The sequence below is a fragment of the Cherax quadricarinatus genome, chromosome 14 (genome assembly GCF_038502225.1).
Source record: "Cherax quadricarinatus isolate ZL_2023a chromosome 14, ASM3850222v1, whole genome shotgun sequence".
NCBI lineage: Eukaryota > Metazoa > Arthropoda > Malacostraca > Decapoda > Parastacidae > Cherax > Cherax quadricarinatus.
This window is the reverse complement of record NC_091305.1, coordinates 47,208,821-47,280,909: the sequence shown is the minus strand read 5'-3', so window position 1 is coordinate 47,280,909 and position 72,089 is coordinate 47,208,821.

Genomic DNA, 72,089 nt, shown 5'->3' with positions numbered 1-72,089 from the left:
GTTGTGTAACTGATGGGTTTCTAGATGGGTGGTGATCTTGCTTCTTAGGACCCTTTCAAAGATTTTTATGATATGGGATGTTAGTGCTATTGGTCTGTAGTTCTTTGCTGTTGCTTTACTGCCCCCTTTGTGGAGTGGGGCTATGTCTGTTGTTTTTAGTAACTGTGGGACGACCCCCGTGTCCATGCTCCCTCTCCATAGGATGGAAAAGGCTCGTGATAGGGGCTTCTTGCAGTTCTTGATGAACACAGAGTTCCATGAGTCTGGCCCTGGGGTAGAGTGCATGGGCATGTCATTTATCGCCTGTTCGAAGTCATTTGGCGTCAGGATAACATCGGATAGGCTTGTGTTAATCAAATTTTGTGGCTCTCTCATAAAAAAAACATTTTGATCTTCGACTCTCAGTCTGGTTAGCGGCTTGCTAAAAACTGAGTCATATTGGGACTTGAGTAGCTCACTCATTTCCTTGCTGTCATCTGTGTAGGACCCATCTTGTTTAAGTAGGGGCCCAATACTGGACGTTGTTCTCGATTTTGATTTGGCATAGGAGAAGAAATACTTTGGGTTTCTTTCGATTTCATTTATGGCTTTTAGTTCTTCCCGCGATTCCTGACTCCTAAAGGATTCTTTTAGCTTAAGTTCGATGCTTGCTATTTCTCTGACCAGTGTCTCCCTACGCATTTCAGATATATTGACCTCTTTTAGCCGCTCTGTTATTCTTTTCCGTCGCCTGTAAAGGGAGCGCCTGTCTCTTTCTATTTTACATCTACTCCTCCTTTTTCTTAGAGGAATAAGCCTTGTGCATACATCGAGTGCCACCGAGTTAATCTGTTCTAGGCATAAGTTGGGGTCTGTGTTGCTTAGTATATCTTCTCAGCTTATATCGGTTAGGACTTGGTTTACTTGGTCCCACTTTATGTTTTGGTTATTGAAGTTGAATTTGGTGAATGCTCCCTCGTGACTAGTCTCATTATGTCGGTCTGGGGCTCCACGCATACATGTCTGAACCTCAATTATGTTGTGATCTGAGTATATTGTTTTTGATATGGTGACATTTCTTATCAGATCATCATTGTTAGTGAAGATGAGGTCTAGTGTATTCTCCAGTCTAGTAAGCTCTATTATTTGCTGGTTTAAATTGAATTTTGTGCAGAGATTTAAAAGCTCGTGTGAGTGTGAGTTTTCATCAGAGCTGCCTCCTGGTGTTATTACTGCAACAATATTATTTGCTATATTCCTCCATTTTAGGTGCCTTAAGTTGAAATCCCCCAGGAGCAAGATGTTGGGTGCAGGAGCTGGAAGATTTTCCAGACAGTGGTCAATTTTTAACAGCTGTTCCTGGAATTGCTGGGATGTTGCATCCGGAGGTTTGTAGACTACCACAATGACTAGGTTTTGGTTTTCGACCTTTACTGCTAAAACTTCCACTACATCATTTGAGGCATTAAGCAGTTCTGTGCAAACAAGTGACTCTGCAATGTACAGGTCAACCCCCCCCTTTTGCCTGTTCACTCTGTCACATCTGTATAGGTTGTAACCTGGGATCCATATTTCGTTGTCCAAGTGATCCTTTATGTGGGTCTCAGTGAAAGCCGCGAACTTTGCCTTTGCCTCTGCAAGCAGTCCACGGATGAAAGGTATTTTGTTGTTTGTTGCTGGCTTTAGACCCTGTATATTTGCAAAGAAGAATGTTATCGGACTGGTGGTATTGTTGGTACTGAGGGGGTATTTTTTTCCGGCATTAGTATCTGTATCTGTTGGTTTGGAGTGGAGGCCATCGACTGTGGTTCCACTCCAGGAATGACTGGATTTGGTGTACGATTTCTGCCATTTCCTGCCAGTTTTTTTTCCTTCCTGGCACTAAAAAACCTCTCCCTCTTGAGTGGCTGTGGCTACCCCAGGTTTTCCCATGGCCTGGATGTTTTGTATCTTTTTGTCCCCTTTAGATGGTATGCCTGGCAATTTAAGTTATAGTACAGTCTTTCCTGTACTGAAGAGGTACACAGTTCAGGGTGAAAAAGCTTACAGGAAGGGAGTTTGCATTTTCCTGTTGTCATATGGGCATGGCATTTTCTAGGGTGGTCATAGTTGCACGTCCCACCTGTTTTTCCAGATTTCCCATGCCAGCAGATACCAAGTGCATAGTATGTGCACAGGCTTGGTTTCCGTTTGCCTTGGGTTTCTGTGACTGTATTCCCTGTTGGTGCATGTTTCCCTGTCTTACTTTTATCCTCCCTTGCACCAACAATGGAGCTCCCACCAGTTTTTTTTGGTAATATATCCTCACTATTGCTAGTGGAGTCCTCTTGTTTGCTATTTCCTGCGGTATTTCTAGTTTGCAATATTGGTTTTATCTTATCTTTGACTACACTTGTTTCCCTACTATGGCTCCTGTCCCCTATGAGGTCATTTATATGTATTCCTTCCTGCGTATAATTCCCGACTATGCCTTGATTCAGAATAAATTGAACCACAAGACAGTAGAGTGGTTATCTAACAGATATCACAAGGGTTACTTCGGGTTGGAAGAAATAAGAGTGGGACTGCAGGAGCTAATTGTCCAACTGCAGACCAGCCAACCCATTACCTCTAGGAATACCACGTCTACAGACCCCAGTGCACCTGTCAAGTTTCACAAAGGGAAACTTTATCCTAATATCAATAATCCTAAGTCACCTACTAAACGGGGTTACGTAGGCACGTATCAAGTGACAGGGGCCAGTAATAGTGGTTCTCCACATCAAAGCAAGAGGAGGAAGTACCACAATAAGGGTAGCCCAGTTGATAAGAGGTCAGGCAAAGAAAGGAGAGATTGTATCTTCTGCAACGGTACTCATTTCTCTAAGAACTGTAATGCCTATAATTCATGGGATGTTAAAGTGGAAAGATTGGAAGAGCTTGCTAGATGTATCAGGTGTCTAGGAAATCATAATGTAAGGGATTGCCGTGCTAACTTGCACTATTGTTATCAGTGTAACAAGGGAAGACACCACATAGCTATGTGTAAGGGCGGATCTAATCGTAATGATGGTAACAATAGTACTGATAGTGATAATAACCCGGACACAACAGTAGCCAACGTAAAGATTGCAGCTAACGTCGGTAATGATGGCCTAGCTGAGGTAGCTTTGCCTGTGTTGGATGTGGTGATTAATGATAAACGGCGTAAATCCAAAACTGTAACAGCATTACTGGATCAGGGATCACAACGTACCTTCATAAAACGTAATTGCCTTAATGGGATGAAGGTACAAATGGGAGATCCTGCTATACTCAAGCTATCTGGCTTTCTCTCGAATAAGAAGGCCCAGTCATACGACACTGTTTATGTAACTGTCAGGCTGGGCAATGAGAGAAAACGTATTAATGCCGTAATTGTGGATAGGCTCCCAGAGAAAATATCTACAATAGGGCTTGGTAACGCTACTGAAAGGCTTTCAAGTAAGGTAAATTTGGCACCTTCTGGTATAAATAATGATTCTGTGGGGCCAATAGATATTTTGATAGGTAGTGACCATTATGCCACCTTTGTAAAGGGTATGACAAAGAAATGCGGAGTCACCCTTCTAAGGACCGCAGGAGGTCACGTGATGTATGGCAGGCTTCCTCGTACTGATAATGAATGACTGGAGGAAGCCATAAATACAGTTACGGTGTGTCTTACTCATGAAGTATCACCCCAGTATAAATATACTTCAATAGAGGATGAAGTTGAACCTGTGTATAAATTATGGGAATTGGACAGCATAGGGATCAATGTAAATGAAGAAAGTCCAGATGATTCCTTTACTCAAGAACAATACCAGAAGGATGTTAAATTTGAATCTGGACAATACTGGGTGAGACTTCCGTGGAAGCTGAACCATCCAGACCTACCAACTAATTACCGGATGGCGTATGGACAATTAAAGGCTCAGCTCCACGAACTGAGCAAGACACCAGAACTGTTGACTGCTTACGATGATATAATTAATGAGCAGTTAAATAATAAATTCATAGAGGAGGTACCTCCCGAGCAAGCCCAGATTTATGGTCACTATTTGCCACACCACGGAGTGAAGAAGGATTCTAAGACCACTCCTCTGAGGATTGTGTTTAATTGTAGTGCCAGGAGTAATAAAAATGTACCTAGTTTGAATGACTGTTTGATGACAGGTCCGTCGTTGACGGAAAAACTGGGAGACATATTATTAAACTTCAGGGTTAAGAATTATGCCTTTACGGCGGACATAAGTAAAGCTTTCCTGAGAGTGGGTCTGCAGGAGGCTGACCAGGATTGCACTAGGTTCTTATGGCCCGAGAATCCTAGTGACCCACTTAGTCCCCTGAAGACTTTTCGCTTCAGGAGTGTATTGTTTGGTGCTACCTCCAGTCCGTTCCTACTCCAGGCAACGATAAATGCACACCTTAAGCGTACGGGTGGTCCACTGAGTGGAGTAATGGGTAAACAATTTTATGTGGACAATTTCCTGGGGGTGACGTCTACTGAAGAGGAACTAATGAGCATATACGCAGGGGCTAATGAAATTATGCAAGGTGCAAATATGCCCCTGAGGGAATGGAACAGTAATTCGTCCAGTTTAAGGGTTCAAATAAATAAAGACAACCCTGGAGTTGAAGTGTCCAAATATAGTAATGTGCTGGGACTGACTTGGGACACAGAGGGAGACTTGTTATCGTTAAAGTCTAATAACTACAGCATGCCCAATAAATTAACCAAGAGAGTCTTACTTGCGGAAGTTTCAAAATGCTTCGATCCACTAGGCTTAGTGTCCCCACTTACCATAAGAGGAAAATTGTTGATACAAGAAGCATGGAAGCTTAAGTGTGCTTGGGATGAAACCCTACCTGAGGAATTTGTTGAAAGGTGGGAAGAACTAATAGGTGAATATGTAAAATTACCAATGTTGGAGTTCCCACGTAATGTGGCCAGCCAAGATGGAGAAAATGTACTCCACATTTTTTGCGATGCTTCGAAATTAGCATATGGAGCAGTCGCTTACCTTCAATGTAATAGTGCCATTTCTCTTGTTATGTCTAAGGCTAGGGTGGCTCCAATCAAATCACGTACCTTACCTCAGTTGGAATTAACGGCCATTTATGTAGGTGTCAAATTAGCCAATTATATAAGAAATAAATTGCGAGAGATAAATATTAGCGACACCGTAATTTGGTCTGATAACGAGGTATCCTTACAATGGATTCGTAATGGTAACAGTAAGATTGTGTATGTACAAAACAGAGTCGCTGAAATCAATCAAATGCAGGAGAAATATAACAGTTTGGGTCAGCATATGTTAACCTTTAATCACATTCCTGGTGACGAGAATCCAGCTGACTTCTTGTCTCGAGGCTTGACTTATGAAAAATTTGTGAGTGCTTTATCGTGGTTTAAAGGGCCAAGTTGGCTGGTGGACAAAATTAACTGGCCGGTGCAAAAGGCACATATTGCTCCTGTCGAAATTACGGTGAGCACCGCTCCAGTCAGTAGTCCCTCCTTAGCCATTGATATGAATAGGTATTCTTCCTTACCTAAGCTGATTAGTGTGACAAGGTTAGTGTTTAAATTTATAAGTAAGATGAATATCTCATATAATTTTCCCCATCCCCTGAAATACTGGCTACAGAGGGTACAAGAAGAAACCTACAGGGATGAGATTAAATTAATGATGGACGGAAAAATTGTGAAAGGCTCAATAATAGAAAAGCTGGGGCTGTATTTAGAGGATGATGTAATTAGGTGCAGAGGCAGGTTACAAAATGCTGAATTGGGGGAATATGCTAAGCATCCTATCTTGCTGCCCAAAACTCATCACCTGACAACCTTGATTGTCTTTAATGCCCATAATAACGTGATGCACGGTGGGGTACAGGATACCTTAAACTGTATTCGGGAAACCTTCTGGATTCCACAAGGACGGCAAAGTGTAAAAAGGGTTATCAAGTCGTGTGTAATATGTCGCCGGGTGGATGCCAGAACCTACATGTACCCAGGTCCTCCACCATTGCCCAAGGAATGCGTGCAGTTGGTAAAACCATTTGATGTGACCGGAGTGGACTATAGTGGGCCAATCATTTTAACAGGTACTTCAGATGGTGTTCCCTTGAAGGTGTATGTATGTCTATTTACTTGTACAGCTACTCGGGCTGTTCATCTAGAAGTGGCTCAGGACTTGTCTGCAGAACAGTTCATACAGCTGTTCCGGAAATTTGCAGCTAGGAGATCCTGTCCAAGATTGATGATCTCAGATAATGCCACCAATTTTGTAGCGGGTGCTCAACACTTGATGGAATTAAATAAGAGTGATGATGTACAGTCTTTGTTGACCCAGCGAGGGTGTGTCTGGAAATTTATTACTCCCAGAGCCCCTTGGCAGGGAGGACTGTACGAAAGAATGATAGGTACAGTGAAAAGATGTCTTCGTAAGGTGCTACACAGGAAGAGAATTAATTTGGAGGAATTCCGTGCAGTGTTGGTGGAGGCAGAGAATCGGGTAAACAATCGCCCTCTGTCATACATGAGCGACACTCCTGACGCGGAGATACTGACTCCCTCTCACCTAATATGTGGACAAAGGTTAGAAGCTGCACCTATCTATAGAGATAATCCCGAGGGAAGTGATGAGGATTACAATAACGTGACCGTGTTGAGTGATAAGTTCAAGATGTTAAATAAGGTAATTACTCATTGGTCTGATGTGTGGCGTAAAGAATATCTTCTTACACTACGTGAACACTTTTATGGTGCGCCAGAGGCAGTAAACCGACAGAACATTCAACCAGGTGACATTGTGTTAATTGATACTGAACAACATCGAACATTGTGGCCTCTGGGCAAGATAGTTACATTATACCCAGATGCACAAGGTGTTGTCAGAAACGTCAAAGTGTTGTGTCGTGGTCAGGAAAGTTTGCGTACCATTAATAAATTAATTCCCTTAGAATTAAATGGTGTTCAATCCAGTGCAGATGGAAATCTAAGGGAAAGTGACACGAGTGATATTGAAGACACTGACCGGGTAATGCAAGAAGAAATTGTAGTAAGACCCACTAGGAAAACAGCAGCGCAATCTAGAGAGGGCTGGAATCGTCTCCTGGAGGAAGACGCAATTTAAGTCGTCTAACAACGACTTCCGCCCGGCCGCAGTGTGGAAATTATTTAATTTCCGAAGCTATAGTGCCTAATAAGTGTTTAATGTGTTGATTTGGGTCAAAATGTATTTGTATTTTGAATGGAACCAACTGGGTTCCCGCTGCGCCTGCGCAGATGTGCGGGGGGGTTAGGGGTCGAGCTGGGGCACGGGGTGGCGGCAGTGTTTTGAATGGGTGAGGAGGCTGTGAAAACCGGGGATGAGGAAACGGGCGTTCACGGCGGCCTAAGGATTAATATAGGCCTCAATTCATAATAGGAAGTGTCGTGACTGTCCCTAGTGAAGAGTGAGGGAACGTGATTTGCGGGACCACCGTAAAAAAAATGGTAAAATTAGTGAATAATGATAGGACCGGTGCTGACTGGTGCGACGCCATTGTGTGTGTCCAGGGGAAATACCCGTGAGTTAATCCTTACTCATCGGCCTCAGATCTTAATGGAGTGACCTCTAATGTGTATAATGATTATGAGACGTTAAATCGTCTTGTGAATGGTAATGTAATCAGTGATAATAACATTAAGTTAAGAGAATGCGGGATGTGAAATAGATCGCCCTGCTCCGAGTGAACGTGTGATTATCGTATCGAGGATAGAGAAGTTTTATGGTATCACGACTTCTAAACCAGGACAAACCAACGGATACCTCGTCCTGCTGGAATAAGAACCGTGTCGGTGTGGCGGGACGTCGAAATGAGATGGTGAATGGAGGAAATAAGGAGCATCAATCACCCCCAGTTAAGTAACCCTTCTAGTTATAACAGACTGATACTGGCCAGTTAGGTATGTTTTAATTGGATAGGTTAAGGGTGATCCAGCCACATCAAGTGACCACCAGGTGATATCTGGTAAGTGGTGGGATTATGTACAAATGTTTTTCCTTGATGGATGTATCCATGTGTATCCTACCCCCCCCCTTCATTCAGTTAAACTAATATAATCTATACAATTAATTAATAGCGCCGTGCTTGAGGGTGCTACCCAATTTATACTGGTCTCGGATAGATGTGGACAAGATTGTGAGGGTCGAGGGGCCACCTGTAGTGACCAGAGGTGGTTAAGTTTTCTCACATGTCTACACGGGGTGACTACGGTAAACAATATGGTTGTCTCCCAATGAGATTATTTGTATGTATATAATGTTGAGGTACATACAGGTAAGCACCCTATAAAATTTTCCACAGAATTTGTGCATGGGGCTCAACAACAATTAACCATCTCAGACCACTAATTACCCAACAAAAGGCTGCAGTTAGAATGATAACAAATTCTCACTACAGGCAGCACACTCCACCAGTATTCAAAACCCTCAACCTACTCACCATACAAAACATCCATACTTATTACTGCACCTATTACATACATAGAACACTTAACTCTGATATTAACCCTCCCCTCAAACATCTTGCCAACCTCAACAGAACACATGACCATAACACAAGGCACAGATCACTCTTTGATGTTCCTCGTGTCCATCTCACGCTATGCAAAAACTCAATGCACATAAAAGGCCCTAAAATCTGGAATTCATTACCTGTAAATATAAAAGAAACACTACCTGTTTATAAATTCAAGTCTCTTCTCAAAGATCTCTTACTCACTCAAAACCAAATAAATACTGAATAACTGAACCTTATAAATTGTATATCCTAAATGTTACTCACAATTATATCACACAAATGTTAAACCTAGGACCCAATCTAACTTTGTTATTTTTTTAAATACACTATCTAACAGAATACTCCATTCTACTGAATGTACAGCAATGCAAGCAACCATATGACCTGTCTTTGTAATACTCATTTGTGCTTTATTGTTATCTGTTTACAATAATGTTTTATCACTGATTTCATCATTGCTTAGTTAATCTTAAGTTAATTTTAAGCCAGCCCGTAATGCTATGCATATAAGTGGCTTTGGCATGCTGCTCTTACCTGTATTTTTTTGTACCTCTGTATGTATGCTAAAATTACTAAATAAATAAATAAATAAATAAATAGCCAGACTTGGCTTATCAAAATTAATATTATACAAATTAATATAAATCCTTGCCAGAATGTGGCATAGCAAAATTAATATTATACACATTACCTGGAGTTTACCTGGAGAGAGTTCCGGGGGTCAACGCCCCCGCGGCCCGGTCTGAGACCAGGCCTCCTGGTGGATCAGAGCCTGATCAACCAGGCTGTTGCTGCTGGCTGCACGCAAACCAACATACGAGCCACAGCCCGGCTGATCCGGAACTGACTTTAGGTGTATGTCCAGTGCCAGCTTGAAGACTGCCAGGGGTCTGTTGGTAATCCCCCTTATGTGTGCTGGGAGGCAGTTGAACAGTCTCGGGCCCCTGACACTTATTGTATGGTCTCTTAACGTGCTAGTGACACCCCTGCTTTTCATTGGGGGGATGGTGCATCGTCTGCCAAGTCTTTTGCTTTCGTAGTGGGTGATTTTCGTGTGCAAGTTCGGTACTAGTCCCTCTAGGATTTTCCAGGTGTATATAATCATGTATCTCTCCCTCCTGCGTTCCAGGGAATACAGGTTTAGGAACCTCAAGCGCTCCCAATAATTGAGGTGTTTTATCTCCGTTATGCGCGCCGTGAAAGTTCTCTGTACATTTTCTAGGTCGGCCATTTCACCTGCCTTGAAAGGTGCTGTTAGTGTGCAGCAATATTCCAGCCTAGATAGAACAAGTGACCTGAAGAGTGTCATCATGGGCTTGGCCTCCCTAGTTTTGAAGGTTCTCATTATCCATCCTGTCATTTTTCTAGCAGATGCGATTGATACAATGTTATGGTCCTTGAAGGTGAGATCCTCCGACATGATCACTCCCAGGTCTTTGACGTTGGTGTTTCGCTCTATTTTGTGGCCAGAATTTGTTTTGTACTCTGATGAAGATTTAATTTCCTCATGTTTACCATATCTGAGTAATTGAAATTTCTCATCGTTGAACTTCATATTGTTTTCTGCAGCCCACTGAAAGATTTGGTTGATGTCTGCCTGGAGCTTTGCAGTGTCTGCAATGGAAGACACTGTCATGCAGATTCGGGTGTCATCTGCAAAGGAAGACACGGTGCTGTGGCTGACATCCTTGTCTATGTCGGATATAAGGATGAGGAACAAGATGGGAGCGAGTACTGTGCCTTGTGGAACAGAGCTTTTCACCGTAGCTGCCTCGGACTTTACTCTGTTGACGACTACTCTCTGTGTTCTGTTAGTGAGGAAATTATAGATCCATCGACCGACTTTTCCTGTTATTCCTTTAGCACGCATTTTGTGCGCTATTACGCCATGGTCACACTTGTCGAAGGCTTTTGCAAAGTCTGTATATATTATAATCTTTAGTCATACTTGACTTGGCTTATCAATTACACATACACTGATATAAATCTTGGCCAGAATTGGCTTATCAAAATTAATAATGTAATAATTATAATCCACTACACATTAAGTAAATTTGTGAACTTAACATCCACCTCCTTCTGCCATTTCACATATAATTATTAAGTAAATAACTAATTAATGACTTCCCTAATTACCTCTGGTTCAAGAAGGACCAACGGGCAAATTAAATGTGGAAAATTACATTTATCTGAATGTAACTCAGTATGTACATAACAGTAAATGATAAAGATAATTATTATTTATCAGTTACATAGACAAGTAGGAATTTTGGACACCTAGGTCGCAAAAATGTCCCCCTTTGATACCTACAACTGTCTTATCCACAAGTTGCTCTAGACCTATTAATTACAAATGAAAGATGCATCAACAAGAATTCTGGTAAATATATGAGTTTGTGGACTGTATATTACCTGGAGTTTACCTGGAGAGAGTTCCGGGGGTCAACGCCCCCGCGGCCCGGTCTGAGACCAGGCCTCCTGGTGGATCAGAGCCTGATCAACCAGGCTGTTGCTGCTGGCTGCACGCAAACCAACATACGAGCCACACATACACATACAGATAACATACACATACACATAACAGAAGGAGAATATCTTAAAATTTCTCACCAATTTGACTGGAGATCAAGGTGTATCATACCCAGAAAACCTCACTGTCTAAATTTATGAAAATACTGGCCAGAATTATAACACAAATCTAGATAGCTTATCTGAGGTTCCTGGAGCTGTCTTGTCCAGTCGTCTGATATCTCAGTTTATGCAGGAATACACATCCAACAATTTCGGCTCCTATTTGAGAGGTGTCAGCCCAATTTTAACCTCTAGAGCACGAAAAATCTTATTTTCACTAACGTTTTCTTGGCTCATTCAAAACACAATGGCGAGTCTCTTCTGCACAGGCACAGTTTCCCATTTTTTATAACATAATTTTTATTAAATACAGTATGGCCATCTATTTACATATAACTACTGTATTTCTGGAAAAATATATACAGTATTTTCCACAACTACTGTAACTTGTTCAGCTTTTAAAAGCTAGAAGTCATGTACTCACCTATATGAGATTGAAGGGGTCGATCCACAGCTCCTGGCCCCATTGCAAGATAATGATAAATTTTATTTTTACTACAAAGTATAATTGTCACTTTACCGAGGAAAAAGGAGACATTAGTGATATACTTCACAGAAAACCTCTGGTTATCAAGAGCATTTAGGACAGCCTTAAAATATATTTATAACCATTTACTTATTGATGTGTGGTTCATGGTAAGGCTATTAAACTAAAACTTTATTATCAAAGGATTATAAATATACATAACCTCTAAAATGACATGGTGTCCCGTATCTTGGTCGCTAGCGTACTCAGCTCACACGCCGAGGTCCCGGAGTTGATCCTCGGTATGGGTGGAAGCATTAGATTTCCTTAAGACACCTGCTGTCCGTATTCACCTAGCAGTAAAATAGGTACCTAGGTGTTAGTCGACTGGTGTGGGTCGCATCCTGGGGACAAAATTGACCAAGTTTGCAGGAAATGCTCTGCATAACAAGCAGCTTTCCATATAGCAGTATGTCAGCTAGGACTGTATACCTTGTACATGTACTTACAGAAATAAAGATTGTTATATAGTGTGCACAATATTTCTTACAACTAAGATTAGGAGCGAAACTATACTGAAGAACATAAGTTACACTACATTACTGGAAATAAGAAGTTACTGTGGAAAATTTTTACATAATTTTCCTAAATGTAGAACTTATAAATTAATAATATAATTGTATATTAAAATATGATGCTGATTTGGCTCTTCGAGAAATTTTGAGTCGGGGGGATGCAGAATAGCAGCTGAGTGACGCTTTAAGAAGACGCAATAATGAATTTAATGTGTGAACACTGGATTGAACTGTGCAATGTAACCAGGAGTTCTCAAAGGTTAGTTGGTGTATATTGGTCTCAATCCGTAATTTAAAAATTGCTGACACGTTCCTGCTGAAGAATTGGGATAAATAGTGTGGAAAACCCTTACAATTCGGCAACAAGGATGGAAAAACAGAGAACTCCAATCCTTCCCAGCAACACACCTTAGCCAAGTGACATTTACCCATAATGTACAGCAGTTTTGCGTTGGCCATCCTAAATTCTAGCTGTAGTGCAAACATTAGGGTGTTTCCAAAAATAATACTTATGATCCAGTAATTAAATGTTGAGTGTTCAGGTTAAATTTTCCTTTCATTCTATTATATAATATACAGATATTTTTTTTTTGTAGAATGTTATATACTCAACAGATCCCCCCCCCCTTTCTTTTCAAGTCACAAACCATCATACAGTCCACTCAGTATCTTGTAATTAACCAACATTATTGGTATTAATTTTATATTGTAATATTTGATAGGCCCGACATCGTGGGTGGGAAGAAGTGTGTGTGTGTGGGTCTCGGGGGAGAGATATGGTGTAGCCTAGTGTCTCTAAAATCCCACCTGACTCTGAGGTACAACTAACATTGATAAGTACAATACAGTGTTGCTTAGTTGTGCTCCCTCTCCCCATCCCTCAGATTATGTGGAAGAAATATTTCAGGAATGTACCTGTGAACCTCGTTCCCATAATTTCCAACAAAAATATGTAAATAGTTCATAATCACTGTAACATGTTTAGTTATCAAAACTTTGTGGCCCAGTCCCTGAACTTATTATGTGCCTCTGTAATGTTGAGGTACAGTCCCTGAACTTATTATGTGCCTCTGTAATGTTGAGGTACAGTCCCTGAACTTATTATGTGCCTCTGTAATGTTGAAGTACAGTCCCTGAACTTATTATGTGCCTCTGTAATGTTGAAGTACAGTCCCTGAACTTATTATGTGCCTCTGTAATGTTGAGGTACAGTCCCTGAACTTATTATGTGCCTCTGTAATGTTGAGGTACAGTCCCTGTACCCATTATGTGCCTCTGTAATGTTGAGGTACAGTCCCTGAACTCATTATGTGCCTCTGTAATGTTGAGGTACAGTCCCTGTACCCATTATGTGCCTCTGTAATGTTGAGGTACAGTCCCTGAACTCATTATGTGCCTCTGTAATGTTGAGGTACAGTCCCTGAACTCATTATGTGCCTCTGTAATGTTGAGGTACAGTCCCTGAACTCATTATGTGCCTCTGTAATGTTGAGGTACAGTCCCTGAACTCATTATTTGCCTCTGTAATGTTGAGGTACAGTCCCTGAACTTATTATGTGCCTCTGTAATGTTGAGGTACAGTCCCTGAACTCATTATGTGCCTCTGTAATGTTGAGGTACAGTCCCTGAACTTATTATGTGCCTCTGTAATGTTGAGGTACAGTCCCTGTACCCATTATGTGCCTCTGTAATGTTGAGGTACAGTCCTTGTACCCATTATGTGCCTCTGTAATGTTGAGGTACAGTCCTTGTACCCATTATGTGTCTTTGTAATGGAGATAAATGGTACAATCCCTTGACCCATTATGCACCTCTGTAATGTTGAAGTACAGTTCCTGGAACCATTATGTGAGGAATAGTTCCTGGACCATTATGTGAGAAATAGTTCCTGGACCCATTGTGTGCCTCTATAATGCTGAGGTATAGTTCCTGGACCCATTATATGCCTCTGAAACGTAGAGTAACAGTTCCTAGATTTATTATGTGCCTCTGAAATGTTGAGGTTCAGTCCCTGGACCCATTATGTGCCCCTGTAATCTTTTGACTACCGTCCACACCATATCTGGAGAGTATACCTGGACAGGGTTTCGGGGTTCAGGGCCCCTGCGGCCCGGTTTGAGATCAGGCCTCGTCGTGGATCAGGGTCTGATCAACCAGGCTGTTACTGCTGGCCGCATGCAAACCGACGTAAGATCCACAGCCCGGTTGATCAGGTGCCTATCTAGCGCCTTTTTGAAGACAACCAGGGATCTACTGGTAATCCCCCTTATATATGCTGGTAGGCAGTTGAACAGTCTTAGGCCACTGACACTTACTGTGTTGTCTCTTAATGTGCTCGTGGCACCCCTGCTTTTCATTGGGGGAATATTGCATCTCCTGCCGAATCTTTTGCTTTCATAGGGAGTGATTTTCGTGTGCAAGTTTGGTACTAATCCCTCTAGGATTTTCCATGTGTATATTGACAGTAACAACGACAAGGACAAGTTTATTTTAGCATGATACATGTTTGTACAAAGGAGAGTAACAATTGGGTGTACATGCCAAAAGCCCCTTTATATGCAGAGCATTTCGGGCAAACTTAAGACTAACTTAAGATTAATGACTCAGTAACAGTGCTGTAATTTGTACATACGGTCATTAGGCGAGTTAAAATAAATACAAGAGAACTGAATATTCACTTAGTTCACGATATTTGGCGTTAGCAAGTTCAATAGAGAATAATTACAATGTATCCTTCTCGCCTGCGTTCCATGGAATAAAATCAAGGGACTTCAACCATTCCCAGTAATTTAGATGCTTTATCGTACTTATGTGTTCCGTGAAAGTTCTCTTTACATTCTCCAGGTCAGTAATTTAACCTGCCTTGAAAAGGGCAGTTAGTGTACAGCAGTATTCCAGTCTAGAGAGAAAAAAACGATTTGAAGAGAATCATCATGGGCTTGGGGTCCCTAGTTTTAAAGGTTCTCAATATTCATCCTATCATTTCCTAGCAGATGTGGTAGATACATTGTTATGATCTTTGAAGAGGAGATCCTCTGACATTATCACTCCCAGGATCTTCACATTACTTTTTCGCTCTATTGTATAGTTAGAATTTGTTGTATGCCCTGATACAGTTATAACTTCCTCAAGTTTTCCATATCTGAGTAGTTGAAATTTCTCTTTATTGAACTTCACATTGTTTTCAGTGACCTATTTCAAGATTTGTTTATCCTCTATTTTGTTTATCCTCTAAAACATCCAGGACCTTGTCATAGAAGTCCAGCAACTGAGACAGGCAGGAGCAACCTGTTCTAAACCCGTGTTGCCCTGTGTTGTGTGAATGATGAGTATCTAGGTGGTCGGCAGTTTTGCTTCTTAGAACCATTTCAAAGAGTTTCATAATATGGGATGTTAGCGCTATCTGTCTACAATTGCTTTACTACCACCTTTGTGGAGTGGGGCTATGTCTGTTGTTTTTAGTGACTGTGGGATGACTCCTGTGTGCATGTTCCATCTCCATAGAATGCTGAAGGCATGTGACAGGGGCTTTTTGCAGATCTTGATGAACACGGAGTTCCATGAGTCCGAGGCTGGGGAAGATTGCATGGACATGCCATTTGTGGAAAATATTTTAATTTTCCGAAGCTATAGTGCCTAATAGGTGTTTAATGTGTCGATATGAGTCAAAAATGTATTTGACAATAGGATAGAACCAAAAGTTCCCTTTGCGCATGCGCGGATGTGCGGGGGTAGAGGTCGACTCGGGGCATGGGGGAGGCGGGAGTGTTTTGAATGTAGTGAGGAGGCTGGGAAAGCATGGAACCAGGAAATTGACGTTCACGGCGGCCTAAGGATTAATATAGGCCTCATTTCATAATAGGAAGTGTCGTAACTGTTCCTGGTGGAGAGTGAGGGAACGTGATTTATGGGACCACCGTAATAGAGTGGTAAAATGAGTGAATAATGGTAGGACCGGTGGTGACTGGTGCGTCGCCATGGACTGTGTCCCGGGGAAAATTACCCTTGGTTTAATCATCACTCATTGGTCTCAGATCTTAATGGAGTGATCTCTAATGTGTATAATAATTATGAGACATTAAATCGTCTTGTGAATTGTAATGTAATTAATGATACTATAGCAGACTGATACTGGCCAGTTAGGTATGTTGTAATTGGATAGGTTATGGGTGATCCAGCTACATCAAGTGACCACCAGAGAATATCTGGTAAGTGGTGGGATTATATACAAATGTTTTTCTTTGATGGATATATCCATGTGTAACCTACCCCCCCCCCTTCATTCAGTTACACTAATATAATCTATGCAGTCCACAATTAATTAGTAGCACCGTACTTGTGGGTGCTATCCAATCCATACTGGTCTCGGATAGATATGGATAAGATCGTGTGGTCGAAGGAACCACCTGTCTACACGGGGTGACTACGGTAAACAATGTGGTTGTCTCCCAATGAGTTTACTTGTATGCATGTAATGTTGAGGTACATAAAGGTAATCACCCCTATAAAATTTTCCACATCTGCCCGCTGGTCCTTCCTGAACCGGATACAATCAGTGAAAAAATTAATTGAATTAATTTCTTAATAATTAAGTGACCGATTGAAGGAAGTGGGTATAGGGTCACAAGTTTAATCGATCGTGTGGTGGATGATAATTAGCCCAATTAATTGCTAGCACATGTGTGGCTAGGATTTACACAAGAGTAAAGTGCAAGAATTACTCTTATAAGGCGCCTACTTAAGTTGTATAATCAGTGATTAATAATTATCTAACCATGACTGGATCTGATGGAGTTAATGTGGTTGACAAGTCCGTGAATTTTAGAGTAATGAAAGCATCATTACAGGCTATTAAAGGCCATGTGACAAAGACATACAAGTGCTTGGATTTAATGAATCAAAGAACCGTGAACCATAATGAATTAAAGTTATATTTAGATGTTTTAGAGAGTAGATTTGATTGGTACAAATTGTGGTTTAAAGACTGTGAAAGAGATCTGCTGGAGAATTGTGCAGATGGAATGGAAATGAATGTTTTAATTAATCAACATTACGAACTGGAAGAAAAACTGTCTTGTAAAAGTAAGGCTTTGAATAAATTAAAGGGTGTAAGCCAGGCAGTTGATCAACCTATTAATGCAAAGGGTGGGTTTGCCAAAACCTCCAGAGTACGGTCTGGAGGAAATCAGACTAGGTCGGCAGGAATTAATTGTTCAATTGCAGACCAGTCAGCCAAACAGTTCTAAGGATATAACCCGGAGTTTACCTGGAGAGAGTTTCGGGGGTCAACGCCCCCGCTGCCCGGTCTGTGACCAGGCCTCCTGGTGGATCAGCGCCTGATCAACCAGGCTGTTGCTGCTGGCTGCACGCAAACCAACGTACGAGCCACAGCCCGGCTGATCAGGAACTGACTTTAGGTGCTTGTCCAGTGCCAGCTTGAAGACTGCCAGGGGTCTGTTGGTAATCCCCCTTATGTGTGCTGGGAGGCAGTTGAACAGTCTCGGGCCCCTGACACTTATTGTATGGTCTCTTAACGTGCTAGTGACACCCCTGCTTTTCATTGGGGGGATGGTGCATCGTCTGCCAAGTCTTTTGCTTTCGTAGTGAGTGATTTTCGTGTGCAAGTTCGGTACTAGTCCCTCTAGGATTTTCCAGGTGTATATAATCATGTATCTCTCCCTCCTGCGTTCCAGGGAATACAGGTTTAGAAACCTCAAGCGCTCCCAGTAATTGAGGTGTTTTATCTCCGTTATGCGCGCCGTGAAAGTTCTCTGTACATTTTCTAGGTCGGCAATTTCACCTGCCTTGAAAGGTGCTGTTAGAGTGCAGCAATATTCCAGCCTAGATAGAACAAGTGACCTGAAGAGTGTCATCATGGGCTTGGCCTCCCTAGTTTTGAAGGTTCTCATTATCCATCCTGTCATTTTTCTAGCAGATGCGATTGATACAATGTTATGGTCCTTGAAGGTGAGATCCTCCGACATAATCACTCCCAGGTCTTTGACGTTGGTGTTTCGCTCTATTTTGTGGCCAGAATTTGTTTTGTACTCTGATGAAGATTTAATTTCCTCATGTTTACCGTATCTGAGTAATTGAAATTTCTCATCGTTGAACTTCATATTGTTTTCTGCAGCCCACTGAAAGATTTGGTTGATGTCCGCCTGGAGCCTTGCAGTGTCTGCAATGGAAGACACTGTCATGCAGATTCGGGTGTCATCTGCAAAGGAAGACACGGTGCTGTGGCTGACATCCTTGTCTATGTCGGATATGAGGATTAGGAACAAGATGGGAGCTAGTACTGTGCCTTGTGGAACAGAGCTTTTCACCGTAGCTGCCTCGGACTTTACTCTGTTGACGACTACTCTCTGTGTTCTGTTAGTGAGGAAATTATAGATCCATCGACCGACTTTTCCTGTTATTCCTTTAGCGCGCATTTTGTGCGCTATTACGCCATGGTCACACTTGTCGAAGGCTTTTGCAAAGTCTGTATATATTACATCTGCATTCTTTTTGTCTTCTAGTGCATTTAGGACCTTGTCGTAGTGATCCAGTAGTTGAGACAGACAGGAGCGACCTGTTCTAAACCCATGTTGCCCTGGGTTGTGTAACTGATGGGTTTCTAGATGGGTGGTGATCTTGCTTCTTAGGACCCTTTCAAAGATTTTTATGATATGGGATGTTAGTGCTATTGGTCTGTAGTTCTTTGCTGTTGCTTTACTGCCCCCTTTGTGGAGTGGGGCTATGTCTGTTGTTTTTAGTAACTGAGGGACGACCCCCGTGTCCATGCTCCCTCTCCATAGGATGGAAAAGGCTCGTGATAGGGGCTTCTTGCAGTTCTTGATGAACACAGAGTTCCATGAGTCTGGCCCTGGGGCAGAGTGCATGGGCATGTCATTTATCGCCTGTTCGAAGTCATTTGGCGTCAGGATAACATCGGATAGGCTTGTGTTAATCAAATTTTGTGGCTCTCTCATAAAAAATTCATTTTGATCTTCGACTCTCAGTCTGGTTAGCGGCTTGCTAAAAACTGAGTCATATTGGGACTTGAGTAGCTCACTCATTACCTTGCTGTCATCTGTGTAGGACCCATCTTGTTTAAGTATCTGTCAAGTCTCAAAAGGGAAAATTAATCCTTGGTAATAATCATATTTAAGAGTTAAATAGGCACATATCAAGTGACAGGAATCAGTATTAGTGGTTCCTCACATCAAGGTAAGATGAATAAGTACCTCAGTAAGGGTAACCCAGTTAATAAGAGGTCAGGCAAGGAAAAGAGAGACTGCCTCTTCTGCCAAGGTACTCATTTCACTAAAAATTGTAATGCCTATAATTCATGGGATATTAAAGTGGAGAGGATGAAAGAACTTGACAGATTTATCAGATGTCTAGACAATCATAATGTAAAGGATTGTCATACCAAACTGAACATTTACTATCAATGCAACAAGAGAAGGCACCATACAGTTATGTGCAGGGTTGTATGTGATTCTGATAATAATGGTGACAATAATGATAATGTTAATAACCCTGACACTACAGTGACTGATGTAAAGGTTGCAGCTAATGGCAATAATGATGGCCTAGCTGAGGTAGCCTTGCCAGCGTTGGATGTAATAATTCAGGATAAAGGGCATAAATCCAAAAGCATGCGGCGTCACTCTCCTCAACACTGGTACCGGCCATGTAATGTATGGCAAACTACCGCCTAGTAATAATGACTAGAGGAAGTAGTGAATACAGTCACGGTGTCTTACTCATAAAAGGTCAACCCAGTACAAGTATTCTTCTATCGAGAATGATGTTGAACCAGTCTAATTTGTGGGAGCTGGACAGCATAGTGATTAATATAAATGAGGAAAGTCCAAATGATTCCTTTACTCAGGAACAATACCTGAAGGATGTTAAATGTGAATCTGGACATTACTGGGTGCGACTTCCGTGGAAGCTCGACCGTCCAGAATTACCTACTAATTATAGGATGGCGTATGGACAGTTAAAGGGCTCAGTTCTGCGAACTGAGCAAGACACCAAAATTGTTGACTGCTTATAATGATATAATTAATAAACAGTTAAATAATAAATTGTTCTTACTTCAGGCGACGATAAATGCACACCTTAAGTGCACAGGTGGTCCACTGAGCGAAGTAATTGGGTAAATAATCTTATGTGGACAATTTCCGGGTGTGACGTCAACTGAAGAGGAACTAATGAGGATATGTGAAGGGGTTAATGAAATAATGCAGTAAGGTGTTGGAACTGACTTGGGATACTGAGAGAGACTTGTTATTGTTAACGTCTCATAATTCCAGTATGCCCAATAAATTAATCCAGGGAACATAGGCTTATGCCCCTGAGAGAATGGAACAATAATTAGTCCATTTTGAGGGATCAATACATATGGATGGCCATGGAGTTGAAGTGCCTATATGCAGTAATGTGCTGGGGCTGACTTGGGATACTGAGAGAGACTTGTTATTGTTAAAGTCTCATAATTCCAGTATGCCCAACAAATTAACCCTGAGAGCATATACTTAGTGTCACACCTTACAATAAGAGGGAAATTGTTAATACCAGAAGCATGGAGGCTTGAGTGTGCTTTGGATGGAGCCCTACCTGAGGAGTTAACAGGTGGAAAGAATTAATGGGTGATTATGTAAATACCAATGTTGGAGTTCCCAAGCCAGGTGGCCAGTGAAGATGGGAAAATTGTACTCCACATTATGTAAGTCGTCTAGCAACGACCTCCGCCCGGCCGCAGTGTGTAAAATATTTTAATTTTCCGAAGCTATAGTGCCTAATAGGTGTTTAATGTGTCGATATGAGTCAAAAATGTATTTGACAATAGGATAGAACCAAGAGTTCCCTTTGCGCATGTGCGGATGTGCGGGGGTAGAGGTCGACTCGGGGCATGGGGGAGGTGGGAGTGTTTTGAATGTAGTGAGGAGGCTGGGAAAGCATGGAACCAGGAAATTGACATTCACGGCGGCCTAAGGATTAATATAGGCCTCATTTCATAATAGGAAGTGTCGTAACTGTTCCTGGTGGAGAGTGAGGGAATGTGATTTATGGGACCACCGTAATAGAGTGGTAAAATGAGTGAATAAGGGTAGGACCGGTGGTGACTGGCGCGTCGCCATGGACTGTGTCCCGGGGAAAATTACCCTTGGTTTAATCATCACTCATCGGTCTCAGATCTTAATGGAGTGATCTCTAATGTGTATAATAATTATGAGACATTAAATCGTCTTGTGAATTGTAATGTAATTAATGATACTAACGCTAAGTTAAGAGAATGCGTGAAGTGAAATAAGTCGCCTTGCTCCGAGTGAACACGCTAGACCACGTTGTTCCCGTCATGAGGAAAGTGAAGTTCATTGAGTCACGACTTCTAAACGGAGACAAACCAACGGATATCTCGTCCTGCTGGAATGAGAGCCGTGTCGATGTAGCAGAACATCGAAATGAGATGGTGAATGGAGGAAATAAGGAGTATCAATCACCCACAGTTAAGTAACCCTTCTAGTTATAGCAGACTGATACTGGCCAGTTAGGTATGTTGTAATTGGATAGGTTATGGGTGATCCAGCTACATCAAGTGACCCCCAGAGAATATCTGGTAAGTGGTAGGATTATATACAAATGTTTTTCTTTGATGGATATATCCATGTGTAACCTCCCCCCCCTTCATTCAGTTACACTAATATAATCTATACAGTCCACAATTAATTAGTAGCACCGTACTTGTGGGTGCTATCCAATCCATACTGGTCTCGGATAGATATGGATAAGATTGTGAGGTCGAAGGAACCACCTGCCGTGACCAGGGGTGGTTAAGTTTTCTCACATGTCTACACGGGGTGACTACGGTAAACAATGTGGTTGTCTCCCAATGAGTTTACTTGTATGCATGTAATGTTGAGGTACATAAAGGTAATCACCCCTATAAAATTTTCCACACCATTAATTGCCTTTTCGAAGTCTTGTGGTGTTAGGATTATGTCAGAAATTTTTGAAATTACCAAATTTTGGGTCTCGGTAATAGAAAATTCATATAGATTGTCGCCCTTTAGTCTGGTTAACGGCTCGCTGAACACTGAGTCGAATTGGGACTGTAGTATCTCATATCTTTGCTGTCATCTGTGTAGGTCTCTTCTCGCCTAAACAGGGGTCCAATACTGGATATTGTTTTTTTCTTAAATATGGCATAAGAGAAGAAGTATTATGTGTTTCTTTCAATTTCCTTCATGTCTTCAAGTTCTTCCTGAGATTCTTGTCTCCTGTAAGATTCCTTAAGCTTAAGTTCGATATTTGCTATTTCTCTGATCAGTGTCTCCTTTCGTATTTCTGATATACTGACCCCTATCAGCAGCTCTGTGATTCTTTGCCTTCATCTGTATATGGAGTGTCTCTCTCTTTCTAGTTTACATCTTCTTTATTTTTCTTAATGGAATGTGCCTTGAGCAGATCTCATGTGCTACAGAGTTAATTTTTTTCTAGGCAAAGGTTCGGATCCATGTTGTTTAGGATATCTACCCAGTTTGTTTCATTTAGGACATGGCTGACTTGCTCCCATTGTATGTTTTCATTACTGAAGTTGAATTTTGTGAAGACACCCTCATAACTGATCACATTTTGCTGGTCAGGCGCCCTGCGCATACATATGTGTACCTCTATTATGTTGTAAGCTGAATGCATTGTCCTTGATATGGTTATATTATATACTCACCTAATTGTACTCACCTAATCGTGGTTGCAGGGGTCGAGACTCAGCTCCTGGCCCTGCCTCTTCACTGACCACTACTGGGTCCTCTCTCTCCTTGCTCCACGAGCTTTATCATACCTCGTCTTAAAACTATGTATGGTTGCTGCCTCCACTACGTCGTTTGCCAGATTATTCCACTTCCTAACAACTCTATGACTGAAGAAATGCTTCCTAACATCCTTTTGACTCATTTGAGTCTTCAGCTTTCAATTGTGACCCCTTATTTCTGTGTCCCATCTCTGGAACATCCTGTCTCTGTCCACCTTGTCTATTCCATGAAGTATTTTGTATGTTTTTATCATGTCTCCCCTGATCCTCCTTGTGGAAAATACTGTATATATTTTCCAGAAATACAGTAGTTATATGTAAATAGATGGCCATACTGTATTTAATAAAATTTATGTTATCGAAAATGGGAAGCTGCACCTGCACAGAAGGAGGACTCGCCATTGTTTTTTGAATTGAATAGAACGTTAGTGAATAATGTGAAGAATTTTCATGCTCTAGAGGTTAAAATTTGGCTGACACCTCTCAAATAGGAGGTGAAATTGTTGGATGTGCATTTCTGCATAGCTTGAGATGTCAGGCGACTGGACAAGACAGCTCCAGGAACCTCAGATAAGTTTGTTTATGTTTGTAACTCTGGCCAGTGTTATTTTCATGGATAGACAGGGGGGTTTTCTGAGTATGATACACCTTAATCTCCAGTCAAATTGGTGAGTGATATTAAGATATATTCTCCTTCTGTTATGTAAATTGTATATAAATAATCACTTATTAATTTTAATATACAGTCCACAAATTTATATATTTACCAGAATTCCTGGTGAATGTACATTTCATTTGTAATTAATAGGTCTAGAGCAACTTGTGGATATGACAGTTGTAGGTATTGAAGGGGGACATTTTTTGCGACCTAGGTGTCCCAAATTCCTACTTGTCTATGTAACTCTGATAAATAATAATTATCTTTGTTATCATTTACTGTTATGTACATAATGAGTTACATTCAGATAAATGCAATTTTCCAAATTTAATTTGCCCATTGGTCCTTCTTGAACCGGAGGTAATTAGTGAAGTCATTAATTAGTTAATTACTTAATAATTATATGTGAAATGGCAGAAGGAGGTGGATGTTAAGTTCACAAATTTACTTAACGTGTAGTGGATTATAATTATTACAATATTAATTTTGATAAGTCAAGTCTGGCTAAGTTTATATTAATTGTATAATATTAATTTTGATAAGACAATTCTGGCCAAGATTTATATCAGTGTATGTGTAATTGCAAAGCTCAAGTGTAGCTAGGATTTATTCAAAGGTAAGTTGTATCAGTGTTGTAAGTTGTAATCAGTGTTATTAATTAAGTTGAATTTAATACATTGCATCATGGCTGAAAATGAGGAAATTAATGTAGAAGACAAACATATGGAATATAGAGCAAAAAAAGCATCACTGCAAGCTAGAAAAGGGCATGTAACAAAAGCATACAATAAATGTTTGGAATTAATGAATCAAGAAACTGTGAATACTGATGATTTAAAATTGTATTTAGATGCTTTAGGGAATAGATATGATTCATACAAATTATATTACAACAAATATGAAGGAGATTTATTAGTAAACTGTGTAGATGAGACTGAAGTAGATCTTATGATTAATCAGTATTATGAATTAGAGGAAAAGATTCTTTCTTGTAAAAGTCAGGCCTTGAATAAATTAAAATGTGTAAACCAGGCAGTTAATCAGTCTGCTCCAACAAATAATATGTCTTTGCCAAAACTCCCAGAATTATGTTTACCTGTGTTTAATCCTGGAGAAAACTGGGAGGAATTTTGGTCAATTTTTAAAGCAGCTGTGCATGACAGGAGAGACCTAGCCTGTGTAACTAAATTATTTTACCTCAAAGGACAGGTAAGAGGAGATACTCACATACTCATACAAGCCTTTCCCAATGTAGATGACTCTTACAAGGAAGCAGTTGACTTGTTGAAAGTCACTTATGGTAATATAGAACAAAGTAGGTTGGATCTAATGAATATCATTGTTAATTTAAAATCTCCAGATCACACTTACAAAGGTTTACAACAGTTTAGAGTTAAACTGGAGAGCACTCTCAAAACTTTAAGTAATAAATATTATCTGAAGGAATCAGACTGGTTATTGAGTGCCATGGTGCAGAATAAATTAAGCTGTAAAACACTTGAATGAATATAGAACAAGTATCACAAGGGTTATTTTGGTCTGGAGAAAATAAGACTAGGCCTACAAGAATTCATTGTTCAGTTGCAGACCAGCCAACTAACTCATTTTAAAGATGCAGCACATAATAACTCTGAGGTATCTGTCAAGTTTCACAAAGGGAAAAATTATCCCAATGGTAATAATCAAAATTCATTTCCTAAAAATAGTTGCATAGGTACATATCAAGTAGCAGGAATCAGAAATAATGATTCTCAACAAGGTAAGAAGAATAAGTATCCTCCTATGGGTAGCCCAGTTAATAAGAAACCAGTCAAAGAAAAGAGAGATTGTATTTTCTGCAAGGGTACTCATTCTTCTAAGAATTGCAATGCATACAATTCATAGAATGATAAAGTTGAAAGATTGGAGGAACTTGACAGATGTATCAGGTGTTTAGGTAATCACAATGTAAAGGATTGTCATGCCAAATTAAACAACTGTTATCAATGTCACAAAGGAAGACACCATACAGTCATGTGTAAGGGTCTATATGATAATATTGATAATTATGATAATGTTGGCAATCCTGACACAACAGTGGCTAATGTAAAAATTGCTGCTAATGTTAATAATGATGGTTTTTCTGAAGTAGCCTTACCTGTGTTACAGGTAAAAATTGATGATAAAAGGCATAAATCAAAAAATGTAAATGCATTATTGGACCAGGGATCCCAGTGTACTTTCATAAAACGTAAATGTCTTGATGGTATGAAAGTACAGATGGGAGATCCCACAACTTTAAAATTATCTGGTTTTCTCTCAGATAAAAGAGCTCAATTGTATGACACTGTTTATGTAACTGTCAGGTTGGGCAATGAGAAAAAACGTGTTAATGCAGTAATTGTAGATAGACTTCCAGAGAAAATATCTACAGTAGGGCTTAGTAAAGCTACAGAAAGACTCTCACATAATGTAAATTTAGCACCTTCTGGTGTAAGTGATGATTCTGTAGGCCCAATAAATATTTTGATAGGTAGTGACTATTATGCCTCCTTTGTAAAGGTGTCACCCTTTTGAAGACTGCAGGAGGACCTTTAATGTATGGTAGGATTCCTCGTAATAATAATTCATGACTAGAGGAAACTACAAATACCATAACTGTGTGTCTTACTCATGAAGTCGTGCCCCAGTATAATTCTTCCATAGAGGATGGTGTTGAGCCAGTGCATAAATTGTGGGAATTAGACAGCATTGGAATAAATGTAAATGAAGAAAGTCCAGACGATTCTTTTACTCAAGAACAATACCTGAGAGATGTAAAATTTGAATCTGGACAATACTGGGTGCGACTTCCGTGGAGACTGAACCATCCAGAATTACGCACTAATTACCGAATGGCATATGGACAGTTAAAGGCTCAGCTCCGTGAACTGAGTAAGACACCAGAATTGTTAACTGCCTATAATGATATAATTGCTGAGCAGTTAATTAATAAATTTATAGAAGAGGTACCTCCTGAGCAAGCCAAAATTTATGGTCACTATTTGCCACATCACGGAGTGAAGAAGGATTCTAAGACCACTCCTTAATTGTAGTGCCAGGAGTAACAAAAATGTACCTAGTTTAAATGACTGTTTGATGACAGGTCCGTCGCTGATGGAAAAATTAGGAGATATCTTATTAAATTTCAGGATGAAGCATTATGCCTTTAGGGCAGACATAAGTAAAGCTTTCCTAAGAGTGGGTTTACAAGAGGCTGACCGGGATTGTACCCGCTTCTTATGGCCTGAGAATCCTAGTGACCCACTTAGTTCTCTGAAAACCTTTTGCTTTAGGAGTGTATTATTTGGTGCTACATCCAGTCCGTTCCTACTTCAAGCGACGATAAATGCACACCTTAAACGTATGGAAAGTCCATTGAGTAAAGTAATGAGCAAACAATTTTATGTGGACAATTTCCTGAGTGTGACGTCAACTGAAGAGGAACTGTTAATGACTTATGGAGAGGCTAATAAAATAATGCAAAGTGCAAATATGCCTCTGAGGGAATGGAATAGTAATTCGTCCAAATTAAAGGACAAAATAAGTAAAGATTTCCCTGGAGATTAAGTGCCAAAATGTAGTAATGTATTGGGTTTAACTTGGGATACTGAGAGAGATTTGTTAATGTTAAAACCTAATAATTACAGTATGCCCAATAAATTAACTAAGAGAGTTTTGCTTGTTGAAGTTTCCAAATGTTTTGATCCACTAGGTTTAGTGTCACCCCTTACTATAAGAGGGAAATTATTAATTCAGGAAGCATGGAAACTTAAATGTGCTTGGGATGAAATTCTACCTGAGGAATTCATTAACAGGTGGGATGAATTAATTGGTGATTATGAGAAAATTCCAATGTTGGAGTTCCCACGCCAGGTGGCCAATCCAAATGGGAAAAATGTACTCCACATTTTTTGTGATGCTTCAAAATTGGCATATGGAGCAGTTGTTTACCTTCAATGTAATAGTGTTATTTCTCTTGTTATGTCTAAGGCTAAAGTGTCTCCAATTAAATCACGTACCTTGCCTCAGTTGGAATTAACAGTCATTTATGTAGGTGTCAAATTAGCTAATTATATAAGAAATAAGTTGCAGGAGATAAATATTAGCGACACTGTAATTTGGTCTGATAATGAGGTATCCTTACAATGGGTTCATAATGGAAACAGTAAAACTGTGTACGTACGAAACAGAGTCGCTGAAATTAATCAGGTGCAAGAGAAGTATAATAGTTTGGGTCAGCATATGTTAACATTTAATCATATACCTGGTGAGGAGAATCCAGCTGATTTCTTGTCTCGAGGTTTATCTTATGCTAAATTTGTAAATGCTGTATCATGGTTTAAAGGACCGAGCTGGTTGGTAAATAAAGCTAATTGGCCTGTACAAAAGCCGTATATTGTTCCTGTTGAAATTACTGTTACCACCGCTCCAATAGTTTGTCCTCCCTTAGCCATTGATATAAATAGGTATTCTTCTTTACCCAAACTAATCAATGTAACTAAGTTGGTGTTTAAATTTCTAAACAAGATGAATATATCATATAAGTTTTCACATCCTCTTGAATATTGGATAAAGAGGGTACAGGAGGAAATCTATATCGAAATGGGATTAAATTGATGATGGAAAGAAAAATTGTGAAAGGTTCCATAATAGAGAAATTGGGGCTGTATTTAGAGAACAGTGTAATTAGGTGCAGAGGTAGGTTACAAAATGCTGAATTGGGTGATTATGCTAAACACCCTATCTTACTGCCCAAAACTCATCATCTAACAAATTTAATTGTGCTAAATGCCCATAAAAATGTAATGCATGGTGGGGTACAAGATACCTTAAATTGTATTAGGGAAACTTTCTGGATTCCACAAGGATGGCAAAGTATAAAAAGGGTGATTAAATCTTGTGTAATATGTCACCGTGTGGATGCCAGATCCTACATGTACCCAGGTCCTCCACCATTGCCAAAGGAGCGTGTACAATTAGTGAAACCATTTGATGTAACAGGTGTAGACTACAGTGGTCCAATAATTTTAACAGGTACTTCAGATGGTGTTCCACTGAAAGTGTATGTTTGTTTGTTCACCTGTACTGCTACTAGGGCAGTTCATTAGAAGTGGCACAGGGCTTGTCTGCAGAACAGTTTATACAGCTGTTTCGAAAATTTGCAGCTAGGAGATCCTGTCCGAGATTGATGATTTCGGATAATGCCACAAATTTTGTAGAAGGTGCTCAACACTTGATAGAATTAAATAATAGTAACGATGTTCAATCTCTGTTAACCCAACGAGGGTGTACCTGGAATTTTATTACTCCTAGAGCCCCTTGGCAGGGGGGGCTGTACGAAAGACTGATAGGCACAGTGAAGAGGTGTCTCCATAGAGTACTACACCGGAAGAGAATTAATTTGGAAGAATTCCGTGCAGTGTTAGTGGAGGCGGAAAATCATATAAAAAATAGGCCTCTCTCGTACATGAGTGATACACCTGATGCAGATGTATTAACACCTTCTCACCTAATATGTGGAAGGAAATTGGAAGCTGTCCCTGTCTATAGAGATAATTCGGAAGAAAGTGATGAAGATTGCAATGATGCGGCAGTGTTGTGTGATAAATTTAAAATGATAAATAAAGTAACTGATCATTGGTCTAATGTGTGGCGTAAGGAATATCTTCTTACGCTATGTGAACACTTTTATGGTGCGACAGAGGCAGTAAATCGACAGAACATTCAACCAGGTGACATTGTGTTGATAGATACTGAACAACATCGAACATTGTGGCCTCTGGGCAAAGTATTGACATTGTACGCAGATGCACAAGGTGTTGTCAGGCATGTCAAAGTGTTGTGTTGTGGCCAGGAAAGTTTATGCACAATTAATAAATTAATTCCCTTGGAATTAGGTGTTCAATCAAATGTAAATGAAAATCTGAGGGAAAGTGACACGAGTGATATGGAAGATAACGCTGACCAAGTGATGCCGGAAAATGAAATCGTAGTAAGACCTACTAGGAGAACAGCCACTCAAGCCAGAACTGGTTGGAATCGTCTCCTAAAGGAAGGAGTAATTTGAGTCATTTAGCAACAAACTCCGGCCGGCTGCAGTGTGGAAAATACTGTATATATTTTCCAGAAATACAGTAGTTATATGTAAATAGATGGCCATACTGTATTTAATAAAATTTATGTTATCGAAAATTGGAAGCTGCGCCTGCACAGAAGGAGGACTCGCCATTGTTTTTTGAATTGAATAGAACGTTAGTGAACAATGTGAAGAATTTTCGTGCTCTAGAGGTTAAAATTGGGCTGACACCTCTCAAATAGGAGGCGAAATTGTTGGTTGTGCATTCCTGCATAACTTGAGATGTCAGGCGACTAGACAAGACAGCTCCAGGAACCTCAGATAAGTTTGTTTATGTTTGTAACTCTGGCCAGTGTTATAGACAGTGAGGTTTTCTGAGTATGATACACCTTAATCTCCGGTCAAATTGGTGAGTGATATTAAGATATATTCTCCTTCTGTTATGTAAATTGTATATATATAATCACTTATTAATTTTAATATACAGTCCACAAATTTATATATTTACCAGAATTCTTGGTGTATGTGTATTTCATTTGTAATTAATAGGTCTAGAGCAACTTGTGGATATGACAGTTGTAGGTATCGAAGGGGGACATTTTTTACTACCTAGGTGTCCCAAATTCCTACTTGTCTATGTAACTCTGATAAATAATAATCATCTTTGTTATCATTTACTGTTGTGTACATAATGAGTTACATTCAGATTTCTCTTAACCTTTCTTCATAGGACATTCTCCTTAGCTCTGGAACCAGCCTTGTTGCAAACCTTTGCACTTTCTCTAATTTCTTGACGTGTTTGACCAGGTGTGGGTTCCAAACTGGTGCTGCATACTCCAGTATGGGCCTGACATACACAGTGTATAAAGTCTTGAATGATTCCTTACTGAGGTACCGGAACGCTATTCTCAGGTTTGCTAGGCGCCCATATGCTGCAGCAGTTATCTGGTTAATGTGTGTTTCTGGCGGTGTACTCGGTATTATACTCACTCCTAGATCTTTCTCCTTGCAGTCTTTGGCCTCCTAGCCTATACTCTGTCTGCGGTCTTTGCCCTTCTCCGATCTTCATGACTTTGCATTTGGCAGGGTTAAATTCTAAGAGCCAGCTGCTGGACCATGCATCCAGCCTGTCCAGGTCTCTTTGTAGACCTGTCTGGTTCGCATCTGATTTAATTCTCCTCATTAACTTCACATCATCTGCAAACAGGGGCACTTCTGAGTCTATCCCTTCTGTCATGTCGTTCACATATACCAAGAATAGCACTAGACCCAGGACTGACCCCTGTGGGACCCCGCTCGTCACAGGCGCCCACTGCAATACCTCATCACGGATCATGACTCACTGTTGCCTTCATGTTAGGTATTCTCTGATCCATTGCAGTGCCCTTCCTGTTATATGTGCCTGATCCTCTAGCTTCTGTACTAATCTCTTGTGAGGAACTGTGTTGAAGACCTTCTTGCAGTCCAAGAAAATGCAATCAACCCACCCCTCTCTCTCATTTCTTACTTCAGTTACCTTGTCATAAAACTCTAGTAGGTTTGTGACACAGCATTTACCTTCCATGAATCCGTGCTGGTTGTCGTTTATAATCTTATTCTGCTCCAGGTGCTCCACCACTCTCCTCCTTATAATCTTCTCCATGACTTTGCATACTATTCACGTCAGTGACACTGGTCTATGGTTTAGTGCTTTATTTCTGTCTCCTTTCTTAAAGATGGGACTACATTTGCCATCTTTCATACTTCAGGTAGTTGCCCAGTTTCAAGGGATGTGTTGAAGATTTTGGTTAGTGGCACACATAGTGTCCCTGCTCCCTCTCTAAGGACCCATGGAGAGATGTTGTCTGGTCCCACCGCCTTTGAGATATCAAGGTCACTGAGGAGCTTCTTCACCTCCTCCTCAGTTGTGTGTAATTCATCCAACACTTGTTAGTATATCTCTTGTTGGTGTACCCCACTGTTTTGTCTTCCCAATGTCCCCTCAGCCTCCACTGTGAATACTTCCTGAAATTTGATGTTGAGCTCCTCACATACTTCTTGGTCATTTCTTGTGAGCTCCCCACCTTCTTTCCTCAGCCTGATTACCTGGTCCTTGACTGTTGTCTTCCTGTCGATGTGGCTGTAAAGCAGTTTTGGGTTAGACTTGACTTTCGATTCTATGTCGTTTTCATACTGCCGCTGCGCTTCTCTCCTTATCTGTTCATACTCGTTTAGGATCGTCGACTAATCTCTTTATTTTCCTGAGTTCTTTGCCTTTTGTATTTTTTCCATTCTCTAGAGCACTTAGTTTTTGCCTCCCTACACCTTCGTGTAAACCAAGGGCTCGTTCTGTTCTTCCCATTATTTCTGTTACCCTTGGGAACAAACCTTTCCTCTGCCTCCTTGCATTTTGTTGTTACAAAGTTCATCATTTCGTTTACTGAGTTTCCTACCAACTCCCGTTCTCACTGCACCTCCTGCAGGAAGGTCCTCATTCCTGTGTAGTCCCCCCGTTTTATAGTTTTGCTTTTCCCTTTCTACTCCTGTTACCCTGTCCACTTTTATTTATTTATTTATTTATTTATTTATTTTATGTCTTTGCAAACAGTACATTGAGATTTTATATTTACAATAGTGGGTTGCAATACAAAGAGAACCTCTATTATGCCTAGGCATTATGGGCCAACTTAACATTATTGACTTACAGTCTACTTAACACTAAGGAGTATATCATAGTTGTACAGTAGGATAGTAATTATTTAATAGTTGTACAGTAGAATATTAATTATGACTGAATCAAAATTTTAATAATACAAAGATATATTTATATTTGAAAATGCTTTTTGTGAAAACAAAGGTTCAATTATATTCCTGTCAACAATGGATAAAAGGTTCAATGTGATTGTTTCAGTTATGATGTGGGAGAACATAAGTAAGTGTGTACTGAGTATTTAGCATTTAGTCTAGGGTGATTAAGTGGCTTTTGAGAAGAGTCTTAAATTGATTTTCAGACTGAGTTACTTTGATATCTTCTGGTAATGAATTCCATATTTTGGGGCCTTTTATGTGCATAGAGTTTTTACACAGTGTGATATGGACACGAGGTATATCAAAAAGAGATCTGTGTCTTGTGTTGTGGTCATGTGCCCTGTTTAGGTTGGTGAGGAGAAGTTTGAGTGGAGGGTTTATATTTGCATGTATTGTTCTGTGTATGTAGTAGGCACATGAATAAGTATGGATGTTCTTAATTATGAGCAGATTCAGACTTTTGAAAATTGGTGGAGTATGCTGACGGGAGTGGGAATTTGTTATAATTCTTACTGCTGCCTTTTGCTGGGTTATTAGGGGTTTTAGGTGATTGGATGTTGTTGATCCCTATGCACAAATTCCATATGTAGGATAAGGGTATATGAGTGAATGGTACAGTGCCAGGAGAGCTGATTGTGGAACGTAGTACCTTATCTTTGATAGTATGCCTACAGTCTTGGAGATTTTCTTGGTGATTTGTTGTGTGTGTCCGGAACTTAAGGCTACTGTCAAGGTGGATACCTAGGAATTTTCCCTCTGTGAGTCTTGTGACTGATGATCCATTTAGCGTTATGTTAATTGGATCATTTCCAACTTTGCTTCCAAACTGAATAAAATAGGTTTTATCAATATTCAGGGTAAGTTTGTTAGTCATCATCCAGGCAGATATTTTCTGTAATTCAGCATTGACTGTGTTTGCTAGTATGCCTGTGTTTGGGTGGGAAAAGACATATGTAGTGTCATCTGGAAATAATATGGGTTTGAGTAGCTGTGATGCATTCGGTAGATCATTAATGTAGATGAGAAAGAGGAGTGGTTCAAGGACGCTTCCTTGTGGGACTCCTACTGTGATTGGTTGGGTGGAGGAGTTTGCATCATTTGCATACACATATTGAGTTCTGTTACTAAGGTATGATTTTAGGTAGTTGAGGGAGTGGCCTCTGATACCATAGTGCATTAATTTGGAGTACAGCAGTTCATGGTCAACTGTATCGAAAGCTTTACGTAAATCAATGAAAAGGCCCAGCGGGACTTCTTTCTTTTCAAGTGCGGTATATATTAGTTCTAGCATGTGTATGATAGCATCATTTGTGCTAAAATTTTATTATTCCTGAATCCAAACTGACAAGGGTTTAATATGTTGTGTGAAACGAGATAGGAACAGATCCGTCTATGAATTAATTTTTCAAAGATTTTAGAGAGCAGTGGTAAGTTAGATATTGGTCTATAGTTATTTAAGTCAGCTTGGTCACCTCCTTTATGGATCGGAGTGACTCTCGCTATTTTGAGGATTGTTGGGAAGGTAGATGATTCAATGGATTTGTTAAAGAACGTTGCAATAATTGGTGACAATACTTGAGAAGCTTTTTTGTACATAAAAGCAGGCAAGTTGTTTATGTCTCCTGCCTTGTTTTTAAGGGTGTTTATGATGAGCATAACTTCAGTGGGGTTGGTTGGAGCTAGGAATAGCGTATTTGGGTAGGTTCCTATGAGGTAGTCTGATGGACGGGTGTTTGTGCTTGGTATTTTGTTTGCTAGATTTTTTCCTATGGTGGAGAAGAAAACATTAAGTCTGTTTGCTGTTTTGGTTGGAGTGAGTAGGGGTTCGTCTGATTTTGTTAGTTTGATTGTTTTGTTTTTGGATAACTTTTTAGTTCCAAGAATTTCAGATAGAGTTTTCCAGGTTTTTTTCATATCACCTTTGATGTTACGTAATCTATTTTCATAATACAATTTTTTTTGACCTTCTTCTCAGGCTGGTAAATGCTGACGAGTAACTTTTCGACTGTTCTCTAGTTATTTGACCCATTCTATATTGTTTTTCATATTTGTGCTTTGTGTTAATGGATTTGAGGATGCTTGGTGTTAGCCAGGCATTATTCAGTCTCTTTGCTGTGATCTGTTTAGTTTTTCTGGGGCAATGTCTGTTATAGAGGCATTGGGATTTTTTTAGAAAATTATTTATACATTCATTCATATCTGTATAAGTTTCGAGCTCATTTTGCCAATCGATGTTATTCATAGCTGCTATAAAATTGTTGACTGCTGTCTCGTTATGTAATCTGAAGGTTACTTTAGTAATGTCGTGTGGTAGTTTGCCCAGATTAGTTATGAGAAAGGTTGGGTAGTGGTCTGTAGTGTTGTCTGTGATTATGCCTGATTTTAAAGGGGATATGATGTTTGTCCAGATGTCTCGGAGATTCTTGTAGGTTTAGATATTGCTGGTAGCAACAGGCAGTTACTCATTGTGTTTGTGAATTGGGTTACTTGTGGGTCCTGGTCGTGTAGTATGTTTATGTTGAAATCACCTGTTAGTAGTAGGTGGTCTTTATTCATGTGTGCATCAGTAATCATGTTTCCTAGTTTTTCACTAAAGTGATAAATGTTTGACTGTGGTACTCTGTAGATGTTTATAACTGTGAGGGTTTTTTGCAGGTCTTTTGATTAAAATTTGGCTATGATATATTCTCCATGTTCGTCCCTTGTGCAAGATTTATTGATACATTCGAGTTGATTTGAGTAGTATATAGCTGTTTCTTCCCCTTGCTGGTCTGTTCTACAGTTGTGTATGGCCATGTAGCCAGGAATGGTATAGAAATCTGTAATATCAGGCTTAAGCCAGGTTTCTGTGAGTGTGATGATTGATATATTGGAATGAAGGGAATTGAGTAATGCTGTGAGGTCATCATAATGTTTACTCAAGGATCTGACATTGTAGTTAAAGATGGTTATGTTATTGTTTGCACTGAGTAATGTCTTTGCTTGGTCTGTTGTGTAGTAATTACAGTTATTGGTTGATTCATGTAATTCATTTTGTAAAAAGTTTACATCAGGATCTATGTCTGTAATCATAGGATGAGAGTAATTTTACAAACTAGATTTTCTGAGTAAAATGATATAAGATTTATATTGAATCTACAACTAGACTTATGACTAAGACTCCGTGATTAATCTAAAACTTGTAGTAAAAAATTTGAAAGAAAAAGGGATTATTACAGAATAGATAATTCAGTTATACACTTACGCATCTAATAGCACCATAATTATTTTAACAAGTGAGTTTATGAACTACAGTAGATATTTACAGCTAAAATACAGGAGCTAATGAATATAATAATAAAAGAATGTATTAAAAGTAAAAATCAGTAGCACCTGAGGTAGTCAATAGAACCTGGAGTATTTTAATGGCAAACTAGTGAACTTATTACACTTTAGCACCTGAGAATAGCACTTTGATTATTTTAACAATTGTGAATATATGAACTAAGGTAGTCATATAAAGCTAAAATAAAGGAGAAAATATATAAGGGACTAAATTAAGTAATGGTAAACAAAGTTCAATGGACAGATAGTCACTATGATATAATATTGATTTGGAAGTAAGATCTGATTTGTAATGTATAATAAGTTGAGCAATTAACTGCACTATAAAAAGTAGAGAAATATGAGGTAGCTGGTACTAGCTAGCAAAAGATAGTTTTGGGACTCTCAAAATAATGTAATTGGAATATACACTAATTGCTCACACAAAATAAAAGGGACTAGAAAAAGCAGTGGTAAACTGAATTAAATGGACAGGTAGCAACCATCAATAACATTAATTTGGAGTAAGATTTGACTTGCAACACAAAATTATGGGTAATTAATAGCAATTAAAAAGTAAAAAGTATTTGAGGTAACTGGTATTAGCTAGTAAAAGAAAAGAAATAATAATGCACAATAATATAATAGTAAGGTACACTATATGCACCACAAGTATATATGTGTTAAGGACACTTATCTAATCTGTTACAGAAATGTCAGCTTTTCTAAGGAAGGTAGAGAAATCATGTTCATTTGAGATGTATTGTTGTCCTGTTGATGTTTTTCTCACTAGTTTTTCCCATCTCGAGTGAAACACTGATGTATTTTGTTTTCCTGTTTAAGTTTTCTCAACCTGAACAGAAGGTTTTGACGTTTTCTTGTTAGACACTCGTTGATGTACACTCTATTTTTCTTGTTAGACACTCGTTGATGTACACTCCATTTTTCTTGTTAGACACTCGTTGATGTACACTCCATTTTTCTTGTTAGACACTCGTTGATGTACACTCCATTTTTCTTGTTAGACACTCGTTGATGTACACTCCACTTTTCTTGTTAGACACTCGTTGATGTACACTCCACTTTTCTTGTTAGACACTCGTTGATGTACACTCCATTTTTCTTGTTAGACACTCGTTGATGTACACTCCATTTTTCTTGTTAGACACTCGTTGATGTACACTCCATTTTTCTTGTTAGACACTCGTTGATGTACACTCCATTTTTCTTGTTAGACACTCGTTGATGTACACTCCATTTTTCTTGTTAGACACTCGTTGATGTACACTCCATTTTTCTTGTTAGACACTCGTTGATGTACACTCCACTTTTCTTGTTAGACACTCGTTTATGTACACTCCACTTTTCTTGTTAGACACTCGTTGATGTACACTCCATTTTTCTTGTTAGACACTCGTTGATGTACACTCCATTTTTCTTGTTAGACACTCGTTGATGTACACTCCATTTTTCTTGTTAGACACTCGTTGATGTACACTCCATTTTTCTTGTTAGACACTCGTTGATGTACACTCCATTTTTCTTGTTAGACACTCGTTGATGTACACTCCATTTTTCTTGTTAGACACTCGTTGATGTACACTCCACTTTTCTTGTTAGACACTCGTTGATGTACACTCCACTTTTCTTGTTAGACACTCGTTGATGTACACTCCATTTTTCTTGTTAGACACTCGTTGATGTACACTCCATTTTTCTTGTTAGACACTCGTTGATGTACACTCCATTTTTCTTGTTAGACACTCGTTGATGTACACTCCATTTTTCTTGTTAGACACTCGTTGATGTACACTCCATTTTTCTTGTTAGACACTCGTTGATGTACACTCCATTTTTCTTGTTAGACACTCGTTGATGTACACTCCATTTTTCTTGTTAGACACTCGTTGATGTACACTCCATTTTTCTTGTTAGACACTCGTTGATGTACACTCCATTTTTCTTGTTAGACACTCGTTGATGTACACTCCACTTTTCTTGTTAGACACTCGTTGATGTACACTCCACTTTTCTTGTTAGACACTCGTTGATGTACACTCCATTTTTCTTGTTAGACACTCGTTGATGTACACTCCATTTTTCTTGTTAGACACTCGTTGATGTACACTCCACTTTTCTTGTTAGACACTCGTTGATGTACACTCCATTTTTCTTGTTAGACACTCGTTGATGTACACTCCACTTTTCTTGTTAGACACTCGTTGATGTACACTCCACTTTTCTTGTTAGACACTCGTTGATGTACACTCCATTTTTCTTGTTAGACACTCGTTGATGTACACTCCATTTTTCTTGTTAGACACTCGTTGATGTACACTCCATTTTTCTTGTTAGACACTCGTTGATGTACACTCCATTTTTCTTGTTAGACACTCGTTGATGTACACTCCATTTTTCTTTTTCGTTGATGTACACTCCATTTTTCTTGTTAGACACTTGATGTACACTCCACTTTTCTTGACACTCGTTGATGTACACTCCATTTTTCTTGTTAGACACTCGTTGATGTACACTCCATTTTTCTTGTTAGACACTCGTTGATGTACACTCCATTTTTCTTGTTAGACACTCGTTGATGTACACTCCATTTTTCTTGTTAGACACTCGTTGATGTACACTCCATTTTTCTTGTTAGACACTCGTTGATGTACACTCCATTTTTCTTGTTAGACACTCGTTGATGTACACTCCATTTTTCTTGTTAGACACTCGTTGATGTACACTCCATTTTTCTTGTTAGACACTCGTTGATGTACACTCCATTTTTCTTGTTAGACACTCGTTGATGTACACTCCATTTTTTGTTAGACACTTGATTAGTTAGACACTCGTTGATGTACACTCCATTTTTCTTGTTAGACACTCGTTGATGTACACTCCATTTTTCTTGTTAGACACTCGTTGATGTACACTCCACTTTTCTTGTTAGACACTCGTTGATGTACACTCCATTTTTCTTGTTAGACACTCGTTGATGTACACTCCACTTTTCTTGTTAGACACTCGTTGATGTACACTCCACTTTTCTTGTTAGACCCTCGTTGATGTACACTCCATTTTTCTTGTTAGACACTCGTTGATGTACACTCCATTTTTCTTGTTAGACACTCGTTGATGTACACTCCATTTTTCTTTTAGACACTCGTTGATGTACACTCCATTTTTCTTGTTAGACACTCGTTGATGTACACTCCATTTTTCTTGTTAGACACTCGTTGATGTACACTCCATTTTTCTTGTTAGACACTCGTTGATGTACACTCCATTTTTCTTGTTAGACACTCGTTGATGTACACTCCATTTTTCTTGTTAGACACTCGTTGATGTACACTCCATTTTTCTTGTTAGACACTCGTTGATGTACACTCCATTTTTCTTGTTAGACACTCGTTGATGTACACTCCATTTTTCTTGTTAGACACTCGTTGATGTACACTCCATTTTTCTTGTTAGACACTCGTTGATGTACACTCCATTTTTCTTGTTAGACACTCGTTGATGTACACTCCATTTTTCCTTGTAATCGCTGATTTAATTAAGTCGTTTCTTTTATCGTATGAATGAAGTCTGATCATGATACTGTGTTTACTACCTTGTTTACTACCTTGTTTACTACCTTGTTTACTACCTTGTTTACTACCTTGTTTACTACCTTGTTTACTACCTTGTTTACTACCTTGTTTACTACCTTGTTTACTACATGGTTTACTGCCTTGTTTACTACCTTGTTTACTACCTTGTTTACTACCTTGTTTACTACATGGTTTACTACCTTGTTTACTACCTTGTTTACTACCTTGTTTACTACCTTGTTTACTACATGGTTTACTGCCTTGTTTACTACCTTGTTTACTACCTGGTTTACTACATTGTTTACTACCTTGTTTGCTACCTTGTTTACTACCTTGTTTACTACCTTGTTTACTACATGGTTTACTGCCTTGTTTACTACCTTGTTTACTACCTTGTTTACTGCATTGTTTACTACCTTGTTAACAACCTTGTTTACTACCTTGTTTACTACCTTGTTTACTACCTTGTTTACTACCTTGTTTACTACCTTGTTTACTACATGGTTTACTGCCTTGTTTACTACCTTGTTTACTACCTGGTTTACTACATTGTTTACTACCTTGTTTGCTACCTTGTTTACTACCTTGTTTACTACCTTGTTTACTACATGGTTTACTACCTTGTTTACTACCTTGTTTACTACCTTGTTTACTACCTGGTTTACTACCTTGTTTACTACTTTGTTTACTACCTTGTTTACTACCTTGTTTACTACCTTGTTTACTACTTTGTTTACTACCTTGTTTACTACCTTGTTTACTACCTTGTTTACTACCTTGTTTACTACCTTGTTTACTGCCTTGTTTACTACCTTGTTTACTACCATGTTTACTACCTGGTTTACTACCTTGTTTACTACCTTGTTTACTACCTTGTTTACTACTTTGTTTAATACCTTGTTTACTACCTTGTTTACTACCTTGTTTACTACCTTGTTTACTGCCTTGTTTACTACCTTGTTTACTACCATGTTTACTACCTGGTTTACTACCTTGTTTACTACCTTGTTTACTACCTGGTTTACTACCTTGTTTACTACCTTGTTTACTACCTTGTTTACTACCTGGTTTACTACCTTGTTTACTACCTTGTTCACTACCTTGTTTACTACCTTGTTTACTACCTTGTTTACTACATTGTTTACTACCTGGTTTACTACCTTGTTTACTACCTTGTTTACTACCTGGTTTACTACCTTGTTTACTACCTGGTTTACTACCTTGTTTACTACCTTGTTTACTACCTGGTTTACTACCTTGTTTACTACCTTGTTTACTACCTTGTTTACTACCATGTTTACTACCTTGTTTACTACCTTGTTTACTACCTTGTTTACTACCTTGTTTACTGCATTGTTTACTACCTTGTTTACTACCTTGTTTACTACCTTGTTTACTACCTTGTTTACTACCATGTTTACTACCTTGTTTACTACCTTGTTTACTACCTTGTTTACTGCCTAGTTTACTACCATGTTTACTACCTTGTTTACTACCTTGTTTACTGCCTTGTTTACTACCTTGTTTACTACCTTGTTTACTACCTTGTTTACTACCTGGTTTACTACCTTGTTTACTACCTTGTTTACTACCTTGTTTACTACCATGTTTACTACCTTGTTTACTACCTTGTTTACTACCTTGTTTACTACCTTGTTTACTGCATTGTTTACTACCTTGTTTACTACCTTGTTTACTACCTTGTTTACTACCTTGTTTACTACCATGTTTACTACCTTGTTTACTACCTTGTTTACTACCTTGTTAACTACCTTGTCTACTACCTTGTCTACTACCTTGTTAACTACCTTGTTAACTACCTTGTTAACTACCTTGTTAACTACCTTGTTAACTACCTTGTTAACTACCTTGTTAACTACCTTGTCTACTACCTTGTTAACTACCTTGTTAACTACCTTGTTAACTACCTTGTTAACTACCTTGTTTACTACCTTGTTTACTACCATGTTTACTAACTTGTTTACTACCTTGTTTACTGCCTTGTTTACTACCTTGTTTACTACCTTGTTTACTGCCTTGTTTACTGCCTTGTTTACTACCTTGTTTACTGCCTTGCTTACTACCTTGTTTACTACCATGTTTACTACCTGCTTTACTACCTTGTTTACTGCCTTATTTACTACCTTGTTTACTACCATGTTTAATACGTTGTTTACTACCTTGTTTACTACCTTGTTTACTACCTTGTTTACTACCTTGTTTACTACCTTGTTTCTACCTTGTTTACTACCTAGTTTACTACCTTGTTTACTACCTTGTTTACTACCTTGTTTACTACATTGTTTACTGCCTTGTTTACTACCTTGTTTACTGCCTTGTTCACTACGTTGTTTACTGCCTTGTTTACTACCTTGTTTACTACCATGTTTACTACCTTGTTTACTACCTTGTTTACTACCTTGTTTACTACCTTGTTTACTGCCTTGTTTACTACCTTGTTTACTGCCTTGTTTACTACCTTGTTTACTACCTTGTTTACTGCCTTGTTTACTACCTTGTTTACTACCTTGTTTACTACCTTGTTTACTACCTTGTTTACTACCTTGTTTACTGCCTTGTTTACTACCGTGTTTACTACCTTGTTCACTACCTTGTTTACTGCCTTGTTTACTACCTTGTTTACTACCATGTTTACTACCTTGTTTACTACCTTCTTTACTACCTTGTTTACTACCTTGTTTACTACCTTGTTTACTACCTTGTTTACTGCATTGTTTACTACCTTGTTTACTACCTTGTTCACTACCTTGTTTACTGCCTTGTTTACTGCCTTGTTTACTACCATGTTTATTACCTTGTTTACTACCTTGTTTACTACCTTGTTTACTACCTAGTTTACTACCTTGTTTACTACCTTGTTTACTACCATGTTTACTACCTTGTTTGCTACCTTGTTTACTACCTTGTTTACTACCTTGTTTACTGCCTTGTTTACTGCCTTGTTTACTACCTTGTTTACTACCTTGTTTACTGCCTTGTTTACTGCCTTGTTTACTACCTTGTTTACTACCTTGTTTACTGCCTTGTTTACTGCCTTGTTTGCTACCATGTTTACTACCTTGTTTACTACCTTGTTTACTACCTTGTTTACTACTTTGTTTACTATCCTGTTTACTACCTTGTTTGCTACCTTGTTTACTACCTTGTTTACTACCTTGTTTACTACCTTGTTCACTGCCTTGTTTACTACCTTGTTTACTGCCTTGTTTACTGCCTTGTTTACTACCTTGTTTACTGCCTTGTTTACTGCCTTGTTTACTACCATGTTTACTACCTTGTTTACTACCTTGTTTACTACCTTGTTTACTACTTTGTTTACTAACTTGTTTACTACCTTGTTTACTACCTTGTTTACTGCCTTGTTTACTGCCTTGTTTACTACCTTGTTTACTGCCTTGTTTACTACCTTGTTTACTACCTTGTTTACTGCTTTGTTTACTGCCTTGTTTACTACCATGTTTACTACCTTATTTGCTACCTTGTTTTCTACCTTGTTTACTACCTTGTTTACTACTTTGTTTACTACCTTGTTTACTACCTTGTTTACTACCTTGTTTACTACTTTGTTTACTACCTTGTTTACTACCTTGTTTACTACCTTGTTTACTGCCTTGTTTACTACCTTGTTTACTACCCTGTTTACTACTTTGTTTACTACCTTGTTTACTACCTAGTTTACTACTTTGTTTACTACCTTGTTTACCACCTTGTTTACTACCTTGTTTACTACCTTGTTTACTACCTTGTTTACTGCCTTGTTTACTACCTTGTTTACTACCTTGTTTACTGCCTTGTTTACTACCATGTTTACTACCTTGTTTACTACCTTGTTTACTACCTTGTTTACTACTTTGTTTATTACCTTGTTTACTGCCTTGTTTACTACCTTGTTTACCACCTTGTTTACTACCTTGTTTACTACCTTGTTTACTACCTTGTTTACTGCCTTGTTTACTACCTTGTTTACTGCCTTGTTTACTACCATGTTTACTACCTTGTTTACTAAATTGTTTACTACCTTGTTTACTACTTTGTTTACTACCTTGTTTACTGCCTTGTTTACTACCTTGTTTACCACCTTGTTTACTACCTTGTTTACTACCTTGTTTACTGCCTTGTTTACTACCTTGTTTACTGCCTTGTTTACTACCTTGTTTACTGCCTTGTTTACTACCTTGTTTACCACCTTGTTTACTGCCTTGTTTACTACCTTGTTTACTACCATGTTTACTACCTTGTTTACTGCCTTGTTTACTACCTTGTTTACTGCCTTGTTTACTACCATGTTTACTACCTTGTTTACTACCTTGTTTACTGCCTTGTTTACTACCTTGTTTACCACCTTGTTTACTGCCTTGTTTACTAACTTGTTTACTACCATGTTTACTACCTTGTTTACTACCTTGTTTACTACCTTGTTTACTACCTTGTTTACTACCTTGTTTACTACCTTGTTTACTGCCTTGTTTACTACCATGTTTACTACCTTGTTTACTACCTTGTTTACTACCTTGTTTACTACTTTGTTTACTACCTTGTTTACTGCCTTGTTTACTACCTTGTTTACCACCTTGTTTACTACCTTGTTTACTACCTTGTTTACTACCTTGTTTACTGCCTTGTTTACTACCTTGTTTACTGCCTTGTTTACTACCATGTTTACTACCTTGTTTACTACCTTGTTTACTACCTTGTTTACTACTTTGTTTACTACCTTGTTTACTGCCTTGTTTACTACCTTGTTTACTACCTTGTTTACTACCTTGTTTACTACCTTGTTTACTGCCTTGTTTACTACCTTGTTTACTGCCTTGTTTACTACCATGTTTACTACGTTGTTTACTACCTTGTTTACTACCTTGTTTACTACTTTGTTTACTACCTTGTTTACTGCCTTGTTTACTACCTTGTTTACCACCTTGTTTACTACCTTGTTTACTACCTTGTTTACTACCTTGTTTACTTATCATGTGGGAGTTCGATACGTGGATTAGGGTAGAAATACTCACGTAGGCTGTTATACGTATAATTACTGATATGTGGACAGAGCCCGCAGCCGTACCTATCTCCTTGGTTACACTCGTAAAACTGCCTAGCCGGCTGGCCAGTACCCCGTAGTGGGTCTTTTGAATTAGTGTCAGCTCAGCACAATATGAAAGACCGTGACTCAAGACGGTTGGTCGTTGAGTCAACGGACAGGTTACTGGTAACTGGTTACTACTACTGAGACTGGTAACTGGTTACTACTGAGACTGGTAACTGGTTACTACTACTGAGAGCTCGGCGACGCTAACGTATGTCGTCTCGACATACAACTAATACAAACTAGAGATGGCAGGTACACGGCTTGGGCTGATTCTATACAATGTCAAAGTACACAACATGAAACATTATAGATACATAAGTAGAACATTGGAATGAAAGCTTACGTAACTGAAACTGTAATGCAATACAAGGTATACTATAGTACAACTTAAAACTCAACAAATGAACAACGAACTCAACATTGAGATTACAAGTGATAAAAACAAAAATTTTGATCGATCGATCTGTATTCATGTGATCTACGGATTCTGAGGAAGGAATATATACAAAGAAAGAGTGTTTAACAGAAAGGCAGATTCGGTGCACGCAAATCTAGACTGTTAACTCTCAGAATGCGGAGAGAACATGAACACAAAAAAAAAATTCTTGAATACTGATAAGTTGATACTGTAATTATTCATCTATACAGGTTATTTACATTTAACCCCAACTCTGCTAGGGTAAGATTGGCATATGCAGAATGGGTGTCATCTCTGGGAGGATCAAACTCTGTAGCATTGGCTAACTCATGCTGCATTTGAGGCAAATCTGAATTGGAAGTTACAAATGATACTTGAGGATTTCTCAATACCTGTCGTGTACGTAGGGAATAACGACATTCAGGTTGATCATCTGACTGAGTATCAGAGGAAGAGAGTACAGGATCAGGAGGATTGTCAGAGTCTGTCACATTAGTCTGGGTTGGAACATCATTATCATCACATACTAACTTCATATGATCCAAATGCGATTCTTTATACTGACCAGTACTAATCTCTCTAACCTTATACTTATTACCAGTGATATGTTCAACTACTCGATAAGGACCAACAAACTTTTGATCAAGCTTTGGCATTGCAGACGTTTTGTTAAAATTAGTCAGCATAACTCTCGAACCTACTTTGATTTTAGATGGCTTTACTCGAGTATTTGCGACTCTTGTAAATTCTGCTGTTGATTTATGAAGTGTTTCACGGATTCTTCTAAAAACACTTTGAGCTAAGCTGGTACGAGTTGCTACGAAATCATCAGGGTTGTAATTTGGTTTCGGATTAGAATATAACAACTCATAAGGCAAACGTTTATCTACACCGTACAATGCATAATGTGGAGTGTCACCTATAGAAACATTGTAAGCAGAATTTATAGCACACTGCACATCAGGTATAACTTCATCCCAAGTTTCACTGTTGGGATTGATAGTGGCTCTCAAGACATCAAGTACTTTCTTATTGGTTCGTTCCGCTAACCCATTGCTGGCAGGATGATGAGGAACAATGGTGGATTTAGAGATCTTGTACAAGGTACACAAATTTTCAAGAATTTCATTACAGAATTCACCTCCATTATCTGTTACTAGGGACTTAGGGGTGGTATGCCTGCAGATAATGCGTTCTTTAAACGCTTTAGCTACTGTCTCAGCAGTCTTATCTGCAATAGGAACTAACTCGCAATATCTGGTGAAATGGTCTACCATAACACACAGATGTTTGTTACCTTGGAGGGAACATTGGAAATTAGTTAACAAATCTAGCGCAACTCTTTCCCAAGGTTCGCTAGTAGTTGGATACACTTGGATTGGATTAGGACCATTAGCATTACCTTTATGTTGCATGCAGACACTACATTTCCTAACATACTCAGAAATATCAGTTGCCATTCGAAGCCAAAAGTATTTCAATCTGGCTTGTTTTACTGAACGATCCATACCAGGGTGTGCAACACCTGGTACATCGTGAACTAGCTGTAAGGCTACATTCACTAGTGACTGTGGAATTACTAACTGGTATACTCTTCTGCTTGGAGTACCCAGCTCGGCTGTTCGATACAGTAATTCTTGGTTCATGAGAAAGTCACTAATAGGTGCTGGTGGCTTCACAGTCAGAATAAGATCTTCCTGGAGCAGGAATCGAATCACACCAGCCCACATGGGATCTGTTCGTTGAGCATTCTTTACATCTTCAGCACTAAATGGAGGGTCTGCAGTTACTATACTAACATGTCGCGATAAGGCATCTGCGACTACATTTGACTTGCCAGGTAAATGCTCAAAGGTGGGATTGAACTCTTGGATAGTCAAGGTCCATCTAGCTAACCTTCCAGTAGGTTGTTTGTTCTGGAATAAGGGTATCAGTGGAGCATGATCTGTCAAGACATGAACAGAGTACTGATAAATAATGTCTCGGAAGTGCTTTAAAGACCATACTATTGCTAAAGCTTCTTGCTCAGTTACTGTATAATTACGTTCAGCCTTTGTAAGGACTCGGCTAGCAAATGCAACTGCGTTGTACTTGCCATCGGTCTTCTGAGCTAGTACGGCACCTATGCCAATTGAACTAGCATCAGTTGTCAGATAGAAAGGCTTAGAAAAATCTGGAAATTTCAAAATTGGAGCAGAAGTTAGCTTTTCTTTTAGAGTTTGGAATGCTCTTTCTTGACGGAAGGTCCAAACAAAAGGAGCATCTTTCTTAAGCAACTCAGTTAGAGGAGCAGCTATGGAAGAAAAATTGGCAATGAAAGCTCTATAAAAACCTGCTAAGCCCACAAAGGATCTTACGGCATCAGCAGTTTTGGGAGTTGGAAAATTTAGTACTGCAGTTACTTTACTTTGGTCAGTCGTAACCCCTCTAGGAGTGACTACGTGACCAAGAAACTTAATTTCTGATCTGAAAAATTGACATTTTGACAGTTTGATCTTTAAATTGGCTTCTTCAAGCTTACCAAGTACTACATCAAGTCTTTTCAAGTGTGTATCCACGTCTTTAGACATGACGATTACGTCATCTAAGTACACCATAAGTGCATTACCTATGAGACCTCTAAAGATATTAGTCATGAGCCTTGAGAACGTGATAGGGGAAGATCGTAATCCAAATGCCATACGGAGGAAGTGATAATGACCTGTAGGAGTGGAGAATGCAGTTAGTTCTTGGCTGTCCTCGTGAAGAGGGACTTGCCAAAACCCTTGTAACAAATCTAGGGTTGAAAAGACTTTGTTATCTCCGATATTACGTAAAAGATCACCCAGTACAGGGAGTGGAAAGCGATCTGGAATGGTTTTTGCGTTTAACTTCCTAAAGTCAATTACTGGACGCCAAGTACCATCCTTCTTAGGTACTAGTATCAATGGTGCATTCCAAGGGGAATTGCTAGGTGCAATAACTCCATCATCAAGCATTTGATTGATCAATTCTTCTGCGACAGCAACTTGTGAATGAGGCATTCTGTACGCAGGTATGTAGATAGGTCTAGTACCAGGTTCAAGTGGAATACGATGGGACAATAAGTTCGTTATACCCATCTTCTCACCTGGTAAAGCAATGGCTTTACGACGTTTGTTCAACAGAGTCAACAAACGCTTGACTTCATCTGGGAAGTCAGTGGGAGCTAAGTCTTTCTCCTCAACTGGTGGAACAGATTGATCCAGTGAAGTGGATGAGGTCTCCCCGGCAGAAATAGCACCGACCCACTGGTCAGGTGACAACTCATCCTCTACCTGAACAGGGTAAGGATAGTGAACAAGGTCAACAAGATTGGTATTTGCTCTAAGGCGAACACTGTGACCAGAAGTGTTGGCCAGGTAGAAATGGATCTTACTATCTCGTACAACATGTAAGGATGGTTCAACAAATAGACCTTTTACTTTGCAGGAATCACTGTCAACTAGGACGTTATCACCATCTGGAACACTAGGAACAACGACAGACACTCTAGTGAGAGCACTAGCCGCAACAGAAACGTCTTTCTGCAGACGGCATGTGACATCAACAAGAGATGGCATTACTAGTTGCAAGTAATTGTTTTCCGACAAGGCGTCCCCTGTGGAGAAACTACTACTCGAACTAGCAGGCATTGCAGGGATAGGTTGAGCACTCAAGGCAATCTGAGCGTCCTCGGACACTTGAGGCATCGGACTATCCTGCAATTCTGAAGGTATAGGTGGAACACTGATGGGAGTGACAGAATTACCAGTGCCTGACCGCTTGGGTACGCTACTGGAGAATGCATTAGCTTGTAAGGACTTAATCCGTACATCATACTCTGCAGCAGTATAACAGATTTCTGATCCAAGCTGGTAACCCCAGAATGGAACGATCAAGTCGTCAATTTGTGCATGCCATCGATAAGGGTCGAGCACAATGCGTAAGTCTCGCATGGAAGCAAATCCCAGTAGAAGGTCACCAGGGAAAGTAATCTGGTCGACAACAAGGAAGGAAACAGTGAAGTCTCTACCTTGGATAGAAAAGGTTAGGGCAGTCGTACCTCGGACACGCAGGTGAGAACCAGATACTCCACTAAGGGAGGACACAGGAGTCGGTTCTACAAGAAGGACATGTCGTAACTTCTTATCCTTAAACAAACTAGACCTAATAATATTGATTTGCGCACCAGAGTCCATGAACAATTGAACGGGCGCATTATAAACAGATGCTTGCACTATAGGGCCTATGGTTGCATTGGAAGTTATGTGCAAACAAAAAGGTGGATTGTCATCAGAAAAGACTTGTTCTACTCCATCCCCAAAATCATCTGTGTCAGAGACATGTGAAGCAACAACCTCGGCAGGGTTGTCATTCTCGAGACTGCTTAAGGCTTCAAAGGAGTTGTGAACGGGGATGGTGTACTCATTATCACCTACTGTCACCATGGGGCGGTTTGACTGGGGCGCTCGAATTCCCCCGAATTGGAAGAACGAGGCTGGTTCTGGTTAGTTTGAGAATTGAAATAATGAGCCTGATTCTGGTTATTTTGAAAACCACGAGATCTGTTTCCTCGACGGGTTCTGCGGTTGGAACGACCACGGAAAGATCTAGAGTACTGAAGGTTATAGAGAGCATTACACTCAGATGTGTCATGTCCATGTATTCTATGATAAGTACAGTAGGGAAGATCTGAGTACTCATCATCAGTACGACGTCTCTTAGGGTAACTATCAGGACAATTAATTGCAATATGGCCACGGAAACCACAGTTGTAACAATTCCGCCGACTATGGTTACTGAATGTACTATGAATACTACGAGGTGTATAACGACTCTGTACACTGGTTCTTGGTGATCTCTGAGATGGTTGACGACTACGATTTGTCTCTGTGGCGCAAACAAGAGGTGGTGCAGACTGAGGCATATGTGTGACATTACTTTTAATACAAGGGAAAGTACCCTGGGGGCACAAGGAACGTACATGATTTAAGGCTGTAAGTGGTTCCATCGTTACAGTTGGAGGATCAGCCTCATAAGCACACACAGAAGCAGGTGGCATTAGTTCTTTAATTGCTCCAAAAGCTGCTATTTTAGCAATTGATTCTGTAAATGGTTTAGCCTCTTCAGAGAGAAAAGACGATGATTGGACAGCATTGATAAATGATGATAAAAGTTTATCTAATCTAACAGCAAATGCACTCAACGATTCATTACTCATGGGTGTAGCATTCACCAGTTCCCTAAGAACGACATATGGATCAGCTGTTTTTACTGGGACAAGGAAAGAACGAATCAGTTCCTCATATTGTGACCACCTAGTAAGATTCCTGAAGTCTCGCATATCAAGGAGATCAACAACGTGAACAGCAGCAGGAGATCGATAAAGAGCTTCTTTAGCAAGTCTGATAAGGCTTTCCTCTGAAGGAGGACCTTCAGCTAGGGCACTAGCACGAGAACGAATGGCTGCAAACCATGCTTCAAGACTATGTACATGGCCATTAAATAAAGGTAACGCATCAAGGGAATCACGAGTATAACTATAATATCTCGGTGTCTGAGTCGGTCTGTCAGTCGGTAAGGAACTGTGAGGACTGATGACAGGACCAGCAGTAGTAGCCTGAGAGGTCTGAGTGTCGACATTCACTAAAGTATCACTTGACGGTATGTGAGACATAATGGCAAAGTGGCACGAGAACAAACAAGGCAAAAATAATGAACAATAAAATTGATATAAAATTCTAGAATTGAAATGAAAAGATATACAACTAATTCTGCAGAATAATTTCTAAATACACTGCAAGAAGAAAGAAAACTCAATTTAAAGAACTATTGACCAAGAAAAAAAAATTTACATTGAAATATACAAGTAAAAATATTACTGGAGACTGAATTAAATGCAAAATGAGCTGTCTTTACTCTTGCTAATAAAAAAATTAATTAATTAAATTTTTAAATCAATGTGAAAATATCAAATAAAATTATTAAATTGTAAACTGGGAAATTTAAGTATTTTCTAAGAATGCATAGACAAAATTAAAATATAGTTCACAAAATATCAATAAAAGAAAATAATTCACTGCAGAACAAGTGCAACAAAATAAGGTGTAGAAACAATCACTGCAGTAATAAAGTGTCACTGGGAAAACTCAGGTAAAATAATGAATTAAAATATGAAGACCAAAAAAATAAACTGATTGAACACTTTAACTCTTAATTGTAAATTAGACAAAACAATTTACTCAAACAGAGTAAGGAAAACACTTTACGTTAAAAGTAATTGAAATTGCATCAAGAGTGAATTTGTTCAAGAAATATAAAAAATAAAACACAGGAACAAAACAGGGAATATAACACTTACAGTTGCGTGGCACACTTCACTATAACAAATTCTTACAACAAAATCCTGCTGTGACTGATACAACAAAATCTTGCTGTGACTGATACAACAAAAATCTTGCTGTGACTGATACGACAAAAATTTTGCTGGCAAAAATAATGGTACACAGTCTGCGAAAAAATTAGAGAAATGAGACACTGTTGGCATATGAAAAAAAATGACACACATAGAAATAAATGGAAAATTTGGTATACTGGGGTAAATATCACTGCATGAAATACAATGATATACTGAGAATACAACGCTGGAAGAATACAATAAAAAAAAAATGAATCACTTCACACAGAGTGACTGACTGGTCCACTACACAATAATACTTACTATAGACAGGAGTAGCATAAAGAAAAACACAGCAGAATAATATAAGATAAGTGAAAACACTGAAAAATATTGTAAAAAAATACTGAGTCAAAGAATACTGCGTTTACACTGAAAAACACAAGGTTTAGAGTACACAAACAATTTACTATAAATGTCTCACACTCGCAAATGTCTTTAAATGCAAGAAAAATGTCTAAGAAAATTATCACTGGAGTCTGGAGTAGTAGACTGGCGGTGAGTACTGGTGGTGGGGCGAAGATATTGTCCTGTAGGCGGGCGGTGCTTCCTCTTCCACTCGCACTGTTGTCGTGAAGAATGTGCTTTCTAGGCGAACTCACATAACTGGCTTTATCTCGTTGGCACCAGCTACAATCTCTTGACCAATTATGTGAGCCAAAACAGTACTAGGACCCGGTACAAGGGTGCAAACAACCACAAGTATATGGGTGGATGGCTGGTGGTGGTGGGAGAGTGGTGGGTATGACTCTCGCTGGGGTACTGCCGCGCACCCCGGGAGGTGGGGGAGAGGTGGGGGAGAAGACTCTCTGGCGGACGCGCTCACTCCACGACCCACGAGATGGCTTAACCCACTCTAAGCCACAGGAATGGTAAAAAACCACTCTTAGCATCCAACAGGGAGCACAGCGATATAAACAATACCTCAGAGGAGCTTGGCTTACTTCTTACTGCGTGGCTTACTTCTCTCTCTCAGCTGGGTTAGAAGCTGGGTTGGCTGGCTGGCTTACCCCACGAGAATGGATGACTGGAAGACGTGTAACGATGCACAAAGCACGGAGGAGCAGTTGGATGACAGGAGACAGGCTGGATGATAGGCTGACTGGCGTTCACTTCCACAGTCTGGCTTACTGACTGGCTTAATTGCAAAATCCGGGTCAACCCCTCGGAGATTGAAGCAATTAGCACACGAACTAAGCCAGGAAGCTTGAAACGGCTGCAACAGGCTTGCAGGCAGAAGCTGTGAGTGAAGGTATAACGGCTGGCTGGAGGGTATGAGGGGAGGTTGGCTGGCTGGGGATTCACCTTTGACCCTGCCGGCCACTCACAACAGTCTTCAAACGCCTTGAATTACCCTTAAAAACGTAAATCCACGCTCCACACCGCTGCACACCATTTATCATGTGGGAGTTCGATACGTGGATTAGGGTAGAAATACTCACGTAGGCTGTTATACGTATAATTACTGATATGTGGACAGAGCCCGCAGCCGTACCTATCTCCTTGGTTACACTCGTAAAACTGCCTAGCCGGCTGGCCAGTACCCCGTAGTGGGTCTTTTGAATTAGTGTCAGCTCAGCACAATATGAAAGACCGTGACTCAAGACGGTTGGTCGTTGAGTCAACGGACAGGTTACTGGTAACTGGTTACTACTACTGAGACTGGTAACTGGTTACTACTGAGACTGGTAACTGGTTACTACTACTGAGATACTGCCTTGTTTACTACCTTGTTTACTGCCTTGTTTACTACCATGTTTACTACCTTGTTTACTACCTCGTTTACTACCTTGTTTACTACTTTGTTTACTACCTTGTTTACTGCCTTGTTTACTACCTTGTTTAGCACCTTGTTTACTACCTTGTTTACTACCTTGTTTACTGCCTTGTTTACTACCTTGTTTACTGCCTTGTTTACTACCTCGTTTACTGCCTTGTTTACTACCTTGTTTACCACCTTGTTTACTGCCTTGTTTACTACCTTGTTTACTACCATGTTTACTACCTTGTTAACTGCCTTGTTTACTACCTTGTTTACTGCCTTGTTTACTACCATGTTTACTACCTTGTTTACTACCTTGTTTACTGCCTTGTTTACTACCTTGTTTACCACCTTGTTTACTGCCTTGTTTACTACCTTGTTTACTACCATGTTTACTACCTTGTTTACTACCTTGTTTACTACCTTGTTTACTGCCTTGTTTACTACCTTGTTTACTACCTTGTTTACTACCTTGTTTACTGCCTTGTTTACTACCTTGTTTACTACCTTGTTTACTACCTTGTTTACTATCTTGTTTACTACCTTGTTTACTACCATGTTTACTACCTTGTTTACTACCTGGTTTTCCTAGCAAACATGTTTCTTTGATTTCATTGTTTTGCAGGATAACGTGTACGTGGTCCTGTATTATCCTGACAGCAGTTTCTTTGCACTGTTCTTGAGTTATGTCACTAGTAATGTGTGGACTGTTTATTATAACTGCATCAGACAACTTATCTTGTGGTGGTGAGGGAGGTTGTTGTTGTTCCCTGGGTGGTGGTGGTGAGGGAGGTTGTTGTTATTCCCTGGGTGGTGGTGGTGAGGGAGGTTGTTGTTGTTCCCTGGGTGGTGGTGGTGAGGGAGGTTGTTGTTGTTCCCTGAGTGGTTGTGGTGGTGGTTTCGAGGGGGGTTGTTGTTGTTCCCTTGGTGGTGGTGGTGAGGGAGGTTGTTGTTGTTCCCTGGGTGGTGGTGGTGAGGGAGGTTGTTGTTGTTCCCTGGGTGGTGGTGGTGAGGGAGGTTGTTGTTGTTCCCTGGGTGGTGGTGGTGAGGGAGGTTGTTGTTGTTCCCTGGGTGGTGGTGGTGAGGGAGGTTGTTGTTGTTCCCTGGGTGGTGGTGGCGAGGGAGGTTGTTGTTGTTCCCTGAGTGGTGGTGGTGAGGGAGGTTGTTGTTGTTCCCTGGGTGGTGGTGGTGAGGAGGGTTGTTGTTGTTCCCTGGGTGGTGGTGGTGAGGGAGGTTGTTGTTGTTCCCTGGGTGGTGGTGGTGAGGGAGGTTGTTGTTGTTCCCTGGGTGGTGGTGGTGAGGGAGGTTGTTGTTGTTCCCTGGGTGGTGGTGGTGAGGAGGGTTGTTGTTGTTCCCTTGGTGGTGGTGGTGAGGGAGGTTGTTGTTGTTCCCTTGGTGTTGGTGGTGAGGGGGGTTGTTGTTGTTCCCTGGATGGTGGTGGTGAGGGAGGTTGTTGTTATTCCCTGAGTGGTGGTGGTGAGGGAGGTTGTTGTTGTTCCCTGGGTGGTGGTGGTGAGGGAGGTTGTTGTTGTTCCCTGGGTGGTGGTGGTGAGGGAGGTTGTTATTGTTCCCTGGGTGGTGGTGGTGAGGGAGGTTCTTGTTGTTCCCCTGGTAGTGGTGGTGAGGGGGATTGTTGTTGTTCCCTGGGTGGTGGTGGTGAGGGAGGTTGTTGTTATTCCCTGAGTGGTGGTGGTGAGGGAGGTTGTTGTTGTTCCCTGGGTGGTGGTGGTGAGGGAGGTTGTTGTTGTTCCCTGGGTGGTGGTGGTGAGGGAGGTTGTTATTGTTCCCTGGGTGGTGGTGGTGAGGGAGGTTCTTGTTGTTCCCCTGGTAGTGGTGGTGAGGGGGATTGTTGTTGTTCCCTGGGTGGTGGTGGTGAGGGAGGTTGTTGTTATTCCCTGAGTGGTGGTGGTGAGGGAGGTTGTTGTTGTTCCCTGGGTGGTGGTGGTGAGGGAGGTTGTTGTTGTTCCCTGGGTGGTGGTGGTGAGGGAGGTTGTTGTTGTTCCCTGGGTGGTGGTGGTGAGGGAGGTTGTTGTTGTTCCCTTGGTGGTGGTGGTGAGGGAGGTTGTTGTTGTTCCCTGGGTGGTGGTGGTGAGGGAGGTTGTTGTTGTTCCTTGGGTGGTGGTGGTGAGAGAGGTTGTTGTTGTTCCCTGGGTGGTGGTGGTGAGGGAGGTTGTTGTTGTTCCTTGGGTGGTGGTGGTGAGAGAGGTTGTTGTTGTTCCCTGGGTGGTGGTGGTGAGGGAGGTTGTTGTTGTTCCTTGGGTGGTGGTGGTGAGAGAGGTTGTTGTTGTTCCCTGGGTGGTGGTGGTGAGGGAGGTTGTTGTTATTCCCTGGGTGGTGGTGGTGAGGAGGGTTGTTGTTGTTCCCTGGGTGGTGGTGAGGGAGGTTGTTGTTGTTCCCTGGGTGTTGGTGGTGAGAGAGGTTGATGTTGTTCCCTGGGTGGTGGTGGTGAGGGAGGTTGTTGTTGTTCCCTGGGTGGTGGTGGTGAGGGAGGTTGTTGTTGTTCCCTGGGTGTTGGTGGTGAGGGAGGTTGTTGTTGTTCCCTGGGTGGTGGTGGTGAGGGAGGTTGTTGTTGTTCCCTGGGTGGTGGTGGTGAGGAAGGTTGTTGTTGTTCCCTGGGTGGTGGTGGTGAGGGAGGTTGTTGTTGTTCCCTGGGTGGTGGTGGTGAGGGAGGTTGTTGTTCCCTGGGTGGTGGTGGTGAGGGAGGTTGTTGTTCCCTGGGTGGTGGTGGTGAGGGAGGTTGTTGTTGTTCCCTGGGTGGTGGTGGTGAGGGAGGTTGTTGTTGTTCCCTGGGTGGTGGTGGTGAGGGAGGTTGTTGTTGTTCCCTGGGTGGTGGTGGTGAGGAAGGTTGTTGTTGTTCCCTGGGTGTTGGTGGTGAGGGAGGTTTTTGTTGTTCCCTGGGTGGTGGTGGTGAGGGAGGTTGCTGTTGTTCCCTGGGTGGTGGTGGTGAGGGGGTTTGTTGTTGTTCCCTGCGTTTTGGTGGTGAGGGAGGTTGTTGTTGTTCCCTGGGTGGTGGTGGTGAGGGGGGTTGTTGTTGTTCCCTGGGTGGTGGTGGTGAGGGAGGTTGTTGTTGTTCCCTGGGTGGTGGTGGTGAGGGAGGTTGTTGTTGTTCCCTGGGTGGTGGTGGTGAGGGAGGGTTGTTGTTGTTCCTGGGTAGTGGTGGTGAGGGGGGTTGTTGTTGTTCCCTGGGTGGTGGTGGTGAGGGGGGTTGTTGTTGTTCCCTGGGTGGTGGTGATGAGGGAGGTTGTTGGTGTTCCCTGGGTGGTGGTGGTGAGGGAGGGTGTTGTTGTTCCCTGGGTGGTGGTGGTGAGGGGGGTTGTTGTTGTTCTTGGGTGGTGGTGGTGATTGGGGTTGTTGTTGTTCCCTGGGTGGTGGTGGTGAGGGAGGTTGTTGTTGTTCCCTGGGTGGTGGTGGTGAGGGAGGTTGTTGTTGTTCCCTGGGTGGTAGTGGTGAGGGGGGTTGTGGTTGTTCCCTGGGTGGTGGTAGTGAGGGGGGTTGTTGTTGTTCCCTGGGTGGTAGTGGTGAGGGGGGGTTGTTGTTGTTCCCTGGGTGGTGGTGGTGAGGGAGGTTGTTGTTGTTTCCTGGGTGGTTGTGGTGAGGGGGGTTGTTGTTGTTCCCTTGGTGGTGGTGGTGAGGGAGGTTGTTGTTGTTTCCTGGGTGGTTGTGGTGAGGGTTGTTGTTGTTCTTCCCTGGGTGGTGGTGGTGAGGGTCGTTGTTGTCGTTCCCTGGGTGGTGGTGGTGAGGGGGGTTGTTGTTGTTCCCTGGGTGGTGGTGGTGAGGGGGGTTGTTGTTGTTCCCCGGGTGGTGGTGGTGAGGGAGGGTGTTGTTGTTCCGTGGGTGGTGGTGGTGAGAGAGGTTGTTGTTGTTCCCTAGGTGGTGTGGTGAGGGGGGTTGTTGTTGTTCCCTTGATGGTGGTGGTGAGGGGGGTTGTTCTTGTTCCCTGGGTGGTGGTGGTGAGGGTGGGTTGTTCGTGTTCCCTGGGTGGTGGTGGTGAGGGAGGTTGTTGTTGTTCCCTGGGTGGTTGTGGTGAGGGAGGTTGTTGTTGTTCCCTGGGTGGTGGTGGTGAGGGAGGTTGTTGTTGTTCCCTGGGTGGTGGTGGTGAGGGAGGTTGTTGTTGTTCCCTGGGTGGTGGTGGTGAGGGAGGTTGTTGTTGTTCCCTGAGTGGTGGTGGTGAGGGAGGTTGATGATACACCGGCATCCTGCTGGGTAGACAAGTTGAGTTGTAGGGTCCTTGGTGTTATTCTTTTCTTACTGATGTTATTTCTTCTGCGATATCCTTTCATAGTATCACTAAAGTAGATACTGTGTAGCTATGGCACAGAAGGCTTGATTTCCCTGAGCTTGGGTTAAGTGACTGTCTGGCAGCGTAGGCATTGTTTGGTTAGCAGGGCTGTCTTCCTTAGATCTTCTATTTTGTCAAAATTTGGGTTACATTCTTAGTATTCTTGGGTCATTTTGTAGTTGTACCTTCAATTAGGCCATCACAAGCTTTGATGAGCAATGGTTTCTTGAAGAATAAGAGCTGCTAGGATGCCGCTGCTGCCGCTGCTGCCGCTGCTGCCGCTGCTGCCGCTGCTGCCGCTGCTGCCGCTGCTGCCGCTGCTGCCGCTGCTGCCGCTGCTGCCGCTGCTGCCGCTGCTGCCGCTGCTGCCGTTGCTGCCGCTGCTGCCGCTGCTGCCGCTGTGCCGCATATGCATCCACGATGTATTCAAAGCTCAGAACCACATGGTCACTAGCTCCAAGGGGCCTTTCATATGTGATGTGCTCAATGTCTGAGCTACTCAGGATGAACACAAGGTCCAGTCTTGCTGGTTCATCTTCCCCTCTCTCTCTGGTAGTGTCCCTAACATGTTGGTGCATGAGGTTTGCCAGTACCATATCCATCATCCTGGGTCTCCAACATTTTGGGACCCCCCATGTGGCTCCAGGTTTTCCCAGTCAATCTCCCTGTGATTGAAGTCGCCCATAACCAGTAACTTCGCTCTACTCGAGTGAGCCCTTCTTGCCACCTCAGTTAGTGTGTCCACCATTGCTCTGTTGCACTCATCATATCCCTCTCTTGGCCTCCTGCAGTTCTGTGGTGGGTTATACATCACTGCAGTGACTACCTTATGTTCCCCTGGCTAACTGTACTTACTATGTAATTCCTTTCTCCAATCTCATCCATTCCTTCCATTTCTTGATAACCCCACCAGTTTTTAATTAGCAGTGCAACCCCTCCTTCCCCTCTGTTCCTTCTATCCTTCCTCAGGATCTGATATCCGGGTGAGAAGATTGCATCTGTTATTGTCCCAGTGAGTTTTGTTTCTGTGACCACTATGATGCCTGGGGTCAACTCCTTGATTCTTTCATGCAACTCCTCACATTTATTCGTTATTCCATCCGCGTTCGTGTACCAAACCTTCAGCTTCTTTTCTGTAACTGTGATCTGGGGAGAAAGGTGGGTTAGGGGGAGCAGGTGCCCTGGCAGGGGCCTATAGGGGGGTTGCTGTGAGGGTGGGGTCTTTGGTGTGGGGGGTGAGGGCAGAGGGCCTAAGGGGGTTTCAGTGGGGGTAGGGGATGTGGTGAGGTGGATGGGGGAGAGGGCCTATGGGGGGTTACAGTGGGGGTGGGGGTTGTGGTGAGGGGGATGGGGATAGAGGGTACAGTGTATGGGTTGCTGTGGGTTACTGTGGGTTACTGTGGGGGTGGGGTTTGTGGTGAGGGGGATGGGGGGAGAGGATACATTGTGTGGGTTACTGTGGGTTTCTGTGGAGGTAGGGATTGAGCTGAGGGGGATGTGTTTTGGTTACTGTGGGTTTCTGTGGGGGTGGGGTTTGTGCTGAGGGGATGGGGCAGAGGGTACAGTGAGTGGGTTTTGGGTTAGGTTGTTTGATTGCTTTGGGATTGCCATGGTTGTGTTCCTTCTGTGGGTGGTACTGGAGGGGGTTGTGTTTGTTCTTCCACCTGGGCCTGATTTCTCCTGCTCCCCACCTTTCTTGCCTTCCATTTCTTCTTGCGATGTTGCACCCTCTCTTTCAGTATCATCCTTTCTTCCTGTGTTCTGTCTCAGTTGAGGTACACACTCTGGAACTCCGGTTTGTCCCTTAGGCATGCTTTCTCCTGCAGGATCCCATTTCGAGCTGACTCTGCCTTGAAAATCACTTTGACTGGACACTTTTTTCCTCTTGCAAACCACTCAATTCTCTGAAAATTTGTCAGCTGGAACATGTCGTCTTCTCCTATTGCTTTCATGATGCTTTCAATTATTTTTTTCCCCTGTTTCCTTGCCTTGTAAGTTTCCCCATCTACTTTTTGGAGCCCTTAGACAAAAATGGCCCTCTCCCTTTTGCTCTCCCTCTGTACTTCCCCAAGCATCCTCTGATACGAATTAGTTCCTGCCATTGACGCGTTGCTTCCTACTGTCTCTTCCCTATCTGGTGTCCCTGTGCTTATCAGTTCATGGACACGGCAGTTGTCCATTAGAGCCTCTGTGTATAGACTAGCCCCTTCATTGTCTCTATTCCCCTCATTAGTTCCTGCTGTTCTCCCTGCCTTATCCCACGCTTCCCTTGGGTTCGATAGAGTCATCACATACAGTATATCTCCTTTGTTCCCTACTGTCCCCTCATCGGTGACTGATGTAGCAGTTCTTGGTGTCGTGGCTGTACTGTCCTCTGGTTTTTTATCGGATCGTTTGTTAGTGAAGATGAGGTCCAATGTATTTTCTAGTCATGTAGTCTCTATTATTTTCTAGTTTAAGGTGAATTTGGTGAAGAAATTTAATAGCTTGTGTGTGTGTGAATTTTCATCTGAGCTGCCTCCTGGGATGATCTCTGCTAAAACATTATGTGCTACATTCCTCCATTTTAGGTGTCTCAAGTTGAAATTCCCCAGTATTAAGATGTTTGGGGCAGGAGTTGGGAGATTTTCCAGACAATGGTCAATTTTCAAAAGCTATTCCCAGAATTGTTGGGAAGTTGCATCCGGAGGCTTGTATACAACCACAATGTCAAGGTTTTGGTTATCGATCTTTACTGCCAAAACTTTAACTACACCATCTGAGATGCTTAGTAGTTTTGAATAAAAGAGTGAGTGTGACGTACAGGCCAACCCCCCCATCCTTGTTGCCTGTTTAGTCTGTCGCATCTGAATAGATTATAACCTGGGATCTATATTTCGTTGTCAAAATGATCCTTTGTGTGCGTCTCTGTGAAAGCCACAAATGCTGCATATAACTCCGTGAGCAGTCCCTTGATGTAAGGTATTTTCTTGCTTGTTGATGGCTTTAGACCCTGTATGTATGTAAAGGTGAATGTTCTTATATTGATGGAATTTAAAGGGGCTTTATTTACTGGCATTAACATCTGTTGTTCTGTGTCATGTAGGGGGGTAATGATTAGGGGAATATGGGGGTAAGCGGGGGGAGTCAGTAGGTAGGGGACAGCCGAGGCAGTAGGAGTGAGATGATTAGCGGAGGTAGGTAGGTAATGACAGGTCAGTGGTGACCACCACGACACTCTCATTAACTCTACACTACTCACTAACATATGCCTCACCCATTCTTCACTCATATAAACATAATAAAATATAAGAAAAAAGAATAAATAACGGTGGGCAGTGAATATTACTATTCTACTCAAACACAGTTTATTATTAAGTCTTTGTACAATAATATATTTGGGAACAGAGCATTATTGTGGTTTAGATAAATGGGGTGGTACACATAAGCAGTGAGACAGGGAAATACAATCAACTTGACGAAAATGAATATAACTTACAATATAGCACAGAGGACAGTTCACTACAGGAACTAAGCCACAGGTCCCAAGACCTACACAGCACGAGTACGACGCCAAGCCAGTACTCTGCCCAGTGCCTCCAACAGTCTCCTCCAGAGACTTCAGCAGCCTTCTCCCGAGCCCTGCACCCCAGCAGCAGCTCCGCTCAAAGTCTCTGCTCAGGAGCTCTGCACCCCAGCAGCAGCTCCACTCGAATCTCCTGATCATGCTCTTCCTTGGGCTTTTATGGTGGTCCAAGCACCCTCCACAACCACGTGTACGACCTGACGCCTAGGTCTGAGGCGTCAAGAACAAAAGACCTCAGACGTGGGCGTGGCTACAGACGTTTGCCAAGGCAAGGTGTGACCATATAATTGGTTAAATTAGGTCTCCCCAGAGACCTCACAAGCCCAGCTGAACTACATCACATCCCCCTTTCTCCCCCAATTTAAAATATCTGAGAACTAGGACAATTTGTCCTAGTTATTAGACTATTTTAATCCTAACCCCTTAATTCTATTACAATACAAAGACAAAATTATACATAATACAAAATTATTCAATTACATATATCTCCCTCAACCTCCTCAACTACCACAAGGCAGCATAATCAGCACACCTGGCAGTTGGCCAGCATAATAGTCGCTCTCTGGTGCAAAGCCTCCTTACCCGTCATTTCTCCTTAAACCCAAATATCGGGCTCCAGTGCCTTCCCTACTTCTACTAGAAATGCACTAGCCAATGCTAGTCACCCTCGCACGTTAACCATTGGGCCAAACCTCTCTAGGCTTCTATGGCGTGGAAAACTGCTCCAACGGGTTGCATTCTTTCAAGTAACTGCAACTGGACCACTTCACGACCACCAAGGTCGCATTTTCGGCACACTTCACATGCACACTACAGCATCTGAAAATCGAGACAGGGCAGGCATCGCAGCTAAGACCCTCCATTATCCTATGCCACTACTAGGATTCACTGGCCTCAAAAAACAAGGCGGCCATAATCACTGGACTGTATTCAAGGTCACCTTATTTCACACAGGTAACACTAACACTTCTGGCAAGTCAAAGTAGGCTGGGGACATCACACACTCTCAATTGTCTCTCATGGCTGGCAGGACATCCCCGCATACCAGTCGTACAGGTCGACCAGCAAGGCAGGATACACCTCCATACCGCCCTTGATAGCAGGCTGGTCCCAGCAGCTGGAGTCCATCTACGCGGCTCACGTCCTTCCACATCTCCGAGGATGGCAGCTCCTTCATAGTAGATTCTCCTGTCCTGGCACATCAGCCAGAATCCCTCACACACCACTGCAGCATCACCGCTATCTCCTCCTCTTGAGCTAGGCAGCATCGCAGCATCACAGCACGGCCGTATCACAGCAGCACACAGCACGGCCACAGCATCGCAGCACGGTCCCAGCATCACAGCACGGCCGCAGCATCTCAACATCATAGCAAGGCCGCAGCATAGTAGACAGCATCACAGCAGCCGACATCAGCAGTAGCAGGCAATGGTTAGTTGCTCGGGGTGAGGTGAGGTCACTTCAGGTCATCAACAGCAGGTGCGGTCACCCATCCCTGGCAACTGCGGGTAACTGGCGGTCCGTGGGTGATGGTCACAGCGGCTGGGTGACGCAGACAGACACCCACTACACTGGATGACAGACCAGGGCAGCAATACATCTACTGGGGCACATCAGCTGGGTGACTGGGCATATCAGCTGGGTGACTGGGCACATCAGGTGGACAGCAATCATAGGCAACTCTTCAATGGGTGACAGTTGTGGGTAAGTCTTCCAAGGCGGGCTGGGTGACTTCTCATTCCTCTGTAAATATTCAATTTCGGCCAGTAATTGCTTCCCCCAAAAGTCTCACCCAAATACTGATATTCTCCACCATTTATCTCAAACCAACAACCAACTCCACCAAATATAATATTACACCCAAACAATTATTCAGACCCACCGTCAAAATATCATACAGATATTCACTTTAGATTTTGCACACACAAGAAAAAAAAAGTGGTAGCAAATGGTAGCATAACAAGTATAACCGAGCAGTCAAAAATAAGGCACATGGGACTGGTTCCTACTATTAAAATAATAAGAGCCACCACCGCTTAGACACCATGTCATGTAGGGGGGTAATGATTAGGGGAATATGGGGGTAAGTGGGGGGAGTCAGTAGGTAGGGGACAGCCGAGGCAGTAGGAGTGAGATGATTAACGGAGGTAGGTAGGTAATGACAGGTCAGTGGTGACCACCACGACACTCTCATTAACTCTACACTACTCACTAACATATGCCTCGCCCATTCTTCACTCATATAAACATAATAAAATATAAGAAAAAAGAATAAATAACGGTGGGCAGTGAATATTACTATTCTACTCAAACACAGTTTATTATTAAGTCTTTGTACAATAATATATTTGGGAACAGAGCATTATTGTGGTTTAGATAAATGGGGTGGTACACATAAGCAGTGAGACAGGGAAATACAATCAACTTGACGAAAATGAATATAACTTACAATATAGCACAGAGGACAGTTCACTACAGGAACTAAGCCACAGGTCCCAAGACCTACACAGCACGAGTACGACGCCAAGCCAGTACTCTGCCCAGTGCCTCCAACAGTCTCCTCCAGAGACTTCAGCAGCCTTCTCCCGAGCCCTGCACCCCAGCAGCAGCTCCGCTCAAAGTCTCTGCTCAGGAGCTCTGCACCCCAGCAGCAGCTCCGCCCGAATCTCCTGATCATGCTCTTCCTTGGGCTTTTATGGTGGTCCAAGCACCCTCCACAACCACGTGTACGACCTGACGCCTAGGTCTGAGGCGTCAAGAACAAAAGACCTCAGACGTGGGCGTGGCTACAGACGTTTGCCAAGGCAAGGTGTGACCATATAATTGGTTAAATTAGGTCTCCCCAGAGACCTCACAAGCCCAGCTGAACTACATCACATCTGGAATGGAGGCCAATGACCATGCCTCTGCTGCAGAAGTGTTTTTAGTAGGATTTCTTGCTAGTTTTTTTTTTCTGGCACTAAAAAAACAACCTTCTCTGAAGAGGTTATGGTTCCCCTCTTTTGTTTCCCATAGTCTGACTGGTCTGTGTCTTCTTGTCCCCTTCAGATGATGTGCCTGACAGTATGCATTGTAGCATTTTCTTTCATGGAGTGATGAGTGACACAACTATACCACATGTCAGGGTGTCAGGGTGACACATTTCAGGGTGAAAAAAGTTACAGGAAGGGGAGTTGTACCCTTCTGTTGTCATGCAGGTGCGGCATGTTTTGGGATAGTGAAAAGTGTACGTCATACCTGTTTTTCCAGATATACTGTTCCTGCAGATACCCAAGGCATAGAATTTATATAAATTGGATTTTTGTTTGCTAGGATTTATTGGGGCTGTGTTCCCTACTGGTGCACTTTTTTCTGTTTTCCTGCTACCTACAGCCCATGTTCGGACATCAGTACTTTCATGGGTATGGAGTGTGTAAAGAAGATATTAATCTAACTCCTGGCACCATTATAATATGACTTCCATCCTGACGCCATCATAATATGGCTTCCATCCTGACACCATCATAATATGACTTCCAGGGTCGCTCGACCTCTGTGGTGAGTGGACGTGTGTTTGACTGCCCTCTGCTGGCTGTTGGAGCAAGCTGTGATTTTCTCAAAGTGGTGCAGCAGGGAAGGAGGAGGAATAACACTGCCTATGTAGAACTGGTGCGTTGGGCTGTGATGGTCCAGACAGCTTCTGTTATCCTGCCAGCCATCATGGAGTGGCTGATGAAGAACTTTATGGAGTAGTGCTTAATGGGGCCTATCGGGTCTTTGTTAAGCTCCGATCAGCAAGTGTCTATGAGTGGCTGGTGGACAAATTTCAAGATGGTTGTGTGGTCATTAACCCGGCTGTCACAGTGAAGCTCATTGATGTGTCTCGTTACTTCACTTGGGTTAAGGTGCATAACGTGCCTTTCGAGGCCAATTGGATTGATTTACGAGATGTTTTCAGCAGATATGGAACTGTGCATGTGGCGACCATTGGGAAATGGATGGAGGGCGCATATGCTGGCCTCCTTGAAGGTACATTTTCGCTGAAGATGACTTTGAAGCACCCCATTCCATCGTACGCAAGTGATGGTTTTCTATGCAGGGCAGCAACTTTGTGGGGCGTACGACCACATTGCGCCACAATGTGGTCGCCAACAGTGGAAGCAGGATGTGGGGCATCATCCCATGGCAGAGCCTATCCAGGAGGTGACGGTTGTGCCTGAGTCAGGTGCACGTCCAAAGACATCATTTTGGAGCAAAGAGATGGAGTGGAAGGAGCTGCTTGAGGGGTCTTGTGTGACTCTACCTGGGGAATCTTCCTCAGTTTGCCCAGTTATGCTGGGTATGGAGGGTGGAATGCCCATGGAGGAGAGAGTGATGGAGGACATGTTAGCGACTGTGTTGTAGGGATTGTTGGGAATGCCTGGTGTGGTGGACGAGGAGGGGCTTGGAGAGACCCTCAGGAATGTGTCTTGTATGAGGTCACAGGATGAGGTGGAGCTGGTTGAGGGGCAGGCCGCCGGGGTGGATGTAGTCACCATGGAGGCGGTGGTTCATAATGAAGGCCCTCTGGAGGTGGCTATGGAGGCGGAAAGTAGATCACGCAAATGGGCGGTGGCACTGTCGGACTCTGATGATGTCCTCACCCCGGCGCAGAGGCCTGGCAAGAAGGTGTGGGTGTATGTGTCACAGGGCGGCCCTAAGGGGCCCAGGGGCCTGGCGGCAGCTACAGAAGGTCCTCAGGTGTTTGGTAGTGAGCATGGTGGCAGACACCAGCAGGCGTCTAGTGGCGGGTTGGTGCCGAAGGGGCACAGGGTGTGGCTGGCTTGAAGTGTGTCTCAGTGAATGTAAATGGGTTGTGAAACAGTGAAGTGTATGTGGTTCGTGACTTTTCTCCATAGGTATGGGGTGGATGTGGCTTTTGCAAAAGCACAATTACAAAGCCGGGTGTGAGTTGGTACTGAATGGTTTCCAGGTGTTTGTAACCCATTCCACTCGATTGAAAGGGTGAAGCCGCCATCCTCCTGTGAGAGACCAGCCCGTTTGTTGTATACCATAGTAAGGTGGGGGTAGGGCGAGTTGTGCTAGTGGATGGGCTGTGGATGGGGAAGAGGGTAGCACTAGTGTGCATCTATGGGCCAGTAGAGGGGAATGGGTGTGTCAAGAATGCTTTTGTGTGGGATGTATTGGTGTATCACCTCCGGTTGCTTCCCCCGTGGTGGTTGTGTGGGGCGACTGGAATTGTGTGGTGTGCAGAAAAGATGTGGAGCCTCAAGGGGTGGGGTTTTGTTCTGTTGTGTTTGGGGATCTTTTGTGGGGGGTGGGGTTGTGGGATGTTGCTAAGGGTGAAGCGTGGGAGGTGGAGCACACATTTGCGCAGGGAGGATATGCCACTGGATTGGACCGACTGTATGTAATGTGGACTGCAAGGGTAGAGAGGGTGTGTGTGGTGGAGGTAGCATATTCAGATCATTGGGCAGTTTTCATGGAATTGGGGTGGGATGGGTTGCCAAGGAGGCATCAGAGTTTTTGGAAATTGATCACTAGGCTCCTTGCAGACAGAGAGGGGAGGGAGGGGTTTGCAGGAATATGGAAGGAGTTGTGGTCAGGGGTGGAGGCTGTTGGGGATTTGTTGGAGTGGTGGGATGGAGTGGCAAAGGGGAGGATTCTGGAGTATTATGTTCGACAGGGCAAGGGGGAGGCTCAGATGACTTTTGGGCTTATACAGTATTTAGAGGGGCGGTTGAGGGATTGTTATGAGGGAAGGGTGGTGGGTGGGGGATATCCTGAGGAGGAAATAGAGGGGCTGAAGCAATGTATCAGGGAATTGCAGAATAAGAGGATTGATGCAGTGCTGGTGAAGGGTGGGTTAGAGGAAGTGTTGTGGGGTGACAGGCCATCGGTGTGTGTTCTGCAGGGGCAATGGCAGCATGAGGCAGCCACAGAGATGGAATGTTTGTTAGTGCATGCGGAGGTCGGAGGGTATCGTGTGGGGCAGGTGCTTCATACGATGGAAGGGATGGGTCTTTATGTGGATGAATGGCTCAGGACTTATTTGAGGAGTGTTGGTGTGAATGCAGGGAGTTAGGGCGGTTGGGAGGGCAGGTGGCCAATGTTCTGGGTAGGGGGAATCGTATGGAGCTGGGAGGGGACATTGAAGAAGGGGAGGTGTGGCTGACATTATTGAGTATGAGTAGGGGCAAAGCCCCGGGGGTCAATGGTCTACCATGTGAGTTCTATTTACAGAATTGGGGCATACTCAAGGGGTTCTTGGTGAAGCTGTTCAATGAGATGAAGGGGAGGGGTGAGGTGGGGGTTTTGCAGGCAATGGTGGTGGCAGTCTTGATCCCAAAGGTGGCCATTCCATGCACGGTAAAGGACTATAGGGTTATTTCTTTGCTGTGTGCGGATTATAAGTTATTCGCTAAAATATTAGGGAACAGGTTGAAGTGTGTGATCGACAGGGTAGTCGCAGCGGGACAGTATGGGGTGCCGGGGAGGACTATGTACGAGGGGTATGGGGTGATTCGGGGGTTTGTGGAGAGTGTGCAGGGAGTGGGGGAGGGGGATGTTGGCCTTGGATTGGAGGGCAGCATATGATAGTGTTGAGAGGGAGGCATTATGGTGGATAATGAGGAGGCAAGGATTTGAGGGTGAGATTGTGAGGTGGGTGCAGACATTGTACCATGGGGCAGGTGTCCAGGTGCAGGTAAATGGGAGGGTGGAGGATCGGATCCTGATGGGTAGAGGTCTGTGGCAGGGATGTCCTTTGTCCCAATTACTTTTTACATGTTTGCAGGACCCGTTTTATAGAGCAGTGGAGGTGTGTGTGAGGGGGGAGGTGCAGGGGTGGGTAGGGCGAGGCGTGCCGGGGATTGTTGGTTACGTAGATGACACAGTGATTCTCGTGCATGAGGGGGAAGGTTTAGGAAGGGTGGGGGGATTGTGGACCTGTTTGGAGAGGCTGCTGGTATGAGGGTGAATGTGGAGAAGTCTAAGTTTATGGGGTTGGGGGATTGGGAGGGGAGGGTGGGAGGGGAAGGTAGTGAGAGGTGGTGTGTTGTGGATCAGGTCAAGATTTGTGGAATTGAGTATATGCAAGACACATAGCTAGCCAGGATGGTTAATTCGGGGAGCTGTATGGCAAAAGTGATTGGAAGGTTGGATGGGTTGCGGCTGGGTCATTTAACACTTCATCAGCTGTTTATTGTAGCAAACGTTTTACTGTATAGTAAAATTTGGCATGTAGCTGCAATGTGCCCATTGATGCAGTCAGATATTGGGGCATTATTGAGGAGAGTCTTTCGGTTTATTTGGAGGTCGGGGTGTGATTGGTTACCGAGGGGGTTGTTACTCTCCCAGTGTGCAGAGGCGGGCTGCGGTTAATTAATTTGAAGAATAGGATCATGAGTGTATATGTAAAGAGGGGGTTCCTCCGAGTGGGGGGTGTACAGGTGGTGGGCTGCACCTTTTGTATGAGGATATCAGGAGGTGGTGGGGAGGGAAGGACTTGCGTGTGTGTGAGGACATGTTATGGGTGCTTTTGTATGCTAGGGATGCGGAACACATGCGGGTGGGGGTTATGGAGAAAGCGGTGGGGGAGAGGGAGGTGGCGATAGTGGAAGGAGTGAATTTGGTAAACACAAGCCTATCTGATGTTATCCTGATGCCAAATGACTTCGAACAGGCAATACATGACATGCCCATGCAATCTGCCCCAGGGTCGGAACTCATGGAACTCCGTGTTCGTCAAGAACTGCAAGAAGCCCCTCTCACGTGTTTTTAACATACTATGGGGAGGGAGTATGGACACTGGAGTCGTCCCACAGTTACTAAAAACAACAGACATAGCCCCACTCCACAAAGGTGGATGTAAAGCAATAGCAAAGAACTACAGACCGATAGCACTAACATCCCACAGCATAAAAATCTTTGAAAGGGTCCTAAGGAGCAAGATTGCCACCCATCTAGATACCCATCAGTTACACAACCCAGGGCAGCATGGATTTAGAGCAGGTTACTCTTGTCTGTCCCAACTACTGGATCACTACGACAAGGTCCTGGATGCACTAGAAGACAAAAAGAATGCAGATGTAATATACACAGACTTTGCAAAAGCCTTGGACAAGTGTGACCATAGTGTAATAGCGCACAAAATGCGTGCCAAAGGAATAACAGGAGAAGTTGGTAGATGGATCTATAACTTCCTGACAATTAGAACAGAAAGAGTAGTAGTCAACAGAGTAAAGTCTGAGGCGGCTATGGTGAACAGCTCTGTTCCGCAAGGCACAGTACTCGCTCCCATCTTGTTCCTGATCCTCATATCAGACATAGACAGGGATATAAGCCACAGTGCCGTGTCTTCCTTTGCAGATGACACCCGAATCTGCATGACAGTGTCTTCCATGGCAGACACTGCAAAGCTCCAGGCAGACATCAACCAAATCTTTCATTGGGCTGTAGAAAACAATATGAAGTTCAACGATGAGAAATTTCAATTACTCCGTTATGGTAAACATGAGGAAATTAAAACTTCATCAGAGTGTAAAACAAATTCCAACCACTCGATAAAGCGAGAAACTAACGTCAAAGACCTGGGAGTGATCATGTCGGAGAATCTCACCGTCAAGGACCATAACATCGTATCAATCGCATCTGCTAGAAAAATGACAGGATGGATAATGAGAACCTTCAAAACTAGGGATGCCAAGCCCATGATGACACTCTTCAGGCCGCTTGCTCTATCTAGGCTGAAATATTTCTGAACACTAACAGCACCTTTCAAGGCAGATAAAACACCTCAGTTACTGGGAACGCTTGAAGTTCCTGAACCTGTACTCCCTGGAACGCAGGCAGGAGAGATACATGATTATATACACCTGGAAAATCCTAGAGGGACTAGTACCGAACTTGCACACGAAAATCACTCACAGCGAAAGCAAAAGACTCGGCAGACGATGCAACATCCCCCCAATGAAAAGCAGAGGTGTCACTAGCACGTTAAGGGACAACACAATAAGTGTCAGGGGCCCAAGACTGTTCAACTGCCCCCCCCCAGCATACATAAGGGGGAATACCAATATACCCCTGGCAGTCTTCAAGCTGGCACTGGACAAGCACCTAAAGTCGGCACCTGACAAGCCGGGCTGTGGCTCGTACGTTGGATTGCGTGCAGCCAGCAGTAACAGCTTGGTTGATCAGGCCCTGATCCACCAGGAGGCCTGGTCACAGACCGGGCCGCGGGGGCGTTGATCCCCGGAACTCTTTCCAGGTAAACTCCAGGTAAACTCCCCTCAAGGAAGGTTCCTTGATGCTGGTGAGGGGCTCTCGATCTACGGAATTGGATCTGTTCTCCTGTTCCCTGAATTGAGTCTGAATACCTTCCATCCCCCCCCCATATGCGCCGTATAATCCTACGGGTTTAGCGCTACCCCATGATTATAATAATAATAATCCAGGTAAACTCCAGGTAAACTCTTTTGTTTTTTCCGAGACAGTAAAATAAAACTAACACAGAACAGCTGACTTTTAATGTTGTTTTTGAGCACTTGATACATATTAAAGTTCTACATTCACTTTAGAGTACTCTATACATTTTAGAGTACTCTATACATTTTAGAGTACTCTATACATTTTAGAGTACTCTATACATTTTAGAGTACTCTATACATTTTAGAGTACTCTATACATTTTGGAGTACTCTATACATTTTAGAGTACTCTATACATTTTAGAGTACTCTATACATTTTAGAGTACTCTATACATTTTAGAGTACTCTATACATTTTAGAGTACTCTATACATTTTGGAGTACTCTATACATTTTAGAGTACTCTATACATTTTAGAGTACTCTATACATTTTAGAGTACTCTATACATTTTAGAGTACTCTATACATTTTAGAGTACTCTATACATTTTAGAGTACTCTATACATTTTAGAGTACTCTATACATTTTGGAGTACTCTATACATTTTAGAGTACTCTATACATTCTAGAGTACTCTATACATTTTAGAGTACTCTATACATTTTAGAGTACTCTATACATTTTAGAGTACTCTATACATTTTAGAGTACTCTTTACATTTTAGAGTATTCTATACATTTTGGAGTACTCTATACATTTTAGAGTACTCTATATATTTTAGAGTACTCTATACATTTTAGTGTACTCTATACATTTTGGAGTACTCTATACATTTTGGAGTACTCTATATATTTTAGAGTACTCTATACATTTTAGAGTACTCTATACATTTTGGAGTACTCTATATATTTTAGAGTACTCTATACATTTTAGAGTACTCTATACATTTTGGAGTACTCTATACATTTTAGAGTACTCTATACATTTTGGAGTACTCTATACATTTTAGAGTACTCTATACATTTTGGAGTACTCTATACATTTTAGAGTACTCTATACATTTTGGAGTATTATCTTCATATATGGTGTAATCTGTGCCTCTGCACAAACACTTCCCTTAAATTAATTACTTATATTATAGGTCCCTCACAAAGTCACAGGTTTACACAGACTAGTAAAACAACACAAAACATTAATAACCATGAAGAGAAATATTGTGCTTTATTAATAACACTTGTCGGCTTTACTGGTTCAGCAACGATCATTTAGCAAAATAAATCGTCTAGGCACCTAAACATCAGATCAATATATATATATTATGAATGTTCAGTAATGTTACTCAGAATTAAAATATCCTTAACTAGGTAGGACTACGCTATATTATTATGCAGTTTCTAGAAAGATTACATTAGTTTTAAAAGCGAATTTGGATTTAATTTTAAACCATCGTCTCTAATTCCCTTGAAAATTATCAGTCCATAGGAAAAAAATAACTTGAAGTGCATTGAACTTGTATACAAGTTGTGTCTATGGAAAGGGAGGAGCTTAGGATAATTATCCCCACTACTAGCATCACTACTCGTACTACAAGTATCTCCACTACTAGTACAACAAGTATAGTATCACCAGTACTAGGACTACAAGTATCACCAATGCTAGTACTACCAGAATCACCACTACTAGCACTA